Source organism: Lacerta agilis, chromosome 12 (genome assembly GCF_009819535.1).
Source record: "Lacerta agilis isolate rLacAgi1 chromosome 12, rLacAgi1.pri, whole genome shotgun sequence".
NCBI classification, from domain to species: Eukaryota; Metazoa; Chordata; class Lepidosauria; order Squamata; family Lacertidae; genus Lacerta; species Lacerta agilis.
The window spans coordinates 18350240-18412260 of record NC_046323.1 but is presented as its reverse complement, the minus strand read 5'-3'; the positions used below and the strand labels follow the sequence as shown (position 1 = coordinate 18412260).

Genomic DNA, 62021 nt, shown 5'->3' with positions numbered 1-62021 from the left:
GGATTCTTCGGAAACCATTTCCCTCTGTTGCTTTTGGAACACTGGGACAGGATTGGCGGTGCCTTTCCAGTGTTTACAGTTATTACTATAGTAACCGTATCCTTAGCCACTAAGATGCTGTTCTGGTTTGTCTAAGAAGCAAGATTAAAAGGTGTGGGTGGCGCTACAGAGCCTCTGTATTTTCCAAGGAATGTGATCAAGAAACGCTCCCCCCCCCCCGCAAAAACAACAATCCTGTAGCAGTTGTCTTGTGAACAGGTCTTGAGGGGTACCGTGTCATAGTCCTCAGCACATGTTGCTTGCAATAATCACCACCTCAAGATGAGGGAGGGATGTCAATTCAGTATCGCTCTGCTATATTGTACTTTTTGTCAGAACATAATGGAACTTACATTTCCTCTTTTACACTGTTACCTGCAAAGCCACTTACAAATCACTATACAGTGGTGCCTTGGTTTATGAACTTAATCCGTTCCGGAAGTCCGTTCTTATACCAAAACCGTTCTTAAACCGAGGTGCGCTTTCCCTAATGAGGCCTCCTGCCGCCAGTGCCCTTCCACCGTTCGGATTCCGTTTTTAGACCGAGGCAAAGTTCTCAAACCAGGACACTATTTCTGGTTTTGCGGAGTTTGTAAACCAAATCGTTCTTAAACCAGACTGTTCTTAAACCGAGGTACCACTGTATGTCCGTTTCTCCTTCTGTTTCATACTGATTAAACCAATTTATGTGGATTAATTCACTGTGACAATGAAACTGCAATTGCATATTGTATAAACTGAGACTAAATATATTGTATAAGCACTTTAAGAACTCCAGTGGAGTCCAATTCAAGAATTGGTGTTTACCTTGAAAACCCTATGCAGGTAGCTGAATGAATGTTTGCTTCTGCATTAACCTGCCCATTATTAACCTGCCATTGTATCAAAGCTCTGTTCCATAATCCTCATATGAGATAAAGTCTGTGGCATCCTAAGATTACAATGCAATCCTAAAGTCTCTTAAATTCAATGGACCTTACACCTAAGTGTGCATATTGTTACACACACACACTGCAAATTATGAGAGACTTCAAGGGTACCTACTTTGGTTTAGATTTCCTTGTAATGGTCCCTGGAGACTGTGGTGGGGTTTTTTTTTTGTCACATTGCTCTATTTACACATGTATACAATCTAAGAATGAGATGGAAGGACTCACAGCATTAACACTCCAATAGAAGTTGCTCCCCCATTAGGTTTCCAGCATGGATGTAGCCAGGGGGTGCAGCTGCCCCCCCATTCAAGTAAATAAATAAAAATACTTAACTGACCAATTGCATCATGGATTCTTTGCGAAGACCCCAGCTTTAAAACTACTTGGTTGAAGATAAAATAACAAATAACAACGAGCGGAGTGCTCTTAAAAAAAAGAAGGCTCCTTCTTCCTTCCCCGGTCCTAAAAACTGCAATCCCCTCGAGGGAAAGGAAAAGGAAAGCGGGCGCGCTTCGACGCCACTCGTGCTCGCTTAACCCTAGAAACACGTTGGGGGGCAGCTGTGGATTGCAGTTTGCAGGATTGGCGGCTTCCCAAAGTCGCTGTCCTCCTTCCCCCATGAATCGCATCTGCAAGCGCGCTCAGACTGAAGCGGGAGAAGCCGCTTAGCAAAAGAGCAGACCCGCCCGCCGCTCAGGAGCTCTGTGGCGCTTGAAAGCCTGACAGATTTACTGTATATGTCGCACTGGTTGCTTTATTTTATTATTTTTTTAAGTGCCGGAGGAGGACTCTTCTACAGTACTTCCTCTTTATGACTTGCCCTGAGCCTGAGGGGACACCGCAGTGGCAGACACCCGCCACAAGTTCTCCTCAGAGAGAGATGCCCTCTGGAACTGTTGCTTAAATTCTTCCACGGGGCCACGAAGAAGCGCGACCTGGACGGGCAAATCTGAGCAGCTGAGGCACTTGGCGCGCTTTATGGCCAGGACCGTCGGAGACGCCACTGCGCCGCTTCCCAGGCAAGGAGGGAAGGAAGGGCCAGGCAGGCCACACGGCCGCCCGCCTTCCCTCCTCCTCCTGGGCTGCCGGGCGGTGACAGCAGAAGCCGGGCTCGCTGGCAGCAACAACATGTCCGTCGCCTTCCCCTCCTCCCCGCTGGCTTCTTCTTAGCGGCGCCTCCGCCTCCTCCTCTCCGCCCAGCAGGACCCGCCCGCGGTGCGGCCCTGTCCCCTCCTTCCCTCCCTCCGGAGGGAGCAGCCGGCGGCGGCGGCGGCAGCAGCGGAGAAAAGGGGAGGCTCCATCCAGCGCGCTCGCTCGACGGGCGCACCGAGCCGGGCAACTGGGTGAGGAGCCTGGCGGCGAGCCTCGTCGTGCCGGCCGGGCTGCGGCATGGCTGAGGCTGGCGCGGCCGCGGCCGGGGCGGGAGCCGCCGCGGCGTCCTCCGCCACCACAGCAGCCGCGGTCGGCGGGGGGAACGGCGGCGGCGGCGGCGGCAACGGAGCGCTGCAGCAGGGCTCCCCTGCCGCCGGAGGGCTGGCCGCTTGCGGACCCGTCCGGGCCGCCGCGACTGCCGAGAGCCCTGTGGCGGCGGCGGCTGCTGCTGCAGCTGGAGGAGGAGGCGGCGGCGGCGGCCCGGGCAGTGGCGGCCCTGGCTCGGCTCGCGTCGTAGGGAAGAAGGCGCAGCTCCGCGCCGCACCGCGCGCCAAGAAGCTGGAGAAACTGGGCGTCTACTCCGCCTGCAAGGTAAGCCGCCCGGCGCGGGGTTTTTTTTTTTGGGGGGGGGGGGAAACAAAAAATAACATATAATAATAATAATAATAATAATAATAATAATAATAATAATAATAATAATAAGGGACTCGGCAGCGGCATCCATCCGTAGACGTCGCCCTGTTCTCTTGCCGCCCCCAGGGGGCGTCCAGCGTTGCCGCTGTTGCCGTTTGCTAGTTGCCATCAGAAGGGGAGGCGCCGGAGCTGCCGGCTGGGCTACTCCTTCGGCCCGTTTGGAAACTGGAGCGAATAGGAGGCCCTTAAAAAATGGAACGGCTGCACCGGTGAGTGCGTGTGCGGGGAGGGGGGTGGGTGGATGTGCGCGTGCACGCACGCGCACACGTTTGTTTTTATTCCTGCCTCTCCCACTTAAGGCAGCCTGGCAACAGGTTGCTCGTTGGGGAAGCAGCGATTTGCTTAATTTTCTTCTTCCTGACCTGTAGCTATGTTTCGTTGCACGATCGCCTGATTCGGATTAGTTCATGCATGCATGCATGCCAGCGTAGCTGAAAAGGAAAAAAAAAAAGGATCATTTCCCATTAGCTCTTGCAAGGTCCGTTGTTAACTGTGATGATGTTTCTAGGCTGCATTGTTGGGGAGCTTGGGGTTGGTAGTTATTGTGGGTTAACTGGCTCATGGTGCTCAGTATTATGTTGAAACAAAAAAAATTTTTTTTTAGAGACCAACTAATTTCTGAAGAAGTGTGCATGCACACGAAAGCTCATACCAATAACAAACTTAGTTGGTCTCTAAGGTGCTACTAGAAGGATTTTTTTGTTTCGGCTGTGGCAGACCAACACGGCTACCTACCTGTAACTAGTATTATGTTGTCATGGGGTTGGATTACTGCAGTGCACTCTGTGTGGGGCTGCCCTCCGGGTTGGCCTGGAGGCTGCAGCTGGTGTAGAAAGTGGTTGCCGAGGTTGGAGACAAACTACTGCCAGTATGTGACACCTTGCTTGAGGGATTTGCACAGGCTGCCAATCTGCTACTTGGCCAAGTTCAAGGTGTTGATATGCACATAAGTCCCTGTACAGCTTAGGACCAGATTCTTTGAGAGACTGCCTTATTTCTCATACTCCCAGTAGATTGCTTCGCCTTCTGTCTGTGGGACAGTTTCTCCTTCAAGTTCCAAAGCTCTCAGAAGCGCACACCCCAGTAACTTGGAGCAGGGTGTTTTGTGTGGTTGCCCTGTCCTGTGAATATGACAGGTGCGTATTATCTACACCAGGGCATAGCTGTCAACCCTCCCTGCTGTTTCCCAATGCTATAATAAGGGAATTTCCCGCAAAAAAAGGGAAAGGTTGACAGCTATGCACCAGGGGTCAGCAACCTTTTCAAGCCATGGGCTGGTCCACCATCCCTCAGACCATGTGGTGGACCGGACTATATTTTTTTTTTTTTAAATGAACGAATTCCTATGTCCCACAAATAACCCAGAGACGCATTTTAAATAAAAGCACAAATTCTACTCATGTAAAAACACCAGGCAGGCCCCACAAATAACCCAGAGATGCATTTTAAATAAAAAGGATACATTCTACTCATGTAAAAACACACTGATTCCCAGACCATCCGCAGGTCGGATTAAGAAGGCGATTGGGTCGCATCTGGCCCACGGGCCTTAGGTTGCCTACCCCTGATCTACACTTTCTGGAAAGATTTGGACACATTTTTGTTCCAACAGCCTTTCCCAGCTGGGTGAAGGGTTCTTTACCACAAGTGCCTGCTTGTTGGTAGGGTTTTAGTCTTTTTAATATACTCTCTCTCTCTCTCTGTGTGTGTGTGTGTGTGTGTGTGTTTTAACTGTTATCAGTTATCATAAGAGCAAATCGTCTTGAAATGTTGGTTCAGAATGCAAATAATACATTAATTGTAATTATAATAACACACACAAACAGTCTCTGACATTGGGATACTTTAGGAGTGCCAGAGCTTATCTTGGGTTCAGTTTCTTTGGCATGAAGGTCACTGTGGTGTCTTTTTGAAATATGGTTTTCCCTCCACATTTACACAACCTGAGCATAAGATAGAAGGACTCGCAGCATTAACATTCCAACAGATTTTAATACCCCGTTAGGTCTCCAGGGACCCTTGCCTCCTAGCTTCGGTTACAGCACAGAGAGCAAGTCAAGCCTCTGTATTTTCCCAGCTCCATACAAGTCTCTCTCAGAGTAGAATTGTAGAGCTGGAAGTGACCCTGAGCATCATCTAGTCCAACCCCCTGCAATGCAAGAATATGCAGCTGTCCCATATGGGGATCAAACCTGCAACCTTGGCATTATCAGCACCGAGCTCTAACCAACTGAGCTATCCATCCCTGGCCTATCGTCCTCTAGGGGCTGGAGGCATCACTAACAAATTGTTTCTATGGCAATACGTTTGTACTTGACCAGGCTCCCATTGTACAGATACAAAACCACAGACTTGGACTGCGCCTGAAGGTATAATCCAAACCAAATCCCTTCCCCAATCCATATTGTGGAACAGGTTGTGATTAAATAAGGGAAGGGGAGTACTTTGCACTTTGTGCATGGCTAGAGCTGCTCAGTTCTTTGCTTGAGCCAGTGCCATATGTCCCAGGCTTGGCATGAGAGACATCTTTCAGAACTGGGTGAAATTCAGCCTTCCCTGTACTGTACTTTGTCTGCCTTCAGTTTCTGTATGACTCATTTCTACTTGACAGCCCAATGGAAGGTCTTTCCAAAAAACCCCTTACTTGCCCTGCTCTGTTTTTAAGGAAGCACCATGGCAAGACTGTGCGTGTTTAAGTGGAGATGTTCTGCAGTTCTCTACACAGGGAGGGAAAAGAACCAATTTGCAGGCAGTTGTAAAGCAAATGCAGGCACTTCAAAAAGGCGAGATGTCAGTGCATCTTTTTGGAGAAAGTGATATGGAGAGATGGGGGAGTGGGGGAGGGAAACCAGGGAGAACATTGTGTTTTCAGAAGAAAGGAAAACTCAGGCCCAGCAGGTTATGCCAGCCGTTGTTTTTACTCTACTACAGTATTTGCTTGGTAAAATGGTGCCCCAGCTGCTTGCCATGTAAACACAGGATTGAGCTCAGAGACAAACTCCTTTAAGTGCCTGCTGTGTGTGTCTGTTTGAAGAGATAAACAACCCCCCTTTCTTTTTGTTTGCACAAGAAAGCCATTCCAGCACTCTGTATCCAGTTGTGTGCAGTGCCAGTGTACTTGGGGAGGAGAGTGGAGCAGGAGAAGCTTGGATTGGGCGCTTTGAGCTGTAACTCCTCCCAAGCTCTCTCTCTCCCCCCCCCCCTTCCCTCTCCTGGTCTTGGCAACAGAGCCTTTGTTTTGACAGGATGACAGCTGAAGGAGGCGGAGACCGTGGCTTGTTCCTTTTTTGCAGCCTGTAGCTGACGGGGAAACCCAGATTACCAATAGTAGGAGAAGCTCAAAGCTCAGCCACCGGAGAACACAGGTGAAGGATCTTCCCCTGCTCTTCTCCTTTATTACAGTAAAAATGAGCTAGATGCAGTAACTTGAAGCAAGAATAATTTGGAAATTATTTATTTCATTTTTATCATTTTCTCTCTCCAGGAATCTCATTGTGGTGCATCTTCCCCCTTGCTCATTTTATCCTTAGAACAGCCTAACTAAAGTAGGTGCCTGGCCCAATTGCACTCTGTGAGGGAGGGTGGGTGGCTGGGTTTCAGTTTCTCTGAAGTCTTAGTCCAGTATTCAAACCCACTTTATCACACTGGTTTGCAAACACTCAAGGCTACATCTAAGGCTAGGTTTGTATACCTCATACTGCAGTGTGTGAATGAAACAAGCATATTTGGAATACACAGTGTATTCTCTAGCGAGATAAGATTGACAGCACCTTCTTTTTGCTTGGGTGTGGCCTTCACCCCCTCTGCAATCTGAAGATAAGATTACAAAGACCTTTTCTCAGCATTCCCAATAAAAGTCCTTGCCACTGCCCAGTCCCCAGTGACAGCTTCCCCTCCCCCTGCCAAGCTAAAAAAAAATAAGGTAAAAAATGTAAAGGACCCCAGGACAGTTAAGTCCAGTCAAAGGCGATTATGGGGTTGTAGCGCTCATCTCGCTTTTAGGCTGAGGGAGCTGGCGTTTGTCCGCAGACAGCTTTCTGGGTCATGTAGCCAGCATGACTAAACCACTTCTGGTGCAACGAAACACCATGACGGAAACCAGAGCACACGGAAACACCGTTTATGCCACAGTGGTACCTTTTTATATAAGTGCACTGGTGTGCTTTCAAACTGCTAGGTGGGCAGGAGCTGGGACAGAGCAACGGGAGCTCACCCCGTCGCGGGGATTCGAACCGCTGACCTTCTGATCAGTAAGCCCAAGAGGCTCAGTGGTTTAGACCACAGCGCCACCCATGAGGGAGGGATGCATTCTGTCAGGATGTGAGGAAGGGTTTAATCTCTCCTCCCTGTGCCAGGAATTCTGGATTACAACGCCCCTCCACATACACATACTATTAATTTAAATAGTAGTTGTACACCGTGTATTTAACGCATAGTTTGACCCTCAGAATTTGCTGTGAAACATTTTAGTACTCTGAAGTTTCTTAAAATAAAATAAAAATGTTGCTCTTTGACTAGAATTGTTTTTAACACTGATAATGTGCGCAGGATGACCCGCTTGTTAAAAATGGCCAAATCATCATAAGATTAGGTAGGACTGGATGGAAACTTCATTAGAAGTTGCTGCCTGATCCCTGTGCTCTGCACACAAAAGTAAAAAAAAAATGAAGAGTTAACCTCGTCATGTCCCTCCAACCAGCAATATTTAGCGTGGCGATAAGGGCAATGAGGCATTAGGAGCTAGTAAAACTGGCAGAATAATGCCATTAAATAATGCATATACATATATGTCAACGTTCTGGCACATTGCTTACATGGTGTACTGCTCTCTGTTCCAAGTAGCGTACAACCTAAAGTTTAACGTAGAGGAAACAACAGGTGGGGTGTGTGTGTAAATGGGGAACAGTTTTGGTTAGATTTAGACTTAGCTGATACAAGCTTAGTGACAATAGGGGACAAGAATTTAAATAATTTGGCTTTGATCCCCTACATTCCAATACTGCAGTGGAAATAATACTTCAAAAGATGCTAGTTTCCTGCTGGAACTCTCTCTGCCTCCTGTCATTCCAATACCCTGAGTCATGCAGTAATAGTCTGTGTGGGTACTAGGAGTAATAATAATCATACAGCTAGAACAGGGACAAAAGTTTTCCATTGATAAATTAGTCCATGAGACAACCCTATGTTGTGAGGTTGAATAGAGGAAACTGTTCGTTAAAACATTTGTACACCTGCAACTTGGCTCTAGACAAGTTTACTTAAAAGTAATTTATAGTGAATTGGCTGCGAATTTCACTCTAGTCACCAGTGCACTCTGGTTCCCTCTAGATGTTGATGGACTACAAATCACATTAGCCTCAGCCAGCACGGCCAATGGTCAGGGAAGATGGAAGTTGTAGTCTACAACATCTGGACAGCACTGTGTTGGCTTCCTCCGAACAAAAGCCTTAAAAGTGCTGTAGCGTTGGGGTACTGAGATGTTCCTATGTTTGGGAACTAATACTTCCTGTGAACTTTACATAATGGAGTTCACTCCTCTTAGATTAGAGTGGTTCAGTGTACAATGTCTCCAAATACTCTTCAGTGTCAAAGGGTAAATTTCAAATCAGAAAATCCTTTTGAACCACCCCTTTGTAGGCAAGCCCGAAAGCAGTTAAAGTAAATGCCACTGTTTCTGGTTGGTTTTTTTTTAATAACTGGCATGCATTTGGAGGTTTCTGCATAATGTCTTAAGAGGGTCGGAAATGAAAATAACCAGCAGGTTGTAAGTCATACTCAAGAGTAGATCCATTGGAATCAGTGGAGTAACTTAAGTCTACTGATTTGTGGGGGTGGTCTACTCTTGAGAGTATAGCCCACTGGTTCCTTTCTAGACGGATTTCAAAAGTTCTCAGATCCGAAAGTTTATTTTCGTTTAAGCATTAAGCATAAGCTGTAAATGAATGCAGTTTGTCTTTTAGTCCTCTTTAGTGGGTTAGCTTTGTAGTTAGGTAAACACTTATGGGGGGGGCAGCAGGGAAAAAATAATTAGCCCCCACCCTGCAACAGTTCCCGTCACCCTCCAACTTGTGGGGGCCGGCTCTGAAGTGGGGGGCCTCCAATCCTTATGGAGGCTCCTGACACATTTTAGAACCCTGAGTTTCTAGGGTTCTAAAATGTGTTTGGAGAGCTTTTTAGAAGGCATTGCACTCTAGAAGATAATCTTCCCCAAATTAAAGCGCGACCAGAATGTCAATGGGGGCAGACCTAGCAAACTCATTTCTGCTCCCCTCCCAAGCATTTATGTAGCCATAAATGTAATGGCAGAAAGGGGATCTATCTATCTATCTATCTATCTATCTATCTATCTATCTATCTATCTATCTATCATCTAATCTATCTATCTAATCATCTATCTATCTAATCTTATACTTTGAGTCGGATTTCCAAGTGTCTCTATTTGTCATGTTGCACAGTTTAACATGAGTCTGCTTCTCTCTCGTCCATGGATATCCACATCTCATCCTTCTTTATGCGCTGTTTGTTTGACAGCAGTAATTAATATGAGGAATTAATCTTTGCAACTCCATAACTTGCTTACTTTTAACAAATTGGAAGCATCAGTTAGGGCTGAAGGGATCGGAAAATTACAGGAAAAACTGGGGCAGATGGCAGATAGTTGGATGGGTGCAGATAAGGAAGCATGCCCATTTGGTGATGCACGAATAGTCCTGGAGATACTGGGAATGTTCATTTTTGGAAGTGTTTCTTAAAACAACAAAAAATCCATTGTTTTTTCTTGCCTGGATGGAGGATAGAGAGAGATGTATATAGAACAAGCCTACTGTCCAAAGGTAAAAAAAATCACATTGTTGCTCTAACCACTTTTGCGTTTTGCCCGCAACACCACTGGCATGTGACTGAGATGGGAATAAAAGGTCCCTCATCTGCATGTTAAATGATGCCCCCCCCCAAGCCTGTGATTCTGAATTGTAAAACTCTTGACGTGATTTCCAACAGTGCACTTGTAGTTTGACCTTTGGATTTGAACTGAGGACTTTGTGCACATAGCTTATGTACTTCGGTACCGGAGGTCTCAGATGTGAAAGATAGTAATTGAATACTTGTGCTCTCCGTCTCATTATTTGTGTGTCTATCTCAATGGAAACTAAACATCCCTGTTGTCGTAAACACCTTTGGAGACTGCGATCGTGAGAGTTTCTTTGGGTAAGCCTGAATTCACCACTTAAATCTCTCTTTGGTGCAGCAGCAGCCTACTCATTCTGAAACTCTCTGGTTTTCAAGAACAGCTTGTCAGGCAGTAAATACAGTCCTTCTGTGCTTACAGAAGTAGATTCACAGCTCTCTGGATCACAGCCAAAACATTATTACATTAATCTTCCTAATTATTAGCACTTCACTGTTTACTACTTATTAGAAGATATAATTAGACATGTGGCGAATATATAGATTAATCACAGTGGTCTTTGAGAGTGGTGTATATAATCTGCAATCCATATATTGTGCTAGCACATATCATTAGAAAAATGTTCAGCATAAACCAAATCCATACAGTAATTTATTTTCCAATGTGGGCGACTCATGAGAGCCAAGACTCCTCATTGATTAGAGTTTCAGTTTAAGGAAAGTGGTAATGCAAAGTTACACAATGATCCAGTTAATTGGTAAATTATAGAAAACAAAGACGTGCTCAGCTAAGTACTTTGGCTTGACTGAGTTCATGGGCTGAATGCTGAGGGCATTACACTCCACTTCCCAAATGGCATTATCCTGTTGAGTTTTCCCCCAAACATGTAGGATCGCTTGCTCTTATTCTGCTGTCATAATTATGTCCTACATTTTCCTGCTAACATGGGTCAGAAATTCACAATGTGGTGGCCTCACCCTGCATATTCTGAGGGAGTGGAGCTCAGCACAGGGGTGCCATTTTCAGCAATAGTTCCTTGTCTGTTTAATCATCCCTTAGCATGACTAATCGTCCTTTGTTTTTTTAAAATATTTTTATTAAGGATTTTCTTGATTTACAAAGGTAGTGCAATATGTCTCTCGTATTTTTCCATATAACATTTTTGCAAATCAGTTTTTGTTGTTGAGACATTAGGAAGAAAAGGGGAGAGAGGTGGGTGGGATGGGGAGATAGGTGGGGTGGGGTGACGATGTTTTTATTTTACTTAATATGAGTAGGGTTTGGTGTCAGCATTGTTTGTGTAGGTTCTCTGTTGTTCACTTGTTCTCCTTTGGCGGTGAGAGAGGCCGGGGTTGGCATAGGGTGTGATTGTTCATTTGTGGTTGGCTGTGGTGATCTTTGGTTTCCTGTGTGAGTGGGGTTGGTGGGTGTTTTGGATCAGGTTAGCCATATTGATTTGTATTGAATTGTATGCTATCTTCCTTTGTTAAGAGAGTGATGATCATTGTCCAAGTGGAGTGAAGTCTGTGGAATACTCTAAAGCAGACATAATCAATGCAGAGTTTGTTGTATCTTATTTTTATGCAGTACTTACCAGTGGAATGTACATAGAATCATAGAATGTTAGAGTTGGAAGGGACCCTTGAGAATCATCTAGTCCAGGGGTCCCCAAACTAAGGCCCGCGGGCTGGATACGGCCCGTGCCAGCCAATTATACGCCACCCGCTGCCCGCTCTTACCGGCGCGGCTGCCCATCTCTGGGTCGGCGCGGCACTGGAAATAGCTTGTGTGCATGCGCAAGCGTCATTTCCAGCGCACTTCTGATGCGGTGCAGCACCGGAATAGCTTTTGCGCATGCGCAAAGCGTCATTTCTGGTGCACTTCCGGGTCTGCGGAGGCCCGTGCGCACGCGCTATTTCCAGTGCCGCACCAGAAGTGCACCGGAAATGACACTTGTGCATGCGCACAAGCTATTTTCGGTGCCGCACCAACCCGGAAAAAGCGAGTGCGCGCCATGCAATCAGCGCCAGAGGAACCGGCCCAGGGGCAGGTAAGTTTGGGGACCTCTGATCTAGTCCAAGCCCCTACAATGCAGGAATATGCAGCTATCCCATACGGGGATTGAACCTGCAACCTTGACATTATCAGCACCACACTCTAACCAACTGAGCTATCTCCTGCATGAGCTGAATCAACAGCAAGTTCTCTGCACCTCTTGCTTCTAGCTTGTGCAACCTGAGGAGACAGGCTGGCTCTCTTGAATTGGAGTACAACAATCTGGAGGAGACCACGTTGTCTACCCCTGCTATTAAGCACCCACAGCCATTATTTCTTACCTCATATACATACTGTACAATTTGTACAATGTTTCATAACGTTGGCACTTCAGAGAAACTAAATATTTTTTAAACTACTCTCCCAGCTCCTTTCCATCACTCTCAAGTTCTCAAAAAGAGGTAATTTCATACATTCTTCCTAATGAAAAGCAGAGGAGTGACATTTTATTGAGTTGCACGAGAGAGAGGAAACATTGCGAAAGACTCAAAAGCCACTCTGCAGGGCGTAATTTGAACTCCTTAGGAATGCTGCACTCACTATTGAGGCAAAATATTTTCACTGCTGGGGTCAAGAAACAGAAGGCATATGGCCTCAGCAAGAATGCTGGATCTGAATGCCATTTGCTGCCTTTGAAAACCACTCAGAACAAAACACAGCGGCTTGTGCTGGTGGAGGCACCTGTGCTGAAAGAACCTTACTGACTTCCAGTTTGTTTCCTAGCACCATTCAAAGTGCTCCTTTTCATCTTTAAAGCCCTTAGTGGCTTCGATACAGGGTGCCTTCAGAAGCATAGGAGCATCCCTGCTCCGAATTGCTTCCTTTTCGGAACCCGAGATTGGTTGTTTAACAAGAATTAGCTTGCTGGAAATAAAACTGAGAGCTGCAACGAATGCCTGCCAGCAAAACAAAACACTTCCCCCCCCCCCTCCGTTCCTGTAGGAGGGTTGGTATTCGTTCCTGGCAGTTTAGCTCTTCCGACTACAATATTGGTACATCTGTTTGCATCTCTGATGCTAATTAGTGTGTAGTGCTACATTTTTGTGTAGGTACTCAGTCTTTATGGGTTTGGGGCTCTGGGATAATTATGGCACAGTGTTCAAAAATCAAGTGCTTATTCATATTTGGGAGAAGGAGAGAGAGAGAGAGAGAGCCATACAGAGGCTTTTAAATTTATTTTTCTTATAGCAGTGATTTACAGATCCACAGAAGCAAGCTTACCCTTTACAAACCTGGGAAGCAACCCTTCCAATGTTTTTTTAAAAGCAGGCATACTTAGTAAAACAAACAAACAAACAAACAGTTCCCCTCCACACACAAAAACAATCATACACATACACAGAGTTCACACCAAGGGCAAATAAATAAATGAACACATTGTGATGTTCAACAGATTTGTCATGCAAGTGAAATAAAACAAATGGTTGTTGGAAGGAAGTTGCTTTGGCACAACTTTCAGATGTGTTCTGCTCTGAAACATGAAAAGTTACAGATTCTAGTGATCTTTCTGTTAGAACTCCTAAACTGGGAGGTAACAAAATCCAGACGTGGATCAGAGGGAAAGCCTGATCTTATTGAGACACGAAAGACTGCAAGATAGTAGGTTTTTTTGTGGGTTTGCAGATTCCTGTAATATATGTAGTATGTTCGAAAGCACATTACTAGCATAAATAGCGTAGTCCAAGCTACTAAAATATTAATAGGAAATTTTTCAGTATGTATCTCTAAAACTATGGTGTTGGCGTGTTATGATGTGTTTTATTAATTTAAAAAAATACTGAATTCCTTCAGTAGCAATGCCAGGCTTTGTCTGCATGTTACGTTTGGGATAGCGAGAATGATGGTGGCCTCCAGGAAAAACAAAAACAGATGAAAGGTTTAATGCTAACCTTTGTGGAAGTTTTCATTAAAATGTATGGGAATTTCCTAGTAGAAATCCACAGTGTTTCTGGCACGTGTAATCATTTAAGGGTGAGAAAACATTGACCTATAACATCATGATTAGATGTAACACATGCCCAGAACTGCATTTTAGCTTTTGGTTCATTAATGGCTAGGAGAATGATCCTTTGACGATGTTGCCTACTTTTTTTCAGCCAGTACTTCTTCCACATCTAATGTATAATTTGCATATAGAATATACTGTATGTAATCTTTATATACTGTAATGGCTTAGATCTGGAGTTACTCTTTTGTGAAGGGGCTACGATCCAGCAGAGGCTTCCATTCATGATAGGTGGTAGGGTTTTACCGGTACCGGTACTTATTTTCCGTCAGGCTGTTCCAGCCCTTCGTAGCAGATGCATAGCTGTCAACCTTTCCCCCTTTTAAGGGAAATTCCCTTATTCCAAATAGAATTCCTTGCAAGAAAAGGGAAAAGTTGACAGCTATGAGCAGATGTTTGTGGGATGCAGGTGAATATCATCATCTTTCCCCCTTAACTTGAGCAGGAGCTTAGAATAATATTCTGTATTTACATCCATAGAAGATGGCTACTAGCAATGATAGCTATGCTTTTATCTCCATTGTCAGAGCCAGTGAATTCCAGTTGCTTGGAATCACAAGTGGGTTGAGAACGGTTGGGCTCAGGTCTTGCTTTTCAGGCTTACCATAGGAATGTGATTGATCCAGAAGGACTTTTCTTATGTTCTTGTTCTGTGTTTGTGTATAAACACAAGCGCATCTTACAGAAGTCAAGAAAATAGCTTTGTTGTGGCAATGTAGAAGCTCTCATTTCCTAGCATTACTAGAGATATGGGGAATGTTGATACATTCTCTAAACTCGTACAATCTCAATCTCTCTCTCTCTCTCTCTCTCTCTCTCTCTCTCTCTCTCTCCCTATTCCCCACCCCCCCCCACTTTCTTAAAATTACAGGCTGAGGAATCTTGTAAATGTAATGGCTGGAAAAACCCTAACCCGCCTCCAACTCCACCCAGAGCAGAACTACAGCAGGCGGTTGTGAGTCTTAACGAACCATGTCGTAGCTGTAATCACGCACTAGGTAGGTTTTGTAGCATTCTCTTCTGGAATTTCTGTTTATTATTTATTACTTATACGCCGCTTTTCCCACAGAAAGCCTGTGCCCAAAAGCGGCTTACAGCAAACCCATTTGCAACATTAAAATGGAGAAACATTAAAAAAAAAAAACAACCACAAATTGTTCAGAATTGTTATTATTCAAAATAACAAAATCCAGCAATTAAGCAAATACAGAATAAATTCAGTTATCGCAATAAAACAAAACAACAATTTTGGCTTAAGCACATAACAAACCAAATACGAAAGTTGACCGACAGTAAAGTTTTGGGTACTGGTATTGCTGCACTCCCAAGGTGCACTTAATTGAAGTTCATAGCCCACCCAGTTCCATAAGGTTCAGGAAAGGTAACAGTAAATTGAATAAATTAAGAAAAAACAAACGGACCTAAATATACTGTTTATTTGAAAATATGTTACAGCTGAGCACAGGGTAGAACCGAGACCAGATGTTCAGTAGTTCTGCAGAGGCCTGACAATGCATAAATTTTTGTTCTCTTTTAGTTATCATTCTTCTCCTTTTTTCTATTGTTATTTGTTGGTATTCTTACAGTTAAACAATTTTAAAGTAAAATAATTATATAAAGAGGATGTAATGCAAACATTTTCAAGTAGAATTTTGCAATTTATGGTTATCTATTGCTCCTACTCTGGATAGTAGTAAAATCATTTAAACAAACAAACAAACAAACACACACACCACACACACACACAAGCCTCTAGTATATTGTGGCACTCAAGTTCTGCACTCAGAATTCCTTATGTGGAAAACACATCACTGTTATTGTTCTAGATTCGTAATTGTTATGATAAGTACTGTGAGGTGCAACAATCCTATTTTTGTTGTTACGTATATGCATTTATGTGCGATTATGCAGCACATGGACATAACTCAACTCGCACATTTTTATTTTTTTAGGAAGATGAAATACCTGATTCATGTAGCACTTCAAAATTCTTTGTAATAACCAAAAGCGGGGGAAAGCACCATAAATAACTTTACGGTATGGTGCAGTTTCCAAAGTTATTTTCAAGGCTGCAGTTTGAAACCTTAAAGCAAAAATACCTGATCTTATTAGCCAAGACGTCAAATTACATATATAGGGTCCCCCCCCCATTCTTCAAATGTAATGCCCTCCATGGCTGCTTGTTTTGCTATATCTATCAACCTGGATTTGGGTAAGGATTCAGGATTTCAGTGCATGAAATAGCTTTCCCAGGCCAGACTCTTGGAACAGTGTTTTCCTGTCACGTCACAGGAATGTGTACAAAATACATTTAAATGACTCAAGATGTGTTCAGCTGCAAAAACAAAATAAATCCGAAGGTTATGCATATACCTACGCGGATCAACTAAGTAAGGAAAACAAGAAGTAGCAAAGAAGCAGGATTCAAAGATAATGCCATGCCATTCTGCTGTTGTTTGTTAGCAATTTCTTCAGCAGATCTATGGAGGCAATTTTGTACCAAAAATGGAGTCAGAGCTCCACAAGAATGCTGCAAAATGTACAAGTTTTCTAAAATTCAATATTGCCGTACTCAAAACATAAATATATTAAAATTAAAAACAGCTTTCTATGACTAGTATGCTAATGATTGCTGAATATCTATGTAGTAAGGTATTCTCTAATATTCTCTTTATTTGTGAGGATTGGAGGTAAGTTTAAATACCGTAGAATGGAAAACAGAATGGCTTTCTTATAATAGCATAGGGCCACTGAATACATTTGGTTAGATCTGCAGGGACAATAAGACCTTGAGTCTGAACAGGCTCAGAAATGTCGGACTCCTTTCTCTCTCCTTTGGAGAGAATAGATAATCTATTGAGAATAGGAGCTGATAACAGAAGTGTCTTCACAGTTCAGACCCTGCTGTCATTAAAATGACAGTGTAACTAATTTCCCAATTAGCCTCCTGCTGTTAGATGGTTACAACTGCCATTTATTAAGCTTCTAAGACATTGAAGCATTTGCTTTTCTTCGGTTCTCAGGGATATGCTTCTTGTAGCCTAGGAAATAATTTTGCTCCCAAGTTTTTACGCTATAGCACCTGTGCATTCTTATGGTAGCCTGATGACATTTAGGAGAACTAATTTGTTCCAACAAAGTTACACCAGAGATCTTGCAAATAATCTTTTGCAAATCCCTGAGACCTAAATGCACCATAGAATGAAATAAGTGAGAAATCTCAGATCGACAGTATTATTCTGGAGAAATTTAGGGACTCCTCACATATCTAAACTGTAACCAGATCGCTTTCCTACTAGCAGACATACAGAAATCTCTCACATATGAATTTGTAAGGAACATTCTCATAGCATGGTTTGTGATATATTGCCACGTCAAAAATTATGAAACCAATATCACAACATGGACTTCAAACATTGGCTCTCAGTACGTTTCTGAGCACAATTCAAAGTGTTGGTGTTGACCTTTAAAGCCCTAAACGGCCTCGGTCCTGTATACCTGAAGGAGCGTCTCCACCTACATCGTTCAGCCCAGACACTGAGATCCAGCACCGAGGGCCTTCTGGCGGTTCCCTCACTGTGAGAAGCAAAGCTACAGGGAACCAGGCAGAGGGCCTTCTCGGTAGTGGCACCCGCCCTGTGGAATGCCCTCCCATCAGAGGTCAAGGAAATAAGCAGCTATCGTATTTTTAAGAGACATCTGAAGGCAGCCCTGTTTAGGGACGTTTTTAATATTTAATGCTGTATTGTTTTAACATTCGTTTTGGGAGCCTCCCAGAGTGGCTGGGGAAGCTCAGCCAGATGGGCGTGGTACAAATAATAAATTATTAAATAATATTATTATAAACTGGTTTTGGATTATATATCAATATATTGCCCAGACCTATCAACACAGTAGATAATCAATGTTTTTCTCAGCTATGGAGAATCTTAAATGGCACACTATAAAGGACAGGAGAGATAACATTTTCTGAAACTGGATGTAAAGGTAGAAGAAAACAAGACTGATTCATGCCCTACTCTATAGTTTACTACACATAATGGTTAATAATCAGCAGTGGACAGTGTGGTGGGATGGTAGTGCTCACCTGCCCTGTGGTTGGTCATGTTGTTGTGACTTACTGAGAGGTAGAGCAGTAGGGTGGCAGGGAGGTCAGTGCAGTGCAAACGCCCTACAGGAGCGGAGCCACAAATGGACTTCACCACTGTGTTCGCTCTGCACTGGCCTTGCCCCCCCCCCTCTCGGTAAGACGCAGCAACACGACCGACCGGAGGTCAGATGAGTATCGCCACCTCAACATGCCATGAGCCACTGCTAATAATACAGTTTTTGCAGCAGCATGAATGGTGTATGCTCAGAATTGGAGGGAAGATGCAATACAAGCGAAGGAAGAATGGCAGACGAAGCTAATAGAATATATAGAAAGGGCAAGATGGACAGATAAGAGTAAGAGATCAGGGTAAAAAAAAACCATTCAAGGAAGATTGGAAATGTTTTACAGATTATTTGGAGAAATATTGCAAGCACATTAAAAAGTTAACAGTAATAGAATAAATTCAGCTGTTAAAAATACTGAGATATAAAATGGGGAGAAATTAGAATTTGTGGTGGAAAAGGGGGGGAAGGGGAGTCAATATTAATTGTGTGGTTTTTTACATTTGAAATTTTGTTATTGTTTCAAGTGTTACATAAAAATTGAAAATAAACACAGCTTTTGCTGCATCAAATACTGATTTTAGGTTAACACAGCAGGGTGTAAATCTGACGGTAACTGTTTGGATGTGAAAAATACTTGATGTGTTAATGTCTTTCAGTTTCTTACTGGTGAGACCTTAAACAAATTTGATAGCATCTCTAGCGGGTTGAAAAAAAGATTCTCCATGAGCTTGCTTTGGTTTATGTGTGTCGGTTGCCCATTCCCGAGACAGGCCAATTTAACAAAGAACAGATAAATGCTTCCATTTGCTCAGGTCTTTCCCTTTAAGCTTTGGATTTACTTGTTTGTTTAGCTGCTCACGTTTCCCATTTGGAGAATGTATCTGAGACGAAAATGAACAGGCTCTTGGGGATTGTGCTGGATGTCGAGTATCTTTTGCCTGTGTTCACAAGGAAGAAGATGCAGATACCAAGCAAGTCTACTTTTACTTGTTCAAGGCAAGTTGCCGTTTTGTTTTGTTTTTGTTTTGTTTCCCGGAATACATTCAGTGCTGCTGCTGCTGTCTTGCGGTAAAACATACATAGAGATTGATGCAAAAACTGAGCAATGTTACCATCAATTAGTTTGACAGTAATTCTAGTGCCTTTCCTCTATATACAGTAGAGTCTGTAGGTAATTGTTGTAGTTGCAAACCATAGTTCTATCCAGTGAAACATCCCTTTGGTGCACGGATCTCTTCCCCTCCCTTTTCTCTTGCCACATGCCTCCCCCCCATGACCCCTGCAGATCTCCTCCAGAGGCCTCAGGGACCTGCAGAACAGATTTGGGGCATGTGGGGAGGAGAGAGGAAGGGGAAAGTTCCATTGCACAAGCAGAAGTTCTTTCACAAACAGGATGGCTTCATTGAATGGTGTACTCAGGACAATCCAAAGTATGGTGCTGAGTCATAGTGAATACAAATAATCTGGGACTGCCAGATTAGCCAGAACCCAAAACCCAAAAGTCTCATTGGTGCCATTTTGGCTTGCCTGCTGCTGAAAGTGACCATGAGGTGATGGATAATTTAAACATTTGTCAGTTTTAGACCCTTAAGTAGCAGCAGTTGCCAGGACATTGTCCTGTTTGCCCCCTGCGTAGTTCCTTCCCTTATTTCAGATATCGTGATATATTGATACATTGAGATGTTTAGCTGGTGATATATCGCAATATTGAAAACCAGTTATCACCCAGCCCTAGTTAGTAACCTTTTAAATTAAATTACAGGTGGGTAGCCGTGTTGGTCTGCCATAGTCAAACAAAATCGAAAATTCTTTCTAGTAGCACCTTAGAGACCAACTGAGTTTGTTCCTGGTATCTGAAGAAGTGTGCATGCACACGAAAGCTCATACCAGGAACAAACTCAGTTGGTCTCTAAGGTGCTACTAGAAAGAATTTTCGATTTTCTTTAAATGAATTTATTTTTAAACAAATCTCTTTTTAACAGCTTTTGAGGAAGTGTATACTACAGATGGGAAAACCTGTTGTAGAAGGATCTTTGGAGAGCCCCCCATTTGAGAAACCTAGTATTGAACAGGTAAAGTACATCTATACAGAAGCATCTCCTATCAGTACATGAAGAGTCTTGCTGACTTGGGGCTAAGAATGATGACTAAAGACTTTTTAGGAATATTAGGTGGGTGTTACAGATTAAGTACCCAGTGAGAAACAAGTACTACAGACTAGCTATGCCATGCTAGTTGCCTGAAGTTAGCTTGGCTGGTGCAGAGTCAATTCATGTTCAGAAGTGGGGCTTCCTTGTTATTGGGAACACTCCCTCAGCTGTGGTTTCCATGCTTACCAATGGGAGCACATATGCACCTCTGGACTGCAGTTAGAAAAGACCCGCTGCCCCCTTTCACCACTTCTGCAATTTCATTCGGACTTTTTGTGAGTTGCGAGCGGTGGAGGGTAGTCTGCTGCTTGAAGCGGGGAGCTTAAAAACCCCACTCACGGCCGTCAGCTGTACTAAAATCAGGCAGCGCAAACCTGTTTGGGGCACATTTGGAATTTTGAACAAAGAGCCTGCACTGCCCTGTCCTTGTTGCATCTCTTATCCAGGTCACAGCTGACAGATAGACAAAACACACACAAACACGCACTTTGCTTTCTGTAGAGTCTGGGTGAAAGTTGGATCCAAATTCATTTGACTCTTAGATGATCTGTGACGCCAGTTTCATGGTCATTCGACAAGCTACATCTGTGGGTGAAAGTCCTTACTTTTATTTAAGAGGTGGTTTCGGTTTCATACTTCCAGAGAATGCTTACATGTGTGCACCTGTGCTGTTGTGGATTTTGCAAAAGATAAATGTGAAGTGGACCTCAACTAGCTACTAGGGAGAATGCAGTCGTTTAAATAGGAAATATGCATTTTAGAGCCTCGTCTTCCTTTTGGTTTACAGATGGTCTTATTTACTGTCCTCTCTTTTTAAGGGAGTTAATAATTTTGTGCAATACAATTAGTCCTTACCATCGAAGAGAGGCAAACGATAGTAGAGCTGGCTAAAATGTTCCTGAATCGCATCAACTACTGGCACCTGGAGACAACTTCCCAGCGAAGACAGAGTCACCTATGACGACATTGCCAGCTACAAAGTGAACTACACAAGGTAACAATGTCTTGTTTCAGGTATTCATTTGTACCTGGGGGATCAGTTCCGGTAGGTAGTGGGTGCCATTTGCCCTTTCCCCTATTACATACAGCGTGGGACCAATATTCGTGACTTCATAATTATTAACTTGATTTAGACTGATCAGATGAATATATGGAGGGAAAGTCTGTTCGTAGGGTCAAGCTGTAGACAAAAGCACAACCTATGAGTTCCAGTTCGAATATCCCTGTGATGACCAGAAGCAGGAACGGCAGCAGGGCAAGGATATGGCCACACCATTCCCCGTTAAAAATTTTCTTGCTCCTGGTTGAGGCGTCCTTATTTTGCCCTGTCTTTTGCTGCTGCCTAACAATGCTCCTGTTGCAGATGTCTCTGGTTTTGTGGCCAAGCCTTTAAAAAAGTAAAGGTACTCCTGACCATTAGATCCAGTCACGGATGACTCTGGGTTGAGGCACTCATCTCGCTCTATAGGGCAAGGGAGCCGGCGTTTTGTCCGCAAAATTTCAAATTCAAATTTATTGCGGCTAGAAGCCCATAAAAACATAAAATATGGAATATATAACATAAAGGTTACAGCATACATAGACCTTGGAGTCATAGGGAATCAAACCACAGCACAAATACAAGTTTTAAAATTGCAACCAAGGAGCAGAAAACAAAAGTAAGGGAGCTGGCGTTTGTCCGCAGACAGCTTCCAGGTCATGGGCCAGCATGACTAGCCGCTTCTGGCGAACCAGAGCAGCGCATGGAAACACCGTTTACCTTCCTGCCGAAGCGGTACCTATGTATCTACTTGCACTTTGGAGCTGGGACCAAACAACGGTAAGCTCACCCCCGTCGTGGGGGATTCGAACTGGCCGACCTTCTGATCGGCAAGCCCTAGGCTCTGTGGTTTAGACCACAGCGCCACCCCGCCAAGCCTTTAGGAGGGTGCGTAATGAAATTTGTTTTTCCAGGTAAACAGGTGCAAGTTCTGTTGAGAGATACCTGCCTACGTCTGCATATTGCCCAGCATTTGGGCAGGATTTGGCAAGCAAACCATGATTGCTACAATGCTAGAGTCAGCTGCCAGGGAAATTTCTGCACAGTCCTTCCTAAAACAAATCCACTCCCAACACATTTTAGTGCCTCGTACAAAAGGTCCTGTCCGCTGCCAGTCATCAAACCGTGGCTAGTGGGGACAAGGAAGGCTTTTTGCACGCCTCATGGGCCTGTTCTGTTTCCCTGAAATTTCTCCAGGGAAGGGTACCAACACTATATTGCATCTAGAGAAGATCCCCGCTTCCACTGTGGTTCTTGCATTGCTGGTGGTTGGACTAGGTGACCATCATTATCATCAGAAGAATCTATATTTGTATCAGCCGCTATGTAGCAATAAAATAAAATAAAATGTACTGAAGATAGAGCTAAAAACTTACAAATACATTTTTGGAGGTTTACAGGACTAGATGACCCTTGGGGTCACTTCCAGCCCTACCGATTCTACGATTCTGTGGTTTGTTGTCAGCCTACATTTGTTTAGTTACCTGTCAAGTAGATGGCTGAGCTGGAAGAGCTAGTGGTTTACTTTTGACCCAGTTTTGCAATTCTTATTCTACAATTTGGAGCTCCTAGAAGTTTTCTAGTGTGCATGTAGGCTACGGAATTTTAATGTGTTTTCTAACCGGATCTTTGCAGCAAATGTCGTGATTCTGGATATTAATTAAATATACTTTTGTTAAGAGGATGCAGTAGATTGTTGCTCTAAGGTGAATTGATGTGAATAGATTAGTTAGGTTTCGAAAGGAGATTATTTTTTCATATTAGTTGGATCTGTTGCCTGGGTTTATTCTATCTTAATATTTCCCCCTTCGCCGGTGTGTTGTGTTACTGCAATGTCCCCCAGTTTTGTGACAGTCTACCTCGATACGAAACCACACAAGTTTTGGGAGAACACTGCTGCGCTCTGTCTTTACCGTCATGAGAGGCAACTCCTAGAACACGCAAGACAGGAAAGGACAAGCTTCCACCTGAGAAACGAACGCTTAATACTCACACCATTTCCCTAAGTAATTTGCTGTTGTTGTGAACTTTCTGATTAACTTAAAATGTATTATTATTATTATTAGTATTATTATTATTATTATTATTATTATTATTTCTATACCGACCTTCATCCGCAGATCTCAGGGCAGTTCACAACATAAAAATATAATATAAAAGTGCAAAATACATAATAAAAACGAAAACAAACTAATAAACTCCACCTCACACGAAACATTTAAAAGGGTATCGGATGTTAATCAGCCCAAGGCCTGGTTGAAGAGGAACATTTTTGCCTGACACTTAAAGGTGTATCATGAAGGCCAAACCTCTGGGAAAAGCATTCCACAAATGGAGAGCCACAACAGAAAAGGCCCTTTCTCGTGTTGACACCCTCCGGACCTCTCGAGGAGGAGGAACATGTCACGGCTTAAAATTAGCCGCTGTTTCTTTAATACAAAAGGAACTGAGTCAGCATGAACTGAGTCAGCAAAGCCTGCATGACTCATGCAACCTTTTACCTACATATGTCTGTATATATAGAGTGGTCATTGATTGTGTGTGTTGTGGGTTGGTTGGATGGTAGAAAGTTGGCTGTTTTTGGTATGTATAAAGCTGTTGGTCATGGTTGAAGAAGACTTTTTTTTAGAATAAAAGCAGCATTCTGCAAAGTGCTCTTTGTGCCGACTATGGTCTGAGGACCAGGCAAAGGAGGTCAGAACCTTTTCCTTTCCAAACACTGACAGAACACAAAGAAGGCCTCAGGTGATGATCTCAGGGTCCAGGTTGGTTCATTTGGAGAGAGGCGGTCCTTGAGGTATTGCGGTCCTGAGACGTTAAGGCTTTATAGGTCAAAAGCAGCTCTTTGAATTGCACCTGGGAACTAATTGGCAGCCAGTGCAGTCGGACCAGGATTGGTGTAATATGCTCAAAGTGTCTTGTTCCATTGAGCAACCTGGCCACTGAATTCTGCACGAGCTTAAGTTTCCGTACCATCTTCAGAGGCAGTCCTATGTATAACACACGGCATTAGTCATGCAGTAGAAATGTACATGTTGCATTTTGTGGTTTGCAGGAGACAATCCATGAGCCTGGGTTTGAAGTAATGCTACATCAAACCATAGCTTAGCTTTGAGTAGTGCCAGGCCCTGGGGAAGGAGTGCTGTGGCTGCTATCTTAGCTCTGGGAATCCCACTTTTTTCCATTTACACTAAGACATGTTTGGCATAGCGTTACGTGTGAAGTGGGCCTTTGTATGCGGTTCTGTTTGGGCATAGGCAGAAAAGCAGGATGAAAATGCAGTGAAATATTTTTTAAAAAAAAAATCTCAGTGGAATTTGGTCTAGCTTTCAATTAAGTGATCTTAATGATTTTCGTAAGATATGTATAATGTGATAAACATTGGCTCAGAACCTGAGTTTTCACTGTGTGGCTTGGAGAGAGCTTGCCGCTCGTCGGAAAGCGGTCCTGCAGTAACAGAAGCTCCTTCTGTTCACCGAGCAAAAATGTATACTCCAAGCCAGGCATAACACTGACATCAGGAATCCAAGACAGAGAAACTAGTAGGAGAACAATCAGTCTCCCAGGACATTCTATACAAGATCTCAAAGTAGCTGTCTTATTACCCAAGGAATTTCAGAAATAGACTAGAAAGAGAAGTTGCTGAATGCAACTTATTACCAACTTAAAACCATGGAGAGACCTGGTCTGAATAGAGACATTGGATTCTTTTTTTCTAATCTTTTTATTCGTTTGTTTTTTTTTACAACATCAACAAATAAACATACAAACAACAAACAAACAAAGAAAAGAACAAAGCTATACATCATTCATACATTTTAAAACAAATATACCTATTTCTACAGATTAACAATGTCAAAAAAAGAAAAAATATTAATAATAGCACATTGGATTCTTATCTCACTATATATGACAAAGCTATTTTTAGCCATCTTACCCCTTGCCTTTTCCTGTAAGACCAATTGCAGTCGTTAACAGTCGTCAACCAGGTTTACCTCACCTATCAGCCAATCACCCATTCCCACTACGCTTCTGAGTAATACCCCTCCCCACCCTCCTCGCTACAGTATATATAAGGGTCTGGTGACTTCTGTTTCAGTGTATCTGAAGAAGTGTGTGCATGCACACGAAAGCTCATACCAAGAACGAAGTTAGTTGGTCTCTAAAATATTTGTGTTATTCAAAGACTAACATTTAATATAAATATTTTATGCTGTATTAGTTGATGTGTCTGTGTGGTAGGATTTGAAGGTGGTCTTTTGTACCCTAATGAGTTCAAGTATCTTGTTTCCCTTGATTTCATTTTCAATAATTTAGCAGAAGCTACTCGCCTGCATTTTTAGACCTATCAACACAGTGCAGTGACTTATGTGTAGCGTGTCTTGCCGTGCAGCTTGGTGGGGAAAGCCATGAAGATGTCAGTTTACATAATAATTGTACTGCAACAGGAATAATTTATTCATGACTGCTTGCATTTCAAACACATTAGTGGGACAATAGCAAAAGGTACATGTGCCTTTTTTTTTAAAAGCTGCTGGTTTAGCAAAGAACAAATTGCTCTGCAGTAACATGCAGCACTTTAAATAGTGACTGCTTCATCATGAAGAAACATTGGCAAAGTAGTGTCTCTGATGAGATAAGTTAAATGTCTGATGTTGCAAGCTTCCACACACTCGGATCTTTCAGAGAACAAATAGGATAAGGATAAAGATAAAATAGATCTTTATGCTGTCTATCTAGGCTTGCTTCTCTTAGAACTAAGGGTGTGGGAACAAAACGTGGATGAAGATTACTAAGGGGGTTTGTGGTTTGTTTTTGTTTTTTTGCTTTTTAAACATAACTAGCCTGTGCCGTTTTGATGAGCTGGCTGTTTTCGCACCATCTCATGGAACAGTTTCTTTCTCTTTCAGAATTTGAGATCTAGGGCAGCCTTCCCCAGCCTGGTGCCCTCCAGATGTTTTGGACCACAACTCCCACCATCCCTGACCATTGATCTTGATGGCTGAGACTGATGGGAGTTGGAGTCCACAACATCTTGAAGGCACCAGGTTGGAGAAAGACTGGACTGGGGATTAGTTAGGGTGTACCTTAATTTGATCACCAGTGACATAACCACAACAAATGCCATATTTCCACCACACTGAAGGCAATTATAGTTGACTAATGCATCTTGGAATTATGCTTGCAAATCACCCGAATGAGGACTGTCATGATGATGTGTTAAGCAGGCTGATAATATATTTTTCTTACTAATGAGTAATGTGGTTTTGTTGGCTTTGCACCCGGAGACAGATTGGCTAATTCAGACACTCATTGAGGATTTTGTAAAACCCACGGCACATGAAGCTGTAAATGAGCACAGAGACCACACATACCTCTTGCTCTGCTTTCACGTGCTGGGTTTGGTGTAGAGAGCTTGGTTTATATTAATCCAGAGTTCATTCTTACGAGCTGAACCATGCAACCCGGGTTATTGCCCTGGTGTGTTTTAACTGACTTTAAATCAGAGGTCTGTAGTCCAGATATACTGGTGATAAGAAGAGCTGTGCTGGATCATATCAAAGACCTCTCTGGTCCAGCATCGCCAGTGGCCAAAGAGAAGCCCTTTGGAAGGCCACAGGTAGGATATAGCATTCTCCTGCTGTCATAAACCATGGTTTAGTGCAATCCCATGCAATGTCCTATGTAAAAAGAAGTCCCACTGAGTTTGCTGGGGCTTGCAAGCCTTACATGAACGTTAAACCATTTTTGATAATAATTCTTGCTGCAAGCAATATTTTCACACAAAACGAGTGGACTCAGCTGGTCAAACTTCGGTTTAGAATTCTGAGCGAGTTCTATTTTTCAAAGCAGGATTCTCAACAGACCTCAAGGAAAGGATTAAGCAGGCATATCCTTAATACTATGAAGATTTTCTAATATTGCATGATGTCATCTTAATGCGTAGCCCGGTCAGATATTTAGATGTTTCAAAGGAAGCGCTCTAGTATTATTCCTAAAATGTGATCTGTTGCCTAGCAGGATCTGCATAATGGCAGCTTAAACTTGTTTAAGTGTTTGTTCAACTTCTTTTTTATAGTTATTTACAGGCCTAAATAGTGAAGGCTTTCCAGTATCTTCTAGCATAAATGTTGCTAGGGAGTTTTGGGAATTCATTTTCTGTTGTGACCTTAAAGGCAGCACCTCCATGAACTAGCCCCAGGGACAGGACAGAAAGTAAAAGCTCACTTCTAATGGTTCTAAAGCAGGAATGAGAAACCCAAGGCCCCCACCCCCACCCCATGCTGCTGGACTACAACTCCTGTCCTTGAGAATTGGCCATGCTGGCTGAAATTGATGGCATTTGGAGCCCAATGACATCTAGAGGGCTTCAGGTTCCTCATCCCTGGTATAGAAAATACTCCAAAACAAACTTGTGAGCTTCTAAGGCTGCAGCCCTGTACCCACTTACCTGGGAGTCAGCCCTATGAACTAAAAAGTACTTACTCCTGAGTAGACAAGGATAGGATCATACTGTAAATGACTTTATACAATGTAGAGAAGGGGGGAATTTAAAAAAAAAACATGGCGGTGACAATTGTCGGACATTTGTGATGAGTAGTAACGCCAGCTAGAGTAGCTCAAGAATTTTTATAAGCATCTAACAAATGCATTAGATATATAAGCAGATGGTTTCACATCAGTGCTGTGCTTTTTCCTCTCAACTGTTATAGGTTTCATCAGAAATTGCAACGGGCCATTTTTCCAAAAGTGTTTTTTGTTTGTTCCGCTTGTTTCTGTTTTGATAGCTTTCTGAAATTATATTATTATGAAGCAAGGTATGTTTTCAAGGTAGATAAGGACTCCCGTCTATTAAGCTGCGTCAATTCCTGTGTTAAGGTTCCTGTCCATGCTGGAGGAAGAGGTGTACAGTCAAAGTTCTCCTATCTGGGATCCAGATTTCATAGCATCTTCCTTCTCGAAGGGCCCAGCTAGGCATCCAGACAGGTAAATGTAATGTGGTGCAGGACAGAATGAAAGTCAAATAGACATGGATGCTATGCAGACAGCAGCTTTTGGGACAGCCTGAGCTGCCCGTGGGGTGGGGAATGGGAAAATTCACCCTTTCTCTTCCTGACTACATCCCCCCTCTGAAGCTGCTATTTGCATTTCAAGGAAAGCTGCCATTAACACCAACTGGAAGATTCCCTGAACATGTAAATAGCGTCAGGGGGGCTCTACTTATGCTGATCATTCCTACATTCAATGTTGTTTTATTTCTGTCTCCTTGCAGTTATCAGCCGCCCCCCTGTGGTAAGGTCTGTTCCTTACAGTGCAAGCCCCTCCTCTCTAGAGCAACCCAGTGGTGGAAGTATGAGTCCTGCTTGCAAGGCTGCTTCTAGTCTGGATCCGAATCTAGGTAACATGAAGAGCAGTGGGCTTCTAGCTTTTTTGTGCTCAAGCTAGGGAATCTGCATGGAATTTCTGCTGAGCAAGCCCCATTGAATAGAATGGGAGTTGAGCAAGATAAAGCTGTCGGTGGATGCCCCATGTTGATAGGTTATGCAACAACAAAAAAAGGTTCTAGCCATTGTACTACAGTGTTGGTATCTGCTGTTAGTTTTGCTTCATGCTATTTAGAGGGCTTAACTATCAGTCGGGTTGACCAGGACCCAACTCTGAAACCCAGTCTCTTTGGCAGGTAGGGGATGCGGGTGGCGCTGTGGTCCAAACCACTGAGCCTCTTGGAATTGCCGATCAGAAGGTCTGCAGTTCTATTCCTCGTGACTGGGTGAGCTCCTGTTGCTCTATTCCAGCTCCTGCCAACCTAGCAGTTCAAAAGCCACCCCAGTACAAGTAGATAAATAGGTACCGCTGTGGCGGGAAGGTAAACGGTGTTTCCGTGTGCTCTGGTTTCTGTCATGGTGTTCCGTTGCACCAGAAGCAGTTTAGTCATGCTGGCCACATGACCCAGAAAGCTGTCTGTGGACAAATGCTCTATAATGAATCCAAATAAGAACTCTGGCCTAAAGTTTTAACCAAAAAGAATACTGTACTCGTAAGTAATTCCAATTGTAATATCAATTCTGCAAAGAATTACAGTCTTAAACATAAAATAGTTTCATATAGAAAAGTCTTCTAGAGATAGATGTCAAGGCTTCTCAAATACGTGTCAAATGTAGACCAGGGAGACCAGGACAGGGCCCCGTTTCGGCATGGATGCCTTCTTTCAGCTGGCAATATCAAATAGCACAGAGTACAAGTTTCAGAATTTAACATTTTACAAAATCATTATTAAACAACATCAAACACGTTATATCAAAGTTTTAAACAAAATTTTTAAGTATCATTCACTAAAGGTCATAATTCAACAACATCAGAAAAATTATTATTACAGGAAGTTTTAAGATTAACCAAAGTGGCTTTTCATAGTATTTGGTTCCTTACCTTGTTTTTTATGATAGAAGTATATATAAAAAATATATGGTGTCTGTTTCTTTGGTTCCTAAAAGGATATAGTGTCTGTAAATCATAGAAAAATGACTGTTACAATTTTACCATTAAATTGTATGCATGTGAAGTACAAGGTTATGTATCATCTCACCTTAGAGGAAGTTTTGCTGTGTTTTTCTGGCGTTTCCTACTAATGGGTGAGTTTGTGGCCTTATATCTGATAGGGGAGGAGATGGCCCCCTGTTCTTCTTAAAGGTATAATACTATCCAAAATCCTCAAGGACAAAGAGCACTGTGGTGATATTTTAAAGAAATGAAATGTATTCCTGGTGTTCATTCAGACCCTTGGGAGACATGGTTTCAAACAGATGAATGTATCTGGCTTCCTGTTGTAACAGAAGTTTTTCAATATTTCTTCGGTTATATAAGTCTATTTTGGGTTTCCAGATAATAAAGAAGACAAAATCATCCTCTGTGTGTTTTTGTTGTATATAATGTTCCACTAAAGGGGCTTCTAGTACCTTATTACGGATCCGTGATCGATGTTCATTTATGCGTAATTTTATCGGTCTAGTGCTCTTGCCTATGTATATCTTTTTACAGGGGCACATCCATGCACTAGACAGGAAGCCAGATACATTCATCTGTTTGAAACCATGTCTCCCAAGGGTCTGAATGAACACCAGGAATACATTTCATTTCTTTAAAATATCACCACAGTGCTCTTTGTCCTTGAGGATTTTGGATAGTATTATACCTTTAAGAAGAACAGGGGGCCATCTCCTCCCCTATCAGATATAAGGCCACAAACTCACCCATTAGTAGGAAACGCCAGAAAAACACAGCAAAACTTCCTCTAAGGTGAGATGATACATAACCTTGTACTTCACATGCATACAATTTAATGGTAAAATTGTAACAGTCATTTTTCTATGATTTACAGACACTATATCCTTTTAGGAACCAAAGAAACAGACACCATATATTTTTTATATATACTTCTATCATAAAAAACAAGGTAAGGAACCAAATACTATGAAAAGCCACTTTGGTTAATCTTAAAACTTCCTGTAATAATAATTTTTCTGATGTTGTTGAATTATGACCTTTAGTGAATGATACTTAAAAATTTTGTTTAAAAATTTTTTTTGTTTAAAACTTTGATATAACGTGTTTGATGTTGTTTAATAATGATTTTGTAAAATGTTAAATTCTGAAACTTGTACTCTGTGCTATTTGATATTGCCAGCTGAAGAAGGCATCCATGCCGAAACGGGGCCCTGTCCTGGTCTCCCTGGTCTACATTTGACACGTATTTGAGAAGCCTTGACATCTATCTCTAGAAGACTTTCTATATGAAACTATTTTATGTTTAAGACTGTAATTCTTTGCAGAATTGATATTACAATTGGAATTACTTACGAGTAAATGTATGCTTTTTGGTTAAAACTTTAGGCCAGAGTTCTTATTTGGATTCATTATAGTGTATTTGGCAATAAGAACTCCAACTTCTTTTCGATTACATTGTGGACAAATGCTGGCTCCCTCGGCCTGAAAGTGAGATGGGTGCCGCAACCCCATGGTTGCCTTTGACTGGACTGATCCGTCCTGGGGTCCTTTACCTTTACTTTTACCTCTTTGGCAGGGCTCAACCCTCAAACACGTGAAGCAACTATATGATTGCTTATCCACATTTATCTCTCTCCCGCTCTTTCCAGCTGTAGTCTGGGTCTCCATGTGTCCAACCATTGTAGACACCAATCCACAGAAAACTCAAATTGACGTTTGCTCTGATTCAGTTTTAAAGAGCGGGTTTTGGTGGGGAAAGTTCAGGGGGGAGGATGCTGATACACAGAGCATTAAAGTGCAGGTCTCTGCCTGGAAATTGCAGGGCGAAAGGTAACGTTGTGTGTAAGCCCTGAGTGCGTGCAGAGTGACTTTCCCTCAGCAGATATAGCCCCCATACATTTGAAATACCTGCTGGAGATAAGAGACAAAGGAGGCCCTTCGCAGCCCAGGCGAATCTGAGCTCCACAATCTCTAAGAAGGCTTGCTATGAGGTATGGCCTATTGCATGTTGTGAAACAAGGACTGGGTTGCAAGAATTCAACTGAAATTGTCCGGAGAGGCGTGGTGGATGCTTGTTGCTTCTCCAAGCGACCTGACTTCAAGCACATACCTGTTTCGTGTGACTCCAGTAAGCTCCTTCTGAAGCCCATGTTTTTCTTCAAGAAAATCAAAGCTCATCTAAAAACTTGACATTGAATTGACAAAGCGTTTTCCCTCTTCCAAGTTATTTGATTCTGCAACACGCCCCCCTTGCCCAGCAGTTAATGAAGCAAGTCAAAATGCGGCTATTTTTAGCTGATCCTGGCCCTAAAGTGCCAATCTGTCTCCTTGCAGCTTTTAATGCCATATGTGCAAAACGTTATACAATGGAAGCTTAACTGCCATTTTTGTTGATTCATGAACCAGAAGAGACATCTATCTCATCTACTCTTAATGCAGCCATATATCTGTATGTTCTCCTTCAGCAGGGATAAATGCAGCTGCAGAGAGGGAGGGAGGCAGGAAGAAGCATTTTCAATGGGAAAGAAGTACAGGGAGAATAGCGTTCAGGAGCTGTTCATCCATACTCATCTTCCATCTCAGCAGCTGCCCTGTATTGTAGGTTGGTAAAATGAGAAAAGAATCAAATAACTACACTTAGTTCTGTGTGCAATTTCTCTTGCATCACAGAGGAAAAAGGCAGCTGAGTGCAAAGGTGGGCTTGGAGACAAGCAACTTTGTCACATTGACACAAATAGGAAATGTCTGTATACTCCACGGGGCAAGAACTTAGGGTTTTATCCAGGGCTAGTCCTACTTAGAGTAGATCCATTGAAATTAATGGATATGAGTTTGTGGTGTTTGTTACTTTCAGTGGGCCTATGCAGAGCAGGACTGGCATTGGCTATAACACCCTGTTTTGTGCAAAGCAGTGATAATTTTTTATTTTTTAATTTGCATTGCACAACATGGAGGTGTTTATATACACTTTTTAAAAAAACCAACAGCAACCCAAAACTATCATTTGTCCATATTTATTTAGAAGAAGTGTAACTCATCTTCTACTCAAGGCACCTTAGAATGGATTTCAATAATGCACATGGATATAATCAAACCCACACAGTCCAGCAGCTGTGAGTTCCCCTGGTGTCAGATGGGGCCAGGGAAACTGGCCATTAGAGCTGAATGTTCTTTTTGGGTTGGAGAAGCAAACTGTCTCCTTCGGCTGATGGACTGGGCTAGGCTGGCCCTCTAATCTGCTGGGGTGTTCATCCTGGTATCATAATACCTGCTCAGAGGCTTTTATTTCAATGGAGAAGGCAGAACCCAGAAGGATCCAGCGAAGGCACCTGATTGATGTCAATAGGCAGGGAGTTCCAAAGTGTGGGTGCTGCCACACTAAAAGATTGATTTATAACATTTCTTAGGAGCAACATAATTTGGCATTTTTCCATTCTTTGAATATCTGCCTTTTGACAGAGTTATAGCTTCTTTAGTAGTTTAGATTATTATTTCAATTGCTGTGGCTATATTATACAGGGGAGAAGAGAAAAAGCAATGAGCCTTATTCTGTGGAGGATGCTAAGAAGCCAAGAGTTGTAGGAGACATTCCTATTGAACTCATCAATGAAGTGATGTCAACCATTACAGATCCAGCTGCAATGCTCGGTCCAGAGGTGAGACATGTAGTTTTCTCGTTTGCAAATGTGCCCATCAGCCCCGTAAGGTTGGCAACCTCTGAACTAGAAGTTGTTGGTAGGTTTTGTCATGCCTAGCTTCCTTTTATTTCAAGCAATGCATTTGTTCCCTTTCCCAACAGAATATCATAATTCAGTGTGACACTTAATACTGCCTACGGAATATGAAGCTGCCTTAAACCGAATTAAACCATTGGTCCATACAGCTGAGTGTTTTTCACATGGATTAACAGCAGCTCCCTCCGTCCCATGATGTTCTTCCTGTTATCATAAACTGATATCTTTCCTGCAAATAGCAACTAAGAAATGCTTTAAGTAAAAAAGGCTTCTCTTATAGAATAGGTGGTGTGGAACAGTAAAACCTTTAAGTGTGAATTCTGAATTTCATCAGAGCTCATTTAAAACAAAACAACAACATTGCTAATACAGTGATACCTTGGTTCCCAAACGGCTTAGTTGTCGAACAGACCGTCTCCCCAAAAAATAAGTGTTCCGGTTTGCGAATGTTTTTCAGAAGCCGAACGTCTGGCACGGCTTCCGTGGCTTCCGATTGAGTGCAGGAAGCTCCTGCAGCCAATCAGAAGCCACGCTTTGGTTTTTGAATGGTTTCGGGAGTCAAACAGACTCCCAGAATGGATTAAGTTCAAGAACCAAGGTACCACTAAGTAGAAAGGAGCTGATTAGTTCACCTTATCAAGATAAGCCACGGGATCACACCATGTCTCTAATCACATGGAGAAAGATCCGGTGAAATTAGTCCCATTGTAATCAAATTCTGTTGTTTTTTCAGTGGAATTTCTAACACACTTAGAAATGTGTTCTATCAAAACAGATGGAACAGATTTCCAGGTGTGCTGTGTGCCTGTGAAAACAAAGTAGCCAAAATTCTCAAATGTATACTGAACCTTTTTTCTTCTTCCTTTCATAAAGCAGACTAATTTTCTATCTGCACACTCAGCCCGGGATGAAGCAGCAAGGATGGAAGAGCGCAGGGGAGTGATTGAATTTCACGTAGTTGGAAATTCCCTAAATCAAAAGCCAAATAAGAAAATCATGATGTGGCTGGTTGGCTTACAGAATGTATTCTCACATCAGCTACCCAGAATGCCGAAAGAGTATATTACTCGTCTAGTCTTTGATCCGTAAGTTTTCCCTGCCCCCTCCATGGGAAAGGTAGATTGAGAAACGCAATAATTTATATTGGATAAATTTGGCTTCTAGAAACAGCATGCTTTCAGATTTTATGTGGTGCGTTGATGTAATCTTCAGAGCAGAAAAAGAAAGGTAAAGATGAACAATAAAAGCAGGTCTGCCAGATAAGAAAGGCAGTTCACAACATGAAAAAACACAGATCTCCATTTTTATTTATGATATAATGAAATTTGTAGGAAGTGAATAAAGAAAGCTTGATATATCAAGTGGCTTCTGGCAACATAAAAAAAAATAGAAAAAGCCAGTAATAAAATAGACCAATCCCACAAAGCTTGGCTAGACTGAAAAGTAAGGCTTAAGCACCAGTATTTACACTTAGTAGCTCTGTAACACTAAACCATGGTTTGCTCAATGAACCCATGAGTAGTCCCACAGATGGTTTATTTTCTAGCTGTTCGTGCATTGTGCACTCTGTAGCCTGGTGACTGTGGGTGGCCAAACAAACTTTGGTTAAACAAGGTTGTTAGATTCAGGCATAATGCCAAACTGTAGCCCAAATAATCCATGGTTCTTAAGCAAATAGCAAACCTTGACTTCACATGGTTTGTTGCAAAATAAAGAAACCATTTTGGACTGGATTTAGGCATTCAAACATACCACACTTTGACTAGACAAACCATGGCTAGCATTATGTAAGAACCAGAAATTGATTCATATAAATTAATCTTTGTCTGTTTTAGATATTACGGCATTGTAGATTATGGTTCTCTAATATCAGCCAATAAAAATGTCTCCTTAGCTGTTCTTTGAAAGCCTCTTTCCACCTGCTTAACGACATCTGTATTTCTTTATTATTTTTGGAGTCTAATATCTTCAGCAAACTTGGGTTTCAGAAACCTGCCCCACTATTAATATATTGTTGTTTTTGTTGGGGGGGTATAGGACTGTTGTTTTATATGTGCACCTGTGGTTGTTACAATGATAATTTTGTGTTGGGAATTCAAAACTGTTCCTCACTTTGAAGAAACAAGTAATTCTTAAATATAATGTAGAAAACATAATACAGAACTGTATGATAGGACGTTCAGATATCCATTTGGAAGGGGGTTGGAAAACACAGTAATAACTACTTCAGTTTAAGAAATGGGCCCAATTTCCTGGGCATCTTTACTTTTAAAATAAAGCGAATCAGCAGCTTTGTTTCTCTTTAATGTAGTATATTGCTAAGATCTTGTATTTACCGACTGTGCAGAGCATGAAGTTGGCATCAGGTCTTTGCATCAAATGCTTTTATTATTTATTGCTGCTCTAGCTGTGGATGTGAGATATGCTAATGCTTATACATCACTCGCTGTGAAACAAGCCTGACATAAAATGTATATAACTCCAGGAAACACAAGACCCTCGCGTTGATCAAAGACGGCCGTGTGATTGGTGGCATCTGCTTCCGGATGTTCCCGTCTCAAGGATTTACAGAAATAGTTTTCTGCGCTGTGACTTCTAACGAACAAGTCAAGGTAAGGACAATGTCAGTGGCAGGGAAAGACACAAAATTCACTGTATAATATGCAGGCATAATTGGATTGTGTAGGGGCGCATCCCATTTGATTAGCACACAGCCTTTCTCCTGACTTTGAGCCAACAGAAACAACTGCACATCTACCCCATACGCAGCGAGGGTGCTCCCACAGCAGGCTCATGCCAAAAAGTGCCTGGATGCAGAAATAATCGCCAGCTGTAGAAAGGTTGCCAAATTAAAACACACCCGGAATTTCAGCTTGTAAAAAGAAGAAAACCTATATGCCATTCTCCTAAGTGTAGTCTGGCTATCAGCAGAGAGCCATAACCATGAATCCATGAATCTCTAAGAGGCATTCAGCTATGCCTCTTATCACATGAAATGAACCTCATAGAAGGAACTCAGAATCCACCTTTTCTGGAGCGCCTTTCAGTCATGTAACAAAGTCAGTGTCAGTGAACTGAACTAGTCGCATATTCTTCTCATGTCTGCCCTCGCCTCTGTTCCCCACCTTCCTCTGATGCTTGCTTGCATATATCTTAGATTGTGAGCCTTTTAAAGCAGGAACCGCCGACATTTGTTCTTTGTCCTTCCCCACCAGATGTGGGGAACCTTTGGGGCTCCAGATGTTGCTGGACTTCAACTTCCATCATCCTCAGCAAGCATGGCCAGTGGCCAGGGATGATGGGAATTTTACTTCAGCAAGACATGGAGCTCCCCACAACTAATGCATGGGGTGTGTGTGTGTGGTAACTAAGTAAGTAAGTAAGTTTCTATGTCAGTCACTGGTTAAATAAATCATTCTACAGTTCTGCTCTCCTGCCTTCGTCATAGCTCGTGATCATTACCCAACCCAGTTAACCCTTTCTTAACCCTCGGAAATTATTCTATTTCTACCTCGGTCACTCAGGTGGGGGGTGGGAGCATCAGGCAGGAAAATAATATGCACCATTAGAATGTTGTTTTTTGTTATTGCTGTTCATTTTAGCTGATACATACCCAAAATAAAAAATACCCTTTAAATAGGACATCTTTTGCAGAAAAATGTATTCATAGCGGAGAGACTTCATGATAACAGACTGCAAAACTGGAAAATCCCTGGTTGAAATCTCGACTTTAGCCATGAAATTGCTATTCTGTCAGTCTCAGCCTCCACCAGAAACACGGGGATAGCTTCTTTCAAAATGATTACTGGAATAATATATGTGATGCACTTTGAACACCCAGGAAAAACTTTTAGGGTGGATTTCAGTGTAGTGATGAGGAGATCCTTCCATCAGTTCTGAGAGCAGGGAAAGCCCTATTGAATTAATGGGAGTCCTTGCACTGGCTTCTGCCAGCAGAACAGGGTAGTTGATTCCAGGTCTAAATATTCCGTCTGGGGCCCAAAGGCCTTTGTGCAGACTTGCACACACAGCAGAACATTTAAACTTCCCTTCCCATTGCAGGGCCTGAGAGCTTCTACCCTGAAGCTTCTCGAGAGGCTGGGCTCTGAGGCAGAATTCAGTGTGCATGTGCAGTTGAAAAGGGAAAATGAGCATCCCTTCGCCCTGGAAGTAGGAAGCATGTTATGCTGGCACCCCCACAGCATTCCTGGTGTCCCAATGTTTCTTTGATTAAAGTTATTTTGTCCTCAGATTCTTACATATGAGCTTCAAGGTATTGTTGCATTTCGCAGAAAATAAATTGTCCTACTAATTTCTGTGCAGGGATATGGAACTCACTTAATGAATCACCTGAAGGAGTACCACATTAAGCACAATATTCTCAACTTCCTTACATATGCAGATGAATATGCAATTGGCTACTTCAAGAAGCAAGTGAGTAGCCCTGAGACAGTGCTTTTAATCTTGTGCGGGGGGGGGGGAATTCCCTGTTGAAGTCGCGCTCTGCTGTTATGTTGAAAAAAAGTGTTGAGTGACCACTCCTTCCTCCAAACAGGGACTGGGTATATGCTCTAATTCTTCAAAGCATATTTCAAGAATATGCACATGAGAGTAGCATTTAATGCATTTCATTTCAAAAGATAGGGCAGCTGAACCAGTGGGGGATTTTTGTCTCTGCCTTTGGGCACTCAACTTACCTCTCCTTCCTTGTAGAACTGCTGTCAGTCATAGGCATCACATCCACATCTATTGGAAGTTTAATCAGGGATCTTTCCCCTTTAATTTTATTGCACAGGTTTTTGGAACATCTATGTGCCAATTGGGTTTCTTTCGTTGTTTCCTTCTTGAGGTCTCACTGACAGTTGTACAGCAGTGGGAGGTATCCTGAGGCCCTATGTAGCTCGCAGGGCGACTTTGGAAATTAGAGGTAGATAGTGAAGTCAATCTAAAAGGGGCACTGTGGTATATAGTGTGACTGCAGGTATATGTGTATTTCAGCAGTGTGTATGTTGGTGAATTATGTATTCATCTGGGCTTAAGATTTGTGATTTGAAAGCCCACGAGGCAAAAGGTCACTGTGCTTCCATGGGCGGGGGGACATCAGTGGTTCCAGAAGGCTGCTGGAAAACAGGTGAACAAAATGCATTGTCAATGACTCTTCTTTCCCTTAGGGGTTTTCAAAAGACATAAAAGTACCAAAAGCAAAATATGTTGGCTATATCAAGGATTATGAAGGAGCAACTTTAATGGGATGTGAACTAAACCCAAGGATCCCTTACACCGAATTCTCAGTCATCATTAAGAAGCAGAAAGAGGTAAAAAAAATTATGTAAACCAAATGTCCCCCCCCCCTTTTATTATTTTTTAAAACACGAATTGCTAGTACCTGCCCCGCAAGTATTTCTTAGAGATAAGGTTTATTGCACAACTTTGATAGAGGGGATTGTTCTGAGTAGCTTTGGAAATGGGAAATCATTATTTTCCTTTTCTTACAGGCAAAAAATATTGATGTATGGAATGATATTTGTTAGAAATGGAAAGTAGTGAAGTGTTAATTTGGCAGTTTGGTACACAAATGTGGGTTTTCTTCTCGTTGTGTTACAAGCCAGCCTTACTTTATCAGAAGAATATATAAATTGCACCTTCATTCAAAAGAGATTTTTTAATCTGCTATACATTAAAACAACACAGATCAACTATACAAAAATACAGCAACATTTATTTATTTGTTGAATTTATTCCACCCTGAATTGGCCCCAGTAGCTCAAATTTGATCCTGTTGGGTCACTGTCAGCCCCTGCAGTGCTCTCAGAATGAGACTGATGAAATTTGAGAATAAAATAATTCAGCCAGGTAAAAATACAGTAATTCAAAAAGCCTGGACAAATAAAAGTTTTACTAGAATTTTTGACATCCCCTCCACTGTTTATAAATATTGTTTTCTATTTAAGGCTGCAATCCTATGCACACATTCCTGGGAATAAGCTTGGTTGAGCACAATGGGATTTCCTTCTGAGTAAGCATGCATAGGATTGCTCTGCCTGTTCACAGCATGTAATGTAGAACAGGGGTGGCTAACCAATTTCAACCAGTGTTGCCTTCTGGGGACCTCTCATGAGAGCCACATAGCAGCGGCCAAAAAATAGTATGATGAAAAAACGTCCACCCCTACTTTAGCACATATACACACATCTGAAGAAGTGTGCATGCACACAAAAGCTCATACCAAGAACAAACTTAGTTGGTCTCGTGCTACTGGAAGGATTTTTTTATTTTTTATTTTGTTTTGACAATGGCAGGAGTGGGATTTGAACCCATGACCCCCAATTGGCAAGCTCAGGACAACTTTCCATGTATTCCCCACATTACTCTCCACCCATCCCAGCAACAGAAGCCTATGCCAAGTGCTCCATCTTTCAACAACAGAGCCCCAGTGCTGTTGGTTTGGGAGGGTGAAGGACTTTTTTGTGCCCCTGCAAACACCAAATTCTCAGGGGTCTTTGGGGCAGGGGCAGGTTAGCCACACCTAGCATAGTGGTTCCATGGACCAGGTAGCCCAACCACCAAAGGCTGCCTCGCAGCAATAAAAGAGCAGCTTTTAAAATAAAAAGTGGAATATTCTTACGTAATTTTCAATCTAACGGTGTAACCTGTTTTTAATTTGGTGTACAAAAGTCCTCTAATGCCATTGTCCCGTAGCATGGTCAGAGGTTGAGTGATGGGGGACTACCTGGGAACCACATGCTTGCCACCTTGAGTTCCATGATGGAAGAAAGTTGAGATGTATAACACACCTAAGTCCCTAGTTGTGGTTCATCTTTAGCTGGAGGCGACTGGTTTTGTGCAACAAGTGTGCTTTCAGTAGAGCATGGATAAGCATCACACTGCAGTGATGTGACTCAAACCTGCTCCTAATGTGTGAGGCGGCCACCTAGATCCACAGAAATTGTAGGCACCTCTCATGTCGGTGGCGCTGTGGGCTAAACCAGAGTCTAGGGCTTGCTGATCAGAAGGTCGGCGCTTCAATTCCCCGCGACGGGGTGAGCTCCCATTGCTCGGTCCCTGCTCCTGTCAACCTAGCAGTTCGAAAGCACGTCAAAGTGCAAGTAAATAAATAGGTACTGCTCCGGCGGGAAAGTAAACGGCGTTTCCGTGCGTTGCTCTGGTTCGCCAGAAGCGGCTTTGTCATGCTGGCCACATGACCCGGAAGCTGTACGCCGGCTCCCTCAGCCAGTAAAGCAAGATGAGTGCCGCAACCCCAGAGTTGGTCAGGGGTCCCTTTAACTTTACCTCATGCCCCTTTACAGTACTCATCTATGCCTGTTCCTTCACTCCAAAAGTATAATTTCCATATTACTTTCGTTGCAGATTATAAAAAAGTTGATTGAAAGGAAGCAAGCTCAGATTCGAAAAGTTTATCCCGGCCTTTCTTGTTTCAAAGATGGTGTACGGCAGATTCCCATAGAAAGCATTCCCGGAATTAGTATGTACATCAGTTATCATTGGGTTCATTCTTTTTCAGTTTAAATTTGAGAATATTGGATTTTCTTTTGTTGAAGTGACTTGCTTCTAGTTATTCATAACAATTTTATACCACTTTTGAAATAATGCATGAAAAGTAGTTGATTATGTTCGAATCTGAGGCTTTGTGATGTTTTATGCGCACATTGGTTTATTTTTGTAGCCACAGGCTTTTATGCCGTACTGTACAGCCAGTGCTTTCTCCATCAGATTTTTTGTGTCCCGCTATCTAGTACAGGCAACAACTGCTTTACGCTTGCCCAGTATATGCACAATGCACACATTGTTGCAACGCAGAAGTGGCCGGAAAAGTGGGTGGGCTTATGGGCTTATGTGTGCTCCACCAATGCACACGGGGGTCAGGAATGGAATCATTGCCTGTACACAGATTTTCAATGCAGTCCTAAACCTACTCAGAAGTACGTCCCACAGAGCGCAGCCTAATTCTATAAAGAAAATTCACATGAGATTGTTACCAAGCATCCAGTTACACAAGAAGCCTGCTTCTGCAACGGAGCAAGCAGCTCCTGCCCCTTCCTGTACACTGCAGTCCCCATACGCCCCCCTAAAAACCTTTTCCAGTTTGGGAAGAATTCGCGAAAGGCCTCTAAAAGGACACGGGCTACAGCTTGCAGAAAGCAGCAGTGGATGATGTCCTTTGGGATTTGCATCTGAATAAATTAGTGCGATGGGACGTACTCCTAAATAACTGAGTATTATTGCAGTTGTACTCTCCCCACCTTTGAATAGCAGAACCCCATGCCATACTCCGAACTGTGTTTGAAAGTCCTCTCAGTTTCAAAAGCGGTTTGCCACATAGCCTGGGGAGGGGGCAGGATTGGACATGTAGGATTAGATGATTTTTAGTAAAGTAGGAATAGATAAATTAGTCATTTTTTTTTAAAAAAAAATCCATTTTTCTTCATCAGATTTATATACTGCGCCCTTCATCAAAAGATCTCAGGGTGGTCCACAGGATTTTGTGGTTTATCCTACTTACCGTAATTGAATATTGGAGTGTTGACTAAAGCAAACTAGGTGGACTTGGAATTACTGTAGCTGTTATTTTTTATTGGTATTTCAGTAAGGATGCAATATAATTCTATGATAGGACCACATCAACCCAGTTACTTTGTAATCTAATGTAATTTATTCTTAAATGCTTCACTTTTGTTTACAATATAGGAGATACTGGCTGGAAACCAAGCAGTAAAGAGAAAGGGTAAGCGTTTGCATTTTTGTAGATTGTCACATTTTGCAACACAGGGGTTTGTGTTTGTTATTGATTAAAGAGCATAACAAAACGGAACAAATCATACATTTTAATCTTGTCTACTTTTCTTTTTTTTCAAGTAAAGAACCCAAAGATCCAGATCAGCTTTACAGCACACTAAAAAACATTCTACAGCAGGTCAAGGTGAGCATTAATTTTCTGTAAATATTTTGAAACCTTTTCCCGCTATGGAGTGTTGTTTCATGAGTGTATTTTCTCCCCTCTACCAGAGCCATCAAAGTGCTTGGCCATTCATGGAACCAGTGAAGAGAACAGAAGCTCCTGGGTATTATGAAGTTATAAGGTTCCCCATGGGTAAGGCTATCAACTTTTTAAAAAAGTAGAGCATCCAATGAATCAGAAGCAAATTGAGTATATAGGCTTTGCCAAGAGTACCGGGGGGGGGATATTTATACTGCTCCATGAAATCTTGCACAAACGCCTGTAGTTTCTTGCAGTGCACTACAACAGTGCAGCAGTTCTTGCATTTATAGTACAAAAGGAAACTGCCATATACTGTGTCAGAGTATTTGTCCCTCTAGTTCAGTATTATCTTCACTGACTGGCAGTGACTCTCCAGGATTTTAGACAGGGATATTTCCACCCGTACCTGGAGATACCAGGGATCAAACCTTTCCCTTAAGATAAAGACTACCCTAGTCCTTCTGTGTAAGTGGAAATTACTTGTAGTAACAGAACTTTGGATAGTAGAAAAGTGTCTTATATATAGCTTACAGTGACACCTTTGCCCTACCCTTCAAATAATTACAAGTTTTCACTATTGAGATTTTCATCGACCCAAACAGGATTTAATTTCAGGGGATGGGAGCCACAAGTCTGGCTGGTGGTGGTGGTGGTGGGGGACTTACCACGATTGTGGGTTCCCCCCCTCCCTTTTTATACTTTTCAAACTGTAGTCTGTAGTGGCAGTCATATCCCAACTCTGGCCACTGTGTTCCCCCTTTCCCCATAATTCATATTTGCTGGAATGAGTCTAACTGTAGTCTGGTCATCACCATGGGCCAAGGTATAAATAAAATAAAAATGGGGGAAAGAGCTCTCTCCACCAGCCTATTTTCAGTGTGTACATTTTAAAATAGGAATTAGGAGGTCTGTAAGGGCACATTTGAAACAGGACCTTTTTGCTAAAGAAGTGGGGAGGATGACAATAGTAAAATAAAAATCAAGCCTAGGATATATTAATATTGTATTAACAAGAGTTGATTTTTCTGTTCTTTTACAGATCTGAAAACGATGAGTGAGCGACTGAAGAACAGGTACTACGTATCTAAGAAGTTATTCATGGCAGATCTGCAGCGAGTCTTTACTAACTGCAGAGAGTACAACCCTCCTGAAAGTGAATACTACAAGTGTGCCAATATATTGGAGAAATTCTTCTACACAAAAATTAAAGAAGCTGGGTTAATTGACAAGTAATCAGTCCTTCTCTCATGCAATCAAGATGCCTAATTTAAGAGCATAATATGCAGTTGATCTTTGAATAGAATTGAAATTTGTGTTTTAAAAAAACATTTTATTTACTAGCACTTTTAAAACATGTAATATAGAAGAGTTTATTTTATTAAAGTCTTTTTAAATGTACACTTGCATGCCCTTTTGCAGTGTATTCAATAATACATTTTTATTAGAAGTATTGCACAAACTGTTTGGGGATTTGAAAAGGGAAATTTTCCCAAGCAGTGAATGTTTAAGCTTAATGTAATGCAGTATCAAATTGTAAAATAGCTTTTTATTTTTTACAAAAGATGCTAATGAAGGGGAAAATGAGTTTTATATATATTTTAATGAAACACTCAACTAAGAAGGTGCTATGAAAGAAAGAGAACTCCTCTAAGATACAAAAACCCCAGTAGGTTCAAACTTCCTCTGTGAATTTGATTCTTTAATATTAGAGTTTGCAAAGAAAAGCTAAATATGTAGCATCATCTGACTTTGACTGTGTTACGTCACATTTCCAAAAAAAACTGTGGTAGTCACAAACCACTTTTTAAACCCTTTGTAGCGCCAGCAAAAGCATAATTCAGATAAACAATAACCATTTCTACCTTTATGCCCTAATCCAGCAAATGCTTTGTCTGCGTAAGTTTTTACATACCTTTATCCCTGGAAAGCCATTCTTCCCTCAAAGTCACACTTGGTCCTGCAGGTGAAAAGATAGCCTATGTGTGTGAAAATCAAGACTAACACTAGATGTCACAAGTCACCAGATGCACTGGCGGAGGAAGGAGCGCCCCACCCCTGGCAACACGATCCCGGTGGGGTGCCATCGTGGCTGCCCCCCGCCTGCGTTGGGCACCCTGCCCCCAGGACGCACGCCCCCACCTGCTCTCCGTCCCCCCAGTGCCAGAGTATGAAGCTCCACCACTGACCAGATGTGACTGACATGCATATAAAACCAAAGTACATTCAGATTTACATGTGCATTTGACTAGCCCATATGATCTTCCTTTACTATCCTTACCCAATGGGAATGTCTCCTCCAGGTGCTACCACAAATTATTTAATTCTTGTGTTCAACACTTTCTAGATCTGTACTGTTGATACTTTCAAAGGTGTCATGAACTTCCCCATAAAAGTAGTTTTGAGCACACCCACCTCTCCCAATGTTTATAGGGATTATTTTGGTTACATTAAACTGATTTTCAACCAAAGTCTTCCTAGAACATTATTGATCATTACATCTGTATTTTACCTACTCATTACATTAAATATTGGAGTTACACCTTCCTTCATGTAGGTGAGGGGAGGAAATATTCACTTGCCATTCAGTTGTTAGAATGTGAGCAAGCAGCAATTCTGCAACACCCAAGAAAGTAAATTTATTCATTTTATTTCTTTCTCCTAATTTATACAAAGGCATTCAAGATCTAGTTTCATTGTTTTTATATGCGCTGAAATATTTCACTAGCAAAACTGATGTAAAAAATTGCCAAACAGAATTACAAGAGAAATTTATTTTCAAAATGGCTATGGTATTGTTTATTCTAAGATTAGATTACCCTTGCTAGGTAATGGTACAAAAGTCAAAATGGTAACATATAAATGCCTTAGTGCTTTATATAAAATTTTATTTGGCTTTGTATTTAAGGTACAATGATGCAGCTGTGTGTTAGAGTATTTAAGTAGTAATTTTCAATTATTTTGTAAACTGGGCCAACAAAATCACCTCTTAAGCTTGATATCCTGTGAAAGTGTTATTTTCAAAGATTCTTATTGTCTTGAAATTAGAGTCTCTTCTATATTGAGAACATTTGGTTTCTAATTTAAAGATTATTTTCATAGATATTGTGCAATAAAGCTATATAGTACGATGTGTTTTAAAAATGCTTTAAGTGAAATTCTACATTTGTAAAATTATTTATTGTTCTGGTATAAAATGGTTTTAAATTATATGTATAAAATTAATCTTGTGTGCTATTTCGTACTTTGCATATAAAAACCCCCTGAAATATTTAACTTGTGTGAATAGACTTTCTGACAATTGTACCATCACTTTCAGATGGTAAGAACCACACTATGCTATTCCCTGTAGTTAATCCATTTTCCTGTGGACCCATTGAGGGCCCCCCCCCGAATAGATTTGAATTGAAGAGTGCAACTATTACCAAAAGAAACTATCTTCATTACATGTTCAGTACTTCATGTCTACACACATGAAGTGCACAAAAAAGTTGGGTTATCAATTGAGCAATTCACCCCTTGGAACCTACTTGTAGATTGAGGACAGCCAGAGGATAAGCTTATTCATGCTTACTCAGAATCACTGTGTTCAGTAGGGTTTACTTCCAATTAACTGAGTAAGAATGCATCTTGGAATCTTCTTAAGATAGCTGTGCTATCCTTATACAGTTAAAGTGAAACATCGGAACAAACACAAAGGAAGGGATGCTGGAATAGCACTACTGAGATAGCAAACTAAAATAGCTGTCTTTTTCAAAAACATCAACACATTTTATTTCAATATAATCTTTTAGAAAACACTACAAAGACTTTCAACAGTTAAATCTGTAATCTTAAAATTTGCTATAAAAGTAGAATTAATCTACATTTCAAGCAAAAAGAAATTCCCATTTCCTGCGTAACAAGAAACTAGAAAAAGACACTAAATACATCAACAAATTTGATATTTACAATTTTTAATATAAAATCTAGTTGTTTATATATTACATAAATTGCAACTGTATGTGTGTTGTGTTGGGCCAGGGTGTGTTAAAATCTAAAAGCCGTTTTATGTACAAACATAGTTAAGATTTTCCAGTAATAATATTTCAGCAAATACACTTTACCTTTATATCAATTCAACTACTTAAATTGTCAAGTTAAAAGGTTTGTTCCCTAAAAATGTTATTAAAATCAACCAACGCATTCAAATACCTCATTAGATCTGGGCAGTGATTTCTTTGTAAGAGAATTGTGGCGCTTTTTCTGTTTAAAAATTGGAGAATTCAGAAATATGTTATCTGTAAAAGGGTCTCCTCTTCTGAGCTTCCTATCAAAGCAAAATAGTACATTAGTTTGAAAGCATTCATGTAATCTTACTTTGCCTCATAACTAAATTCATAAGCAAGTCAGATTCATAAGCAAGGTTGGATTTAAATTCAAAATATATTTCTAAACTGAATTATACAACAAATTTCTGAAAGAAACTGGTGCATATCCATTTAAAAATAAATATACTGACCTAATGAGACTTGGTTCCTTATAGCTCACACGATCAGTACATCTACGTTTCTGTCGAGGAGTACCTTTTATTTCATTACTCATCAGTGGGTGAGAAACTCTAGTTTGGATAGAAGTTGATTCGAAATTGGTAATATCAGCAAAGCAGGGATGACATTTCTGAAGAGCCCTAGATGGTTTATCTGCTAGGGGAAAAATGTTTAAATGGTCATGACAGCAATGAATAAGTTTTAAACAAACCCCTCTTCCTGTGGCTCCAAACAACACTTTAATATTGGTAAAGCTCTGTATATGAATTCTGCAGAATGTTAAGTTTATTCAATTTTTAAGATGACAACAACCAATATTCATGATAAAACCAGACTTGGCTCTTGCTGGAAAACCACTGCCACATGCATATAAAATCTGCACTAAGCTTTTAAGCCATGGCTCCGAGTTGTCTAAACATTTGTAGGGTTGGGCTATAGCAATTCGGTCCATGAAGCCATTTTCACCAAACCACGCCAGCCTGACATTATGCATGGGGCAGGTAAGGATGCAGCTTCAAAGGAAGAATCAGTTTTGTGATCTCCCGGTTGTTCCTTTGAGTGGGGAATCACACTGGGATCAGCTACACTAAGAATATCCTTGTCAGGAACTCCATAGCGCAGCCAAGGCTTGCAGACAATTGCCTATTGACTGCCACTGAGCCCCCTTGAAATTCCATTTGCGGTTACAATTGATTTCAAACCATGCCTACAAATGGGAGTTCAAAACCAGGAAATCCTTTGAACTTTCCATATTTGCCTGTGGGAGGTGGGGCAATCGAGTATCTGGCCCACATGTTGCTTTCCCACATTATACAGGTTATAAGACTAAAACTAAATGTGCACAATTTATGTGTTTTCTTTTAGTCATTTTTTAACAGCTTATGATGTGCAAATCAATCAGGAAAAGGAGTATGGCTATTCTTTCTCCCTCTGGGAAGCTCGAGAGTGAGTGCTCTTCATTGGGAGACAAAATGTAAGAACATGAGCATGTTTGTGTCTAGTTCATTGGTTTTCCACCGGTGTGCTGTGGCACCATGGACTTGAGGAACGTTTAGGGGAGCCCTGGGGGCCATCCTTTCATTAACTTGCAGCCCGTATCTTCCTGCATTATGTCTTTCTTTCTGGGGAACGTTAGGGCAACCGGCAGCTTTAACTTGCAGCTCATTATCTTCCTGAAATAAAAGTGGCAAATAAAGTGGAAACACTTTTTGCATGACTATTTATCTTCTTAGAATCTCCAACAAAAATCCTCCCCAACTTCAGTGATTAACAGTTCCATAGTTTTACACAGAGGGCATGAGAAATGCAAGAAAATAGCAAAGTAGCTTGATGTGTGTGCCTGGATGTGTGTTCTATGAGGGATTTAAAAATAACCCTGAAAGTGAGTGTCTTCTGTGTTTCTCACTCCTTCTACCTCCAACATTCTTTGCCCCTCTTCTTCTCTACCTCTCCCCCCAGGCAACCCCCCCCCCTTAACAGTCACCCAGCTTTATGGGGACAGGGAGAATGTTGCAGGAAAGGACCATGTCAGAATGTGTATGTTTCTCAGTTTCTCTCCCCATAATGACAAAATATTTCTGCTTCTGATCTTAATCTGGTTTTGCCCTCTCCATCCCACCCATTATGTGCATGCTAATTTCAGGAAAGGCAGACAGGGGCTGCCAGGTGGAGTGCGTCAGCTCAGCCCTGCAAAGCAGTGGCATTGCTTGGGTTCCTGTCGGCACATGCGCTCCCACTTACATGCACACCAAAAATGGTGCCAAAAAGGGTTGGGGGCAGAATGAGAAAATCCTCACTTATACACATCCTGTAACAATCCCAGTGTAAGTGGCTTCCACAGCAGAGCCACAGAAAGAATGTGGTTGGTGAAGGGAGCTGTGTACCGTACTCAAAAAAGTTGAAAACTGCTGGTCTAGTTAGCCCTCTTCCTGGCAATTCTAAAGTGGAGAAAAACCTACAGGAAATATCCAGTTGTGGCATTCCATTTTGTGCAAAGGAATTCCACTTGTGCAAATTAGATTTATCCTTTTTGCAGCCAAAGAGAAATCCTATTGTGTTCACTCAAATTTAATTTCCCAACTTTTCAGAGTTAGCTGTCAGTATCTCTATGCTTATTCACATACAGATTTTTTCAAAACATAATTATAACTTTACCTTCAACATTTTCCTTATCTGCAGAATTATCAGATTTTTTAGTATTCCTGTTTTTCCCATCAGGACTACTGCCATGCTGTTCATTCACAACGTTCCTTGATTGTTGCCTTGTGTGTCTTGGGCTGCCATCAGTTGTGTATTCTAAACTTTTCCTGGATTTTTTCATGCAAGGCACATACTGACTATCATCAGAGTCCTCTTCTGAAGTAAATGATTCGTTACAAGAAGTTTTTGTTTCTTCTCTATTATTTTTTTCTTGGGTGTTATTCTCTTCAACTTTGTTTTGTCGGAATGGTGTGATATGGACACACTCCTCAAAAACAAAATCATAAGCATCATTGGAACCAGTTGATCTATCTGTTTTTTCTTTGGAACAGCACTTCCTATTATGGCTTCTCTCTTTTCTGGACCTTGTCCTGGATCTAGTTTTTGTTTCCAATTTTCTTTTCTGGTCTCTCTCTTTGTGTGTTTGAGAACCTCCAACGATTTTAAAATCAGTTTGTTTGGGGGCTGCTGTTGGGGTACTTGATTCAGGTAACACATTAGGCTGTTCCAAAGTTTTGTCTGTGTTTCTCTTATGTTTCTCTTGAGAAACGTAAGTTTCTTCATATTGTTCATTATTTTTCACCAAGCCTGATTCAGGGTCAGGTTTATCTTGTTGGCAACATTCTGTTATCTGCTCAAGTACTTCTGGACTGCTACCATCAGATGCATCAAATGGATTCTGGGTTTTGATCCTGGAGTAGTGACGGCGGATAGATACATTTTTTAGTAAGCTACTAACAAATTGCATGTTCTCTTCATTTCTGTTCTCATACTCCATATGACAGTGGGAACTAGTTTGCCAACCTGGTAATTTAAAATAATGTGTGTCAATTCTGTAGGGAAGCTTAAAAATATATAGCGAGTATCCAGAACCATCCACCAAAGCTATTAAATAGTTACCAGAATACCACAGAGAAAAAAAATAGATGCTAAATATGGTTAGTAAGGTTTGGCAGATTGGTCCATCAGATTGAAAAGTTATAATAATAAAATCATTATTATTCTTATTAATTATAAAACCGATACAGAAGTATACATCATTTACCAATAATGCCTGTGTATAGAGAATTACAACAGAAATCTGTGAACTTGCTGTTTCCACATTTTCACCTCATTACAAGTACTTTGCCAAAGCTGTGCAGAACGGGAAAGAGAACTGCAGAACTGAGTCCTGTGAGAATTGGTTGATTATGCCAAATGATTATGCCAAATCTGTATGTACATTTATGTCCCACTATCTCATGCCTGAGTATTAAAGGCAGCAAATTTGACTTAAAATGTTTAATTAAAAATGCATTGTTTGCAAACCAGTTGATATCCCTGTCAAATCTTTGATTCAGTAGAGCCTTCTGTCAGCAGAACAGAGATTAAGGCAATTGTAAATGAATCTTCCCCAGCATCCTCAACTCCACTGCTACCTGCTCTGGAGGGGCTGCCTCACTGAAGATTGCCTCAATTCCACTGACAGGAGGCTTTGCTAAATTAATGAGCCTTCTGTCAGCAGAAGGACGCCTATCATAAACAGTGCAGTTATGGCACATACAAGGAAAGAGCTCTGCACAAGATTATGAAACTTCTTTGATGTTATGCTGCTACCTGTGACCAGAATCCAAACAGCTACTTTAGGTGTTCCTAAGACAGGAAAGGCATACTCCTCGCTCCCATTGCAATAAGCAAACCTCCCAAGTAATATTGTAATCTGCTTTTAACATCCAGCTTCGAAAGAAGCACATGGTTTAAGAAACAGAATATAAGGTATGCAGAATCAGCAGTTCTTTAGAACCCAGTCAATGCTCTTTAATAGTAAAGCCTTTGATCCATGTTTAGAAGCTTAAATGCAGGATTACCTACCTGTATCCATCTCTGATGTTGAAAAAACATCTTCAGTCATAACATCTTGCTGAGAATCAGCTGCAACATCTGAATAATTTGTATCTGTATTATCTTTTAATTCTGTTCCAGATGTTTTATCTGGCTTGCTTGCATCTACAGAAAGGATATGCCTTAGATGTGCCCTAAGGGGGGAAAGGTGAAATTCACTGAATTATTTTAAGAGCAAATTCTCATCAGCAGTTTTGATATACACACCCCACAAGAAAAATTAAGGGTCTTATAAGGTTTCCAAAATTAAAACTGAATGAGAACCGTCACTCTTGTAAACAAAGGTATATTCCAGGAATATGTGCTTGAGAATGAAATACAAAGCTACTTGGCAGTTACCGGTAGTTTTCTCAACTTCAAATTGGCTTTGGACAGGGAAAAGGTTTTAATTAAAAACGGCATTAAAACACACTTTCTAAGAAACATCCTGTTGACCCCACCCCCTCCACCTCTTTCCCTTTTCTTCCTAATGTAACACTAATGTCCCAACAAATGAAACTCATCTGTAGAAAATGTAATTTGAAAAAAGAGACATTGCACACACTTTTGTAAACCAAGAAATTTTTAATAAAAATATGTTTTTTTAAAAAAAATTGCTTTACTTGGTGGTAAAGTACAGTTGTTCTAAAGAAATAACACTGTCAGAAACTGCTAAAATATGCCTCCTGTTGTGATCTTCCTTACTCCACCCTCTCTGTGGAAACCTGGAACAAGATTTCACTTCACTCATGCAGGCTAACCTGTTGGGATAACCAGTTGTTGGAGTAACCTGCTCCAACTGGTCATGAAGGTCGTGAGGTTTTGGAGGAATTGAAGAGGGCTGAAGAAGCGATAGGCAGCAAGAAAAGCAAAAGGCGGCCGAAGTAGCAGGAGGCCGAAAATAAAATAGACTGCAGTCAACTCTTGAAGTGCACTCACTGGTAGCGAGCGAGCTCTCCGTCGCCTCAAACTGAGGCAGGGGCTATTTATTAGCGTTTTGTACATCGTCATCAGCATAACACCAACCAATTACAACTATGCATTAACAAGCCCCTCCGGGCGGGAAACAGCCTTAATAACCGTTAACTAGAGGCTTTTTTGGCGCGCTTTAGCTGGAGCAGAGGGATCCCAGCTCCAGCACCATGTCCTTGCCTGATCTTTTTCCTTCTGTGCGTGGCAGCGCGGAAGGATCAGTGCGGCGGCTGCACGCACGGGAGACGCTAAAGCGTATTCCCACATTAACCACTGCTTTCTCCAGGTCAGGAAGAAATGTATGAGGGCTTCCTGTCTCAGTGGTGCTTTGTTAAGAGTGAGCCTTGTGTTTCTGGTCCTGAACTTGCCTCTTGGGTTCTGCTTCCTCGTTTGCCAGATTGCTCTTTGGTCCTGATTCTTTGGCCTATACTCAGTCAAAACTCCAGCCCACAGACAAACCCTGATGATTATCAAGAAAATATGGTTGCAGAATATGGTTGGGTTCATGCTACCCTATCACACTTTCCTGAACCATAATTTCAGATCTATGGGAACATTTTTGAACTTGGCATTGTTAACTGGTCATTTTCTCAATTCTAATCATTTTATTTCATAATTGAGAGACACAGAAGTCTAAGCTCTTCTCACACACCCTGCATCTTCCACTTTTTGGGTTGCCCTCATCACATAATTTTGACTCAGTGCTCTGATTATATGGACTATAATCTTTATTACATATATCCATGGAATAGTTTTCATAATCAAATATATAGGCTTTCTAGAGAAGAGATCTTGAAATTCAAGAACTATCAGCCAACATGAGAAAACCTTTCTTCTTATCCCACAGCAACCTTTTTTGGGGGGGCAGGGAAGTGATCAATTAAGTTAACAGAAACCATTTTCAATTATCATAGCATGTGTGTGTGTGTGTGTGTGCCTATGTGTATAAAACACAATCTAAAATATATTTTATTGATGCAAGTTTCTTGATTTTGTTTTGAAGGGAAAAAACCAGGTTAGAAAAATTGAAATATATTAAGTATACTTACAGGGAATCTTGGCTTCTTACATTGCTAGAATCACACTCTTTAGCATTGGAGGCACTGAGAGTCTGGTTCTGTAAAAATTCAAGATATTATGCTGAAAATTTTACTGAGTGAACCATATATGAAACATATAATAAAGTGAGATGTCTGAAAACGTGGCTCCCAGCTGCAGCTTATGCGGCAAACTATTGGACAGTAACAGGCTTCTGTTTTAAGTAAAACAGCAAAATATTTTGTTTTGGGCAACAACTCTTGACATGAATATTTAAGCAATTATCTTACCGTATATACCTGAATATAAGCCGACCCGAATATAAACCGAGGCACCTAATTTTCCCACAAAAACCTGGGAAAGCTTATTGACTCAAGTATAAGCCGGTTCACCTTTGCCGCTGTGGAGGAGGAGGAGGAACGAGCAGCCCGATAGTAGCCCTTTGGGCTGCTCCTTCCTCTTCCTCCTTTGCCAAGTTTGCATTTATGCGAGCAGTTCAGGAATGGAACAAGCTGCCTGGGGAGAGTAAAGAACCGCTGTTCTTGTATGCTTCTTAAGGAATGGTTGACTGGGGAGAGCGGGTGGCGGCACGAGTGGAGAGAAAGGGCTTCTTTCTCGCCGCCCCCACCGCCCGCCGGCGCCTCACTCAAGTATAAGCCGAGGGCAGCTTTTTCAGCACAAAAATGTGCTGAAAAACTAGGCTTATACTCAAGTATATAAGTAATGGATGCAGAACTGGTAACAGTCTAAAGTCACAAAGTAACATACAAATACAAGGATGGGAAAAAGACTTACAAGAGCCGTGTTGTATTGATTATTTGCTGAACCAAGAAGACTTGTTGCATTGAGTAGATCTTGAACAACTTTAGAAATAATCTCCTTCAAAGCAATTAATCTAGTCTAACAGAAACAAAAAGAGTTAATTGATATAGTTACAATACAAGCATTGAGCTTGTTTAGAAATAAAATGAACACGAAATTGTGGTTTCTATTTCTTGTTTATTATACAAGTTATCTGCTACCACAGGTCACATTCTCAAGGACCACCCTTCCCCATATGAACCAACCCAAACCTTGAAATAAGAAGTGTGAGGTCCTCATCTGTGTGCCCCACCCAAGGTATGTCAGTAGGGTGACAACAAGTGAACAAGCATTTTCTTTGATAGTCCCCAGTTATGAAAAGCTTGTCTGCCACAAACACTGTCATCTTTTTGGCAATAGACAAATAAGTAACTTTTTTCCGCTAGGCATTGGGGCATCACTAATGATCTGGTTTTATGTGGTTTCTTTTTGTAGTCATTTGTGTTTTCTGCTGAATTGGATATTCTGTGCTTTTAGGTAATTCTTTGGATAAACACGTTTAGCATATTTGTAACATTTTAAGGGATTTATTTACAGATTGTGTTTTATTCTTCTTGCAAATTACTTCAAAACTCCTTCTGATTCTGGTATGAAGTGATAAATATCAAAATAAAATACATTCTGCCTGCTGTTCTTGTCTAATTTTAATAAAAAGGTATGACCACTGTCTTATTGAGCAGTCTGAATGAAGGGACTAAATCATGTGTCCTATAAACATACTGCTTGCTTTAACCCCTGGAAGAAACTCTCAACAACTGATGTGTTGTTCCCAGTACTTTTTTTCTAGGGGTACGCATACCCCTAAACATTTTGTGAATCTTTGTACTTTTGTCCATTTACTGTATTTATTTTTCCCAATTTGAAATATGAAATGCTGATTTTCTTAGAGTACCCCCTAAACATTTATTTATTTTTTTAAGAAAAAAAGCACTGGTTGTTCCTATAAAATACAATTCTGTAAAGCATTATACCAAGTAGGGCTACAAAAGCCAAAGCAGGCTATCCTGTAAATATCTACTAAAATATCATCCCCCAGGGTTCCTTTCTGCAACCTCTTTCAGGGTTTCAGTCAGTAGCCATTCCACTTGCATATGTGAGTGAGTCCACCAGGTAATATTTTAAAGAAGCATGGCTCTAACTATTATCAATACAACAACAATACAAAGCAACATCCTTTTCATCTAACACTAATCATACAGTCTCCACTTATTCAATGTTACACCTAAGTTTGGAACTGGATTAAAAGCAACTTTAAACTTTATCACAATGGTTCTCAATAAGAATTCCATAACATACTAATTTTTCTGCAGTTGCAGCAACCATTTCACACAGGGGTTCTGTTCCTGGGTCCCATGTGCATCAGCAATTTATGTGTCAATTCGACGCACCTAAAACAATTGCCGCCTGTATTTTAAAAGGCCATTACAGTGGTGCCCCGCTAGACGAAAATAATTCGACCTGCGAAAATTTTCGTCTAGCGAAGCGGCAACGCAAGCCGCGTTTTTGCTAGACGAAAAAAAAAAGACAAAATTTTTTTCGTCTTGCGAGGCAGCCCCATAGACTTTTTCATCTTGTGGGGCTGCCTTCCGCTAGACGAATGCCTTCGTCTAGCGAGTTTTTCGTCTAGCGGGGCACCACTGTATATATGTACAACATGTGTTAAGATAAATACCTCAGAATGCTCTTTTCCTTGTTGTAATGCCAGCTTTCTATGCAAGGCAAACACTTGAAATTTCAGAGTCTGATATTCTCTCTTTAAATACAGGATTGTATCTTGTGCTTCCCTCAGTTTGCTCTTCTCCTCTTCCAAAGCCAGAGCTAATGCTCGATTGTTTGTTTGAAAGCTTTTCATCAGTGTAGATGAGTTGTCTGGAAAAAAATGGAAATAATTTCTAAGATTTCTATTTCTGGAAAAAACTTGAATAAAATACAGTATTAAAAAAATTCTTACTTGCAATTTTGCTGTTGACAGATAAGACTTGCTTGGTTTTGCCCAACTGTGCCCATTTTTTATTTCGCCTTTCTTTCATTCGTTCTTTTATATCTTCCAGACTGTCCTTAAATGACTTTTTCAAGCACCTTTCTCTAGTCATTTTCCACCTTAAAAAAATACAAAAACAACTGATTACTGTTTAACAAATATTTATTTAAAAGGCTTCTTACAATATATAAAAAAGGACTCTTTATCCCATCAAATATTAACAACCCCCCCCCCCAATCTATCAGCTATTTGTTTGGCATCATAAAATGGTACCAAAAAGGTAATTTTGGCCCATTCTTCAACAGTACATAAAGATTTACTGGAGCAAACCTATTATTTTAAATAATAAATTTGAAATAATATACTTATTTAATCAGAACCAGTAGTCTTAAAGACTGTGAACTACAACTTGTTAAAACAAGACGGTCAAAACCACCTAGAAATAATACCCATTTTAAAATATATTTCTTAATAAGATTTCTTATTAACCCCCTTTCCCTTCAGTATACTGTAGGGCAACTGTGTTCCCCATACAGTGGTGCCCCGCTAGACGGAAAACTCGCTAGACGAAAAAGTCTATGGGGCTGCCTCGCAAGACGAAAAATTTTCGTCTTTTTTTTTCTTTTCGTTTTGCGGAGCGCGGCTGTCATTGCCGCTCCGCAAGACGAAAAACCCGCTAGACGAAAATTTTCGCAGGACGAATTATTTTCGTCTAGCAGGGCACCACTGTATACTGTATATAATCTGCTTTAAAAAACAAAAAACAAAAGCAAAAGAAAAGGAAAAGCGATATCAGACCCTAACCACTTAAGACGTTTTTGCTTTTTGTTTTTACAAAGAAGCAGTGTATAAAGAAAAACCTACAGAGCACAATTGCTGCTCTTGTTATTATTAAACTAAATAACTATCTGACTTACTAAAATAAACAACTATCTGACCTTTAGAAGACATCTGAAGGCCCTGTTTAGGGAATTTTTTAATGTGTGATGTTTTATTGTGTTTTTATTATTCTGTTGAGAGCCTCCCAGAGTGGTTGGGGAAACCCAGCCACATGGGTGGGGTATAAATAATAATAATTATTATATTATCATCCATCCCTGAATTGAGCTTCTGGAGTCTATATTCACTGTAGACTTTACTCTTTCCAAACTTCTGCCTTCAGATACCATTCCTCAAAAAAAAAAAAAAAAAAAAACCCACCCCCAAGTATCAAATCAAATTCCATGGATTGAACCTGGAACCTTTGTGTGGGGGAATCCCTGATCCGCAGCCTGGGAGTCATTTTGGACTCACAGCTGTCCACGGAGGCGCAGGTCAATTCTGTGTCCAGGGCAGCTGTCTACCAGCTCCATCTGGTATGCAGGCTGAGACCCTAACTGCCCGCGGACTGTCTCACCAGAGTGGGGCTGCCTTTGAAGGTGACCCAGAAACTACAACTAATCCAGAATGCGGCAGCTGGACGGGTGACTGGGAGTGGCCAGCGAGACCACATAACACGAGTCCTGAAAGACCAACATTGGCTCCCAGTACATTTCCGAGCACGATTCAAAGTGTTGGTGCTGACCTTTAAAGCCCTAAATGGCCTTGTCACAGTATACCTTAAGGAGCATCTCCACCCCCATCGTTCAGCCCGGACACTGAGGTCCAGCTCCAAGGGCCTTCTGCAGGTTCCCTCATTGCGAGAAGTGGTTACAGGGAAACAGGCAGAGGGCCTTCTCAGTAGTGGCTCCTATCCTCCCATCAGATGTCAAGGAAATAAACAACTACAGTCATACCTCATGTTGCATTCTACTCATTAGTGACTTCCAGCTTACAAATGCGGCAAACCCGGAAGTGTTTACTTCTGGGTTCGCCGCCCGCACATGAGCGGTCTGCGCACTTGCGCAGAAGCGCTCGGTTGCACCGTGCACATGCGCAGAAGAGGCACTCTAGTTGTGGACTTTTCGGGGTGCAAACGGCACCCCGAGACAGATTAAGTCCGCAACTAGAGGCACCATTGTATCTAACTTTTAGAAGACATCTGCAGGCAACCCTGATTAGGTAAGTTTTTAATGTTTGATAATTTTTTAATGTTTCCCAGAGTGGCAGGGGAAACCCAGCTAGATGGGCGGGGTGTAAATAATAAATTATTACTATTATTAGATTTGATTTCAGTGCGCAACCGCGTAACGGTCCTGCTTCCTATTCCTGCGTTGCAGGAGGGGGGTTGGACTAGATGACCCTTAGGGTACCTTCCCACTTTACAATTCTCCTATCAGACGACTGCGGGGCCGTCTGGGTCGCACCCAACCCGGGCCACTATTAAGCGGCCACTCCTTTCAAACAAGTGTGCTCCAAGAGCAGGACTAAGCGCGAATCCGACCCCTTCAGTTTCTTAGCAGTCAGAGCCCGAGAGGCCCGCCGCCCTCGGGAGAAACGGCCTCTCCAGTTCCCAAAATGACCCCCAGGCTCCGCTTTGTAAGGTATATGGCGGGAGCCTCCATTTCCCCCCTGCTTCCATCCTTTATCTCTCTCTTCCTACCCTCTCCCGACCCGCCGGCCGGCGGCGAACGGAGAACCGCAAACGGAGGCCTTCAGCCGGGCTCCCTCGCACCCACCCGCCGCCATTACAGACAGAGAAATACCGTCGAACCTGCCTCTGCTGGGCGTGTGTTCGTTCCTCGTTCTTTTTCCCTCAGCTGCCTTCAACTGCGTGACCGAGTGCGCGCGACGACCCAAAAAGCCGTTGGTGGTGGTGGTGGTTTTTGTGTGTGCCTGTGTCTTTCAGGCGACGACTTCGTTCAAAATTCTCCGCGGCGCTTCTCGATTGGCCGGCTTGCTCCAAACTGAGCGGGGACGTCGTTTCGTCATCGCGCATTTCCTCCTCCTCCTCCTTTTGTTTCCGCCTTCTTTCTACGGACCTGTGGGTGGAGCTCTAGCTTTGTTTTTATGTTTCACTTCGTCCTTAACTCCGCAAAGGGGGGGCGGGCACGGCGCTCTGATTGACCCGTGGCTGCGTCAGTCGAAACGCTTAGACTTGGTGAGGGCTGCAGTTGCGGACTGTTTTTCTGCTTCTACGGAAGTCTTGTGTTGCTTGGTTTAATTCAAGAATGAGTGATTGAGTGCAAATTAGAAAAGGACCCCAGCTCTGCCCTGGGAAAATATATATATTTCCCACAGCAGAGCTGGGGTCCTTTTCTAATTTGCACAGTCACTCACATACGCGTTTCGACTGATGCAGTTTCGCGTTTCGACTGACGCAGCCACGGGTCAATCAGCGCGCCGTGGCCGCCCCCCTTTGCAGAGTTAAGGACGAAGTGAAACATAAAAACAAGGCTAGAGCTCCACCCACAGGTCCGTAGAAAGAAAATACACACACACACACACACACACACACACACACACACGTGAGGACTCCTATTTTTCAGGAGGTGTTTTTTTTTATAAAAAAAAATACTCTTTAACAAGATTCTCTCCCTCTCATTTATAACATTTGTTTTTACAGATTTCAACAGATAAAAGCAAACTCCAGAATTAGCTCGAAGTGATTTCGAGTCAGATTTAAAAAATGTATGTTGCCTTTCTATTTTTCAGGAGATGTTTTTTTAAAAAGATACTCTTTAACAAGATTCTCTCCCTCTCATTTATAACATTTGTTTTTAAAGATTTCAACAGATAAAAGCAAACTCCAGAATTAGCTCGAAGTATTTTCGAGTCAGATTTTTAAAATGTATGTTGCCTTTCTGAGACTGCTAGTCGCTATTCTAGCTGTGAGATAAAACTTATTTCATTGTTCTTTTTCCTATTATTTAGCAAGAGGTCAAGGCTATTGCAACATATGAAAACTGGTGCAAGAGTAATGTACTGTATATAGTTTTCTCACCTTGTGTGCATGTAAGATTCTGGTCCTTGTCCAACTCTAATTGTACTTAAGGAATTACAGTACAGTACTGCTAACTAGTTGAAGGTTTGATTTTGGGTGCTTCCAGAAGGCCTGTTTATTGAAATTTATCCTGTTTTGATTAGACAACATTGGCTGCTTAATAAAGCATTCATTCTGATTTGTTTGCAGGATGAGGACAGATAGCATTGCATCAAAGCAAGTGTTGGCCCACACTTTCCAATGCAACTGCTTCCTCTTTGCTGTAAAAAATCTGATCTTTTGGGGAAGCGAGTTGGTTGCTCAAGCCTAATTTGCACAGCCTGAGTTTGTTGGAGTGTGATGGAATTCCTTCCCCTGAAAATAGCGACAGCCTAGAAGTGACAGTTGGCAAGCCGTGGTTCCCACTGATGTCCTCTGAGACATGGGTGTGAGACTGAGCAACTGGAGGTTACTCAACCTATGCTGGAGGTAAATTTACTCTCACTAGTAGAACATGCCAGGCAACAGCTCCTGCTGATCTTTGGGACAAGGGAGCTAAATACCACTTGGTCCACTTGGTTGTCTTATTTACAACAATACAATTAAAAAACAAACCCAATAAAAATGTGGAAAATAAGATGTAAAGATTTTTGGTGCAATTAAAATAACAAAAACGTTACTTCATAGTTCAGATATTGTGAAACTAAGGAGTAAGTGGGTCTTTATGACTTCAGTCCCATACACACTTACCTGAGAATGGTAATGAGGACTACCTATGGAGCTCAGTGGGACTTTAGTAGATGTGTAGGATTGCACTAGAAGTCAGTGAAATTTGCAAATTTCACTTTAGTTTTGCTAATTGCACCTCTGAATATGTTTCTTAAATTTCATTTGAACTCTCATCTGTCAAACAGCAAGACTTCAGAACAACTCCATTATGCAGCAGCAAAAAGACTGCAGGCAGAAGCTAAACTGTCACTTACGTGAATGACAAAATCCTTTAATTTATGGTAAAGGACTAGAAGAGATGTGAAAAAGAGTTCCAGGAAGATGTACCACAGTAGCAGCACACAGTTTCCAAGCAGCCCAGTTCCAGGAGCCTTTAGACAAACAAATGCATACCAAAGGAGTATAAAATACTGTACTGCTGTTCCAATAATATGAGGTAACAAAGTTTACTGCAATCGCTGGGGCAAATCACTGTTTTCCATTTTTTTGGCAAGCAAAGCTGTAACATGGCAAAGACATGGAGGAGAGCTGGCATAGCTGGGAAAGGACTTGGTATAACTCCCAAGCTTCCAATAGCTTTTTTGGCTGTGGTAAGTCAGCAGACTGTTCTGGATGAGATGTCAAATTTCCAGTAACTTTGAAGACATGGGCTGTTCTACCTTTTCTTTAAAAAAGGAGAAAATAAATGCTAATTTTAGGGGAAATTGAAACGCATATGTGTGGCATTTGCCCATTCTTTGGGGATACGTTTGTATTGGGAGAGAGAAAGGGTTAATAGGTTGTCCAATAAGAAAGCCCGGAGGCGGAGCCTACCTGATTTTGAGGCTCAGCCCAGAGGTTTGGACAGTTAGTTTGGTTGGTTCTTTTGGGGGGAGGTAGAGGAGTCAGAGTGAGTTAGAGACAAGGACAAGACTGAGAGGGAATAGAGTGACAGTGTTTCGAATATATTTTAAAACTTGTTTGTGTTTGTGTTTGAAATAAACTTTAATCTTCATGGTTAACTCTACCTGACTGAGACTCAGTACTTCACTGGGGAGCCCTGGGTTTCCCCCCACAAAATTGGTGGCAGCGGAAGAATAAAGTAGTGGTGTAAAGGTCAATAGTCCGTACGAACGCCACAATATGCAATACATATTTTCATATCAAAATGAAACTTTAAGTCCATTGATTTCCACTGAGTGTATATATGACTATTGCAATTGCAGGGGGTTGGACTAGATGACCCTTGGGTCCCTTCCAACTCTTAAGATTCTATGACTAACGTTGAGCACCATCCTTGAATATGAAATATTGGTACAGTGGTACCCCAGGTTACGTACTTAATCCATTCTGGGTTACAGTATGTAACCTGAAAAGGACACAACCCGAACAATTCGTTCTGCACATGCGCAGACCGAAAAAACCCAGAAAAAACTAAAAAACCCACAAAAACCCGAGGTACGATTGTATTGTTTTATCATGTCAACTCTGAATTTCCTACCATAATACCTCTGTTCCCCATCCTGCAAATGCAAGGATGCGTAAAAGCAAAATGATAAATCACTAGGGAGGCAGAGAAGATTTATCCTGCACTTAATGTTTAATGCACAGGCTCTGAGAGTTAAGATTTGTTCTGAAAGCATGAGAATTTAAATACGAAGCACTAAAACT

The 62021-nt window shown here is 41.7% G+C and overlaps 2 protein-coding genes across 6 annotated transcripts; one reads left to right on the top strand and one right to left on the bottom strand.

The window, feature by feature from the left end:
- Positions 1–2360: 2360 nt before the first annotated feature.
- KAT2B (lysine acetyltransferase 2B) lies at positions 2361–44145 on the top strand. The gene is given in 26 exon segments (XM_033165929.1): positions 2361–2714; positions 14655–14781; positions 18793–18870; positions 18873–18937; positions 19924–20013; positions 20910–20949; positions 20952–21042; positions 21044–21094; positions 22949–23007; positions 23010–23048; positions 23051–23077; positions 23080–23114; positions 23117–23136; positions 28010–28085; positions 28087–28117; positions 28404–28529; positions 33152–33288; positions 34240–34451; positions 35852–35978; positions 37690–37800; positions 38538–38681; positions 40735–40849; positions 42073–42109; positions 42241–42304; positions 42391–42475; positions 43404–44145. Coding segments are annotated over 26 exon segments (2535 nt in total). The 3' UTR covers positions 43598–44145.
- A 2155-nt stretch (positions 44146–46300) lies between these two features.
- Positions 46301–58599, bottom strand: SGO1 (shugoshin 1). Of its 5 annotated transcripts, none has more exons than XM_033165478.1 (9): positions 58434–58599; positions 55772–55920; positions 55493–55689; positions 53755–53859; positions 52971–53038; positions 50941–51104; positions 49045–49893; positions 46863–47043; positions 46301–46670 (listed from the first exon to the last, which is right to left on the bottom strand). In XM_033165478.1, exons 2-9 carry the CDS (start codon positions 55911–55913, stop codon positions 46535–46537), a joined length of 1842 nt encoding a protein of 613 aa, XP_033021369.1. In that variant the 5' UTR covers positions 55914–55920; positions 58434–58599; the 3' UTR covers positions 46301–46534. The 5 variants fall into 5 exon arrangements, with proteins under 5 accessions (XP_033021369.1, XP_033021365.1, XP_033021368.1 ...); XM_033165474.1 differs by having other exon boundaries at positions 46863–47046; positions 58434–58598; XM_033165477.1 differs by having other exon boundaries at positions 46863–47046; positions 58438–58598.
- Positions 58600–62021: the final 3422 nt, after the last annotated feature.

Excerpts from the sequence above, each read along its gene's own strand:
- SGO1 (XM_033165474.1), bottom strand. The coding sequence starts at position 55,913 with ATGACTAGAGAAAGGTGCTTGAAAAAGTCATTTAAGGACAGTCTGGAA. Across the intron at positions 53,039-53,754 it reads ATCAATACAACACGGCTCTT|AACCAGACTCTCAGTGCCTC; the intron begins GTAAGTCTTTTT and ends GAATTTTTACAG. Across the intron at positions 49,894-50,940 it reads AACATCAGAGATGGATACAG|GTTGGCAAACTAGTTCCCAC; the intron begins GTAGGTAATCCT and ends TTAAATTACCAG.